This window comes from Astatotilapia calliptera, chromosome 1 (genome assembly GCF_964374335.1).
Source record: "Astatotilapia calliptera chromosome 1, fAstCal68.1, whole genome shotgun sequence".
Lineage (NCBI taxonomy): Eukaryota > Metazoa > Chordata > Actinopteri > Cichliformes > Cichlidae > Astatotilapia > Astatotilapia calliptera.
In genome coordinates, this window is record NC_137422.1 from 37,431,173 (window position 1) to 37,503,261 (window position 72,089).

Genomic DNA, 72,089 nt, shown 5'->3' on the forward strand with positions numbered 1-72,089 from the left:
TTCCATTGTGTTCAGTCTGTTTTTGGGGGAGGACATGCAGAGGGTTGGTGTGACACAAAAAACACCAGCCACCAGAGAAGCCAGCACTTCATCCTGTATAGTGGACAGAAATGATTCGAAAAAATTAAAATGGTAGATGATGCCTGATGAGGTTTAAGTTTTATTGAGCTATAATAGAACATAAAACCTTTTAATTTAAGAGACAAATTTGTGGAAGGTCTGTGGGCTTTAAGACCACTCTAAACTCTATGATGCATGCCTCCCCTGAGGTCTTCTTCTTTACTCTCTCCCTAGCAGCTCCATGTTCAACATCCTTTGTGTAACATATCCACTATCCCTCCACATGGCCAAAGTATCCCATCCTTGCCTCTCTAACTTTGTCTCCAAACAGCTCACACTGATCTGTCCCACTGATAGATCTGTTTTTAATCTTGTCTATTCTGGTCACTCCCAATGAAAATCGTAACAGCTTCAGTTTCACTTGGTGCAATCGATCTATCACAAATCCCCCCCTGACAATCTTCTGCACCCATCACTGGACAAAAAAAGAAATAAATAAAAATTGGCCCTGACATTTCTAGTTGGTTAAAACAGCATATGGTCCAGTTAAGTGTGCACACTATTTGTGCAACAAAAAAAATAATTCCATACACATAATATGTATATTGATACTAAAACAGTATTTCTTTCTAATCATGCTGGTACACCTGTTGGGTTAGGACATCTCAGTTTCACTGCAGTGCAGCATGTGACACTTGAAAACTGCACACTTGCTATTAATTTTATTTCCCTTCTTTCTTAGTTATGTCCATATTAATTATACCTTGCCCCGCTGCACTGTTTCTGGGGCTGCTTTCCCTCCTAGAGTACTTCTTGGTAGCACTAGAAACAGCACCCTCTTGTGTCCGCAGGGCTTACTTGGCACATTTTTCTTTGACTATTTCTTTTTTCTTTTTCTATTTCTCTTTCAACATTTTAGCTTTTCTTTGTCCATCTGTATCAACCACTTCAATACTAAACGTTGTTCTACAAGGTGCACAAACAAATAGGGAAGGTATGGGAGGGGCCCGTTACATTAAGAGATTTGATTGGACAGTGTCAGCAATGGAAATTAACAAATGGTCTGCTGTCACCGCTCACAGGGCCTGTGTAATAATATTGACAACGAAAAAGAAATATTGGCATATCGGCCCACAGGTACATTAGCAGCCCTCAAGAGTACTGGAAACCTGAGGCCATACATACCACCAGCAACTGCACGTCTATCCCAGCAGAAGTAGGGAGGCCCAAGAAGAAGTCCAAGCAACCCTGGACCACCACCCTGTAATCAAAAAACACTTCTTTGACCACGGGTAAAATATTTTTTGTCATTCTATCTCAGGAATACTTCCTAATACCAATCAGGATACCGATTAACACTGATTTCTATCGGTCACAGTGAAAAGACTTGAACAAACAGCCTGTTGTGAATCAACAAGTGGTTACTTACAACAATAAATTAACATAACATCATGTTATGTTAAAATATAACATATACAATATAATATGTATGTGTAATAAAATGTTTAACAACATACTTTTCACAAACAATGCACAAAAGTATGTTGTTTTAAAAAGTACCTATGGCGGAAAAAAGAAGACTAACACCTACAACATTTACATCTGAACATATTAACAATTATTTTTTAAATGCAGAGTAAAAAGAAAACAACAATAATATTACAGCTGTAATAGGAACTTGTTGCCATTTCATGTAAATTATTTTTTAAATAAAAACGTGCTGTTAGAGATCTATCTATCTATCTATCTATCTGTTTACACATTCAGCACTAAGTTATCTTTTTAGATGCTAATTTATTCTGAAATTTAAGGCAATTTATCGTCACAGGCCAATTGCAGTATGTCACCGCTATGACCAACAGATGGCAGTAGTGCATCAAAACAACCTTAAAAACAACTTCAGCTGGTTGTTTTTCTTTTTTTTTTATATATATTTTTTATACTAAATATTATGAACTTTTTTCATAAATATACAAATGAGTGAACACATCCCACTTTTTCCACTGTGACAACAAAGTTCCTGAGTCTGATGCCAGGCCACAGACGAGGTTGTGAGAGATGCATGAACCTGGTATTGTTATTATATGAAGTAGAATTAAAGCCACCAACTCAAGTCTAATGTAGATTTAGAGGCCATCTATATGTTTGTGTATTTGTGGCACTTCATGTTAGTCTGTTGGCAGCTGTACTGGCTCATCATGCAGGTGTCCATTCTGGCAGGTGGCCCTCACATTATAGAAACGATGAAAAACACTAAAGTGGAATAAACATGATCATACTGAATAAACCAGACTGTTTCTAGACATTTACATTTTACATATACACTGTGTACATTGAGGTCTTACAAGTGCATGTATGGTACGCATATGATGATATATAACCTGTTTTTATTACTGGACTACAGTAAATAGAATAACGGAATTACGCATTCCAGTGTTTCTGATAAATTTCTGTAATCTATACAATAGCATAGCACAAAATAATACATATCCAATACACTATTAGTATGTATTGCAGTGCTTATATGAGCTATTGTGTTTTGCATGATTTCCCTTTTCTTGTTGAGATACAAATGCTGCCCGTAAAATATGGATTTTGTGTGTTTGGTTAGTTGATGTGAACATAGCTCACCTTCAGTCTGTAATGTAAGCAGTATCTAATGGCTGCTCACCTGGAGGAAGATCAAAACCAAAAAAACCAAAAAAAAAAAGTTGTGATAACACAAAATTTCTATTTGTAAAATCAGAAAAGAGAACTACAAACCATATTAATGTGGATATTCCCAAGATGTGAAATTCCTATTTGTCAAAACATGTTTACTGATTTGCTGTCGCTTATGTTTTTTTTTAATTTTTCACAAAGCTGGATGAAAATTCTTTAGCACTAGTTAACCTTTCCCCAAACTTCAATAAAGCGCTTAAGTCTAACAGAGTAAGTTTTTTCAAACACTGTGTTTATTTAAAAAATTTGAAGTACTTGTGCTTTATTTTAGATTATGAATGATGAAACTCTCCTGAGTGGAACTGCTCCAATTTAAATTCACAAACAACAACAACAATAATGTTGTCACAGTTATATAGTTTATCTCAGTGTGTCGATTACATTACTTTTTCTTTTTAATTTATGTGTGTATAAACTGATGTATAAGGTCAAAGAAATCATGCAAAGCCCCTAATTACCACTAATGCCCATGATGAGTGTATGTACTTATGACCACAACTGTAAATACTCAACACACACATGCAACACAGTTTACAATAAAAAGTGTTTGGAACAGTCGACTTTGAATGTACTATATGCTGATTTGTATGTGCTGACATTCAAGTTCTGAAGAAATAATTCTTTACAAACACTGTGCAAACTGATTGAAAACATCACCTCTTCCCAATGACAGACTTCTAGCTCTCGGTTATGGGCAAAAGACCTTTAACTGACAAATAAAGGCTATCTCATCATCATCATCAGCTAAAAGTTCACTGAACTGTTTTGCTGCACTATCCTGCAATATCAAGCACTGCATACATGACATATTCTTAAAACATCAAGACCCCATTAACCCTTATGTTTGGATTTGGAAGCAGTTAAAGGGTTTTATTGTTAAACTGGAGACATTCAGCAGGGAGGTGTTTCCTCTTGTCTTAGATTAGATCCACTGATAGGGACATCTCTGTCTAAGCAACCTCTCTGACTGATGACAAGTGCTTTCATCTCACCCTAATCCATGCTGACTGCCTATCAGCCACCTTCTTAGTTTCTAAACAAAACAAAGTTTGTTCTTTTTTGTTAACTTATAACAATAGCAGAAATTCTGTGGAACAATATTCAAGGAATGTTACTCAAGGGATCTTACAATATCAATGATGTCAAATTGATGACTGAGTTTATAGAAGTATACTCACCTTATACATCGCATATCTTATAATTAGTAGTGTGTGTGTGTGTGTGTGTGTGTGTGTGTGTGTGTGTGTGTGTGTGTGTGTGTGTGTGTGTGTGTGTGTGTGTGTGTCCAATGTAGTCGATTATCTCGTTTTGGTGGAAAACCACATCGGTCCGACTAATAAAAGCGTCAATTTTGAATCAGATAAGCTAATACCGGAAGTGCATTGCCTTCAAAATATAAAAAAAAATCATGTATAGCTATCATTAATAGAAGATAGTGGAGTTATGCTACACTTTCGTTGATGCCTATATCAAATGCTTATCAAGTTTATCAAATAAGTGCACCTTAAAAAAAAGTCTTTCCTTACCCAGCAGCACTTTCTCACTCTTTCACTGCTTAAAACTGAATTCCGTATTTTTATGGACCCAAGTTCTCATGTTAATTAATGTGTGCTATTTGTGCTCCTTTTGGATAAGCCAAAACATTATTTCATCACTTTCCTTCTTAATATTCTTTTTGGTGGTGAGATGAAATATTATAATGAAAATAAATGAGAAAATCTGGAGAATATAAGTTTTGCATCCTCTTTGACTCCTCCCCACAATCAAGCCCGACTATGTGTTTATTTTGAAAGGCACTGCAGGAAAACGCCGTTAGCGTGATCCAGGTGCAGTAACAGCAGGATCCGAGGACCATTGTCCGTCCCGGTCCCGGAGGGTGACAACACGGGACCTGTTTCAGGACAGGACTGAACGCAACTAACAAAGTACCGGGCTCCCGAGAACATTTCCTCCGAGAACAGGGAAAACTGGATATTTAAAGGGCAAAGAAACCGTCTAATATGTGTTTTTAAAGGACAGGTCCCGATCTGAAACATTCATATTCGACTGTTTACTTCTTGCAACTGCTGCTGAAGGAATCGGTCAAGTGTGCTGAACTTTGGACTTTGCAACTTTGCTGCTCTGGTTAAATTCAGCTGCACTATTTTGGGCATTATTATCACGAGACGCGGTTATTAGCTCACCGGATCTGGACATGATCGCAGTAAAATTAATGTCAAGCTTTCCCGTGGTAAACGCAGTTTCCTGATAATGGTCATTGCTGGTTCTTTTTTTGAAGTGCACGTTGGAGGTTACTAATTAAGGAGCGATTTTGATTTAAATTAAATGCGTGCGCTCTCGTGGGCAACTCCCGCTTCTGTTAAGAGCTCAGTCCGCGAAGGAAGGTGACACTCGCTGCCAGCGGAGTAAAAAAGAAAACGAGTGAAGCTGTGTGCACTCACGGGAACATTTTGCTTACTTTTATGTAGAAATTGTAACTGTATCAGGGATGGAGCTGTTTGGCAGTTAGCAGATGCGCTCTTGAAGATTGCTGCAGACTGTAGGGACTAGTTTACTAAAGTTTGGGTTCTTTTTACGGCACAAACCAGCGAGTAAAACACGACTGAGAGATCTTATTTAACCCTTGGGATCGAACTACAACGAAGGAGGTCCCCTCGAGCCCGCACCATGGCCACTAGCTCGCGGGACAGCTGCTTCTGGTTGCTCTGGAGACGCACCCTCCTCGCGCTTTGGCTGTGCGCTGTAGGAGCGCGTGCAGCGGAAGAGAGCGCGTTTAACACAGAGGTAAGACGGCACAGAAGATGTGAGAGGCTTCGGGCGCCTTTAGGCATCGCAAATGATCGAAATGCTTTATTTTAAGCAGTCAACACAAAGCAGGGATTCTCCACTGTTTTGCCATAAAGAATTCTGTTTGACTTGGGTGTATATTTCTATAATATCACGTTAATTAAATTAACCATAGTTGTGCTAAATGTTACTCATCTGTTAAACGGCGTACTGACTTGATAGTTATTCTTGGAAGCGCAATATGTCCATGCCTATCAAAAATAAGGCAGAGCACACGATCCATTTACCGCCTGTTACACGATGATGTTGGTTTTGTATGAGTATTTCGAGGGAACACCTTGAACATTTGACGGTCCATCCCCAGCAAATGTGCATCAGACACTTAATTTTGCTTTTCTCCTCTTTTTAATACTCGTATTTCTGCATTTTTCACAGTTTGAAAACTCTAGCACAGTCGGCGATAATTTGATACTGGAGTGATATATTGGAACACGATTTTGTTTCGCTTTCAAACAAAAATATATCGTTTGTTTCTTTCATTTAATCTTAGTGTTTCCCCGCTGAGTTAACACAGATTTAGGCATGGTTTCCTTTTGTGCTCTTTTTTCTGTTTGCTTGGGTGCAGATGTGAGAGTCAAGAGTGCAACAAGCCACTATGTCTATTATCAGGTTTGGGAAAGTCACCTGCTTACATGCGCGTGTGTCACCTGTTGATTACAGGTTAATTACACACACTGTAGACTTTTGATAGCAGATAAATGTTTCTGTACACATTTAAAACTTTTCCCTCCATTAAACACACATCACATATATCTGCATATATCTGTGTGCGAAGAGTGGGTGGCAACAACAACAACACTTGGCAATAGTAGTTCTATGTTGTAATTAAAACTTTCTCACAAATAATGTTTTTAGACATTTTGTGAAAAAAAAAAAGTCCTAGTATTGGACCTCCTCCATGGTTCACCTGGAGTGCACACAGTGCTGGGCAGCTGATGGCTCAGAAATTATGCATCTTTTAGTAAATGTATATATCGTAGTTTTTCTGTTTTTGTTGTCCTCCTTTAATGAGCGCTATGCCTGAATGTAGGAGTGCTGCCAGTTAACTTAAGTAAATGGTTAATCTTATGTACACACATGCAAAGATGCTTTGTGACTAATCATTACCTGAAGAGCCAAAGTTTCATAAACTGTTTTGGAAGCGAGCTCATTTCTCAAATATCCACTGGCTATTTCTTTTTTTGTAGGTTTCGCTTCCTTGTAACCAGTGAAACCATTGGTACACATTTATTCCATGTGTACTTAGGTGTGTCAGTAAATGCCAGAGTATCAAGTTGGAACTTGAACCACTGCTTCTTGTACCCTTACTTCACCAGTCCAGCAGTTCATCCATCACACTTGTTTGTTTTGAGAGACAAAAACAGATAAGAGTTGACAAAAAGTTGACCAGTGCTGGAGTTTCTGTTGTGTGTAGATTGAGAAAGAGAAAGAGACAGACTGACAGACACTGAGACCTCCCAATCATTAGAGGTGAGCTTGCATTACCAAACTCACTGACCTTGGTGTGGGGGTGTTGCTGTCTGGTTGTCGGTCAGTTTACAACATTTCCTGATTAGCTGTTAACATAGTTGTGGTGAATGTGTGTGTGTGTCTGTGTGTGTGCAGGTGTGTGCTTATGCACAAAGGCAGACAAAGAGTTTCCACATTGTGTGGACTGATGAGAAATTCCTAGCCGCTTGTTGCTAAATGTGCATGTGTGTTTGTAACAATTGAACCCATGTTGTCAGTTTAACCTTAGGAGTGCTCCATACATGCAGAGGTTGGTGGTCGGTGCATCCTGGGAACTGTGCTTTTCTAATTTGTTGAGGCACATACGGTTTGAGTATCTGGAGAAATGCTTGACCGCTTCCAACTTAGGATATTTTAAAAAAGAAAAAAAAAACATGGCTCAGAAAAAATTAATATGTATGAAAATCAGGACAGAGATGAGTACTGTTACCCTCCAAATGTTAGGATGCCTGGGTCGTTGACCCAGGGTTTTTGAGTTTATTATATTATTTATACTTTCTAGTCTTTGGTTTCTTTGAGTTCTGTCTTATGGTTTATGTCTCTGTCTTCTCTAGTTGCTCTGTCTCCCCTGTCACCTGTATCCCCTTGTCTAGTTCGCGTCTCTGTGTATCCTTAGTTGCTATATCCCCGTGTCCAGTCAGTGTCTGTGTCTGCCCTGGTCCCACGTCTCTGTTCCCTCTGTTGCAGTGCGTGCGAGTCTGTGTCTTTAGTTCAGTCTGTGTCATGTTTCCTGTTTTATTTTGAAGGTCCTTGTCTGAGGTTAATGCATCTGGTTTCGCTTCCCCTTGTCTCGTTAGGCCTGATTTGCCCCAGCTGTGTTTCCCTCCTGTTACCCATTCCCTGATTGCGCCCTCTGTGTATTTAAGCCCTGTGTTTCTCTGTATCTGTGTTGCGATCTACTGGTTACCTAGCTGTGTGTTCTGTCAGTCCACTGGTGTAAGTTTATTTTGATTTTTTCCAGTTATGTTATATTTGAGTTTAACATTAAAGCTGTTTTGAGTTCACATCTGTCTCCGGAGTCTGCACCTTGGGTCCTATTCCTGCCCGCCCAATTAAAGTCAGTATGCAGAAAACAATTGTGCTATGCCATAAGTGCTATGATTCATTTTGCAAATATACAAATGCTGCCTTAAAGTAAATTATAATAGGCACCTGTAGCATCCATCTTTCCACTTGACCAGCTAAGATAATCTTAGTGTTTCGCAGCAACACAAAAACTGATCGCTTAGTCTAAAAATCAGAAATTGTTCAGTAAATCTTGCAGAGTGGAGACTGTCAGATTACAGTATGTTATTTGACAACCTTAGAAGAAGAGCTGTTGTTTGTTGATGACTCAGCTAATTTTTCACACAATTTAATGGGAGGCAAGAACTTGCTTTAGTGAATAAATGAAGTCTAAGAGCATTCGCCATCACTAACTATAGATTTATGTTTTGGTATTTTCAATGTGTGAGTGCAAAATATGCTTGAATTTCAGTAGTAATAACAGAAGAAAGAAGAAATGAGTGTATATTGTGCAACGTAATCAACATAGAAAATTAAATAATATATATTTTGGTTTGTTTTAAAGAAGCCAATCTGTGTTGTATTGTGTTAAAATTAAATTAAATACCTGTTTTGAAATCTATACACATATTGAAGTACTCTCTCTGGAAGTCTGATCCTCTCTTCAGGCTGTGTTTTTAGAATGTGGCCCCAACTCCTACTCTGTCTGGACAAAAAGGATGAAGTGGGAGGTTAAAAGAAAAGAGGGAAAAAGAGAGGGATTATTAGTGTGTGTGACAAGAATCTGAGATATTTTGATTAGCAGAAGGGAAACACAGAGGGGAATTGGATAGATTTGTTTATAAAAGAGGGAAGGAGGGACAAAGATGGAGGGAGTTGACGGGGAAGGTAGCGCTCTGTCTCAGCTGTGCGGCATGTGATGGCTGAATGTGACAGCTGTTCTCTAACTGGGACACACACACACACACACTGTGCAAATGCATGCTGGGCCTGGGACTCCAGGGCATGTCAGGAAATACAATGGACCCTCTTGTCTGAGGAGAGGGAACTGTGAGCGAAAAGTTTTGAATAAGAGGGAGAGAGAGCGGATGAGGGAGTGCAGACATGGACATGATAAGAAAAGCTTGGTTTATAGAGAGAATGCAAAATGTGTTCAGCAACAATTTGTAGCTGAAACAGTGAGAGTGGTAAGAGGAGGGGGTAATAGGTGACTTATTGCAGCACACAAGTAGACTGCTATTCTCTTTGCAGCCATCCAATCTGCAAACTTCCATCTCTTCAGGTTCTGCACACTGTCCCTCCACTTCCTTGTGATTGACTATCATATTCACACATATATACTACAATGACGGTTGGGGATGTGATGGAAGGGGAATGATATTTCTTATCGTGCATTAGAGACATTGTGCTCTTGTGTATATGTGTTTTTGTGTTTACAAGTATTTGAATATGATAAACGACAGCGACAGCCGTTAATTCTGTGCTATTTTCCACAAGAAGTGTCAAAAATAGTGACGCAACTGTGGACTACTGTAGGCTAAAATAATCAAGGTTTACCTATCATGTGTTTCAATGGTGAGAGAAACCAGTGCAAACTTGTAGATAGTTTGTACGCTTCATTACTCTGAGGTAAAAATGCTAAACATCAGATCATTGCATGATTGACTCCACTGTGGATTAATCTAAACTTTTTATTGCTGTTATTATTTGTCATGTGAACAGCGGGTAATGTTGCTCAGCACTGGACACTCCTTTGAACTGCAGCGCAAGCTTGTCAGTTTTTTATGATTCAAACCACAAGTGTTTAGATCAGCTCACAAAAAGAGAGAAAGAGAGAAGTCTAAATGAAATGCAAGTCTTAAGAGTTGACTGCTGAATCCACACCGACGCCACAACAGCTTCTGTCCGACCTCAGCTTTGCTATGGTGTGAGATATGTCTTGGGCTGAATCTAGCCCATAACACTTCTAGCAGCATGAAATAATTTAAAAATTACAATTACATGTCTGGATGTAAAATCAGAGTGTGGTTCATACCTTGATTTTTGATTGAGAATTTCAGTTTTTATTTTTGTATCTGGATGGAAGAACGCTGATAACAAGACAAGAAATTCTTAATTATTAAAGCATAGGTGAGAATGAATTAGTTCATATTAACTAGCTAGTTATTGAGCATTGAGCCAACGGTAGTTTGTTTAAGGTCATTACAAGCAGCTGTGATAAGACTAATGTTATGGTTAGATTTACATCATTTTTCTTTTTAAATGAAGCCCCACTGATAGACTGCACTGCTGTAACAGGGTTTGGAGAAGTGTCTGAATAAACTAAGCAACCAGTGTTAAGTGCATCTCAACATAATTTGGTAAAAGCGACTTGTTAAAATAAACCGACAGATGACAAAGGAAAGCCTGCATGACTTTCTTGCATTTCTGATCCCTCCAAATTAAACAAATACAAATCTCTTCTGTTTCCTCCTCCTCTGTCGGTCTCACTTTCTCTAACACTTCTCATTTACTTATCCATCCTCTTGGTAGGACGTCAGAAGGTAAAAGATGGCAGCAGACCAAGCCTCGGAATAAAAGCTGTTAGTATCTTGGCTGACATTGTGGTGGGCACACACAAATGCTCTCTCACTTCCACACACACACACACACTGCCAGGTTTTACAACTCCCTGTATATCGCTGGGTCTGGTTTTGGCAGGTAAGCTCAAGGACTCTTTGAAAGACCATTTAATAGACGAGGCCCAACGTGTACGCACACACATACACACACGAGGCCTCTCCTATTCCTTACGTTGTTTTGTATTCAGCTCAGCTGACGAGGGAAAGTGAGCAGCCAGGCAGAAGTACTTTACTACTTTAGACGATGGAGGTGAGGGTTCATAAGCCCCCATACGTCTTCCTAATAGCACTGAAACTCTGCCCTTGTACCTGACAACAGCCTGTTGTAAATATACATAGATTTAAAAGCAATGGGACAGAGAAAACACATGTAGAGACAACAGCAGATGCCTTCCACAAAAACACTGAACATAAAGGCATGAAGTAGAGCTGGGCGATATAAGATTTTTTCATATCACGATATGTTTTTTTCATTTCAGGCGATAACGATATCTATCACGATATAAGCCAAATAACTATATTTGTAAGATTTAAATGTGCCGTTGCTCACAAGTAAAATGTGAAATAATCAGCAGCTTGTTTTTATTTAAATATTTATTTCCCATAATAAGTTCAACAGGGTAGATGTACTTAAGGAACATGAGACTTTTTCAGATAAATAAAGGCAAATATTGCAAACTACACAAAAGGCAGCCGCTAAAGCGTTTAAGTTTCAAAATAGAACAAACGAATCAGACTCCTAAATTGTCAATTCCACTTAGAAACAAAATATTAATTCTAAAAATAAATCTTAGTTTGTTTTACAGAAGAACAGACAAAACTGACTAACTTTTGTCAATATCAAATAAACTGAGAACTAAAAGGAAATTCTCAATCTCTCCTTGTTGTATAGCTGAGCTTTTCAAACAGTTTTAACAGTTACTTTAGTCTGACAAAAGCCGAATGACGAATTAGCGCTTCCAGTCAGAGACTGAGGCTACGTCTACACGTACACGGGTATTTTTGAAAACGGAGATTTTCCGTTTTCGTTTTAAAAAATAATCCCGTCCACACATAAAGGCAGAAATGAAGGAAAACGCTGCTATGAACATGCCAAAGCAGCAGGTGGCGCTAGATTCCTAACCGTGCAGAAATGTTGGCCAATCAGAAGTCTAGAAGCCTCGGTGGGAAAAAGTAAACAAAGCTGGGGCATAGAAGCAGAACCGAGTCGTATGTGTGGAGGGACAGTAACTGTGTGTATATGTAAGCATTTAAACACTGCAGAGAGTAGAATTAACAGTATTGTAGAAATTCATTTCACCGAAACAATAACGTGGCGCACAGTGTAACGTCAAAAAATGCGCACACCTTTGACGCTGCGTTTTCTCAGTTTTTCTAGTCCACACGTAAATGCAAAAACTGAGTTTTTAAAAATCTTCATTTTCAGTGACCAAAAACGCCGTTTACGTGTGGACGAAAGGTGCAAACGCATAGAAAAATCTGCGTTTACAAAAATACCTGGGTACGTGTGGACGTAGCGCATGCACCAGTTTATTGTATTTCCAGACTAGCTTTCGGCACAATTTACAGTGCACGCTACTCTGTTTTTTGTCAGACTTGAAATAGCCAAAATACCTTCACACTACGGAACTTCTCTGGCTCTTCCGTTCGACAATCTCTCCGGCATTGGAACCATCATCTGTGTTCTCTTCGGTCACGCTCGGTTGATTTCTCTAGTCGGCTCACTCTTTTCCTTAATTACCCGGGCAGTACGGTGGCTGGCTGCTTCCCAAACAAATACACATGTGCGGCTTGGCACTTACGCTGTACGTAACAAGTCACGTGACGTGACGCTGCGGCTGTGATTGGTTCGGCTCTGCGCTACTTAATTTGGATTGGCTGTTCTTTTTTCTTTTTTTTAAGAGGACAAGAGCGGCGAGGTCTATCGCGATAGTTTAATTTTTCTATCGAGAAAGTTATATCGCGATACATATCGTTATCGTTCTATCGCCCAGCTCTAGCATGAAGGCAATTACTGTTTTTATCAGGTATTATTACAGCAACCATGTGGAGATGCTGATCACAGAGGAGAAAAGCAAGTGGCTGACATGACAAAAGATTCTTTAGAAGGCAGACTTTTCTTTGCATTGCAGAGTTTCTATCAGTGCATTGTGCACTCAGTGGGCAGCCTCAGTTAAATCTGGCTGGGCTTAGGCAGCATAGATATGGTAAACTGTTCTGTGATATACAGTGCTGTGAAAAAAATATCTGCCCCTTCCTGGTTTCTTAATTTTTTGCATATTTATCGTAGTTAAATGTCACAAGCAAAAAACGAAGAAATCAGGAAAGCAGCAAATACTTTTTCACAGCACTGTATGTGATGTTACCTGTGATTCAGTCTTCTGCATAGAGGGAAATAAACTCAGGGTCTTTCTCGGCTCACCCACTCTGTGTGTGTGTGTGTGTGTGTGTGTGTGTGTGTGTGTGTGTGTGTGTGTGTGTGTGTGTGTGTGTGTGTGTGTGTGCATGCTTTTATAGAAATTGATATTTCTCTCCACTGCTCCTTCCTCTGTGCCTGCTCTGGTCAATTGTCCATTGGTTTCTCTATTACAGTGTTGCAAACTGCTTGGTTTGCTTTGATGGGCAGTAGGAAATGTGAAGAGCATTTGCTGAGATGAAGTGAAAAGTAATTCTTTTTACAGATTCTCTGTCATTTGGGTGATGTGTTTTTGACATTTAACATTTAAAAATTGAGAAGTGAAACGTGCAGTCTGGTGTGCATTCTCTAATGGCAACATTTTTTTCGATCTTTGAGTAACTGCAGCTGTAGAAAGTATAAGAGGGGTGTCTGTCTTTGTTAAATAGTAAAAACATACATGCTAAAGTTAATTGAAAGGAAAAGAGCGCCTTTTCAACAACAACACCTGTTTTCTTTGCCTTGACTTTGTAAGAGAGAGAGAGAGTCCTTAGATAAGTCTTTCAGGAAATGTAAGTTAGTTTGTACGTGTGTGTTTGCAACCTCCTTATCTTAAGTCAGAGGTGGGTCAGGGTCACATCCAGTTGACCTCTCTACACTTCTTCCTGCTCCAAAACACGAACGCACACATATGCACACTTAATCACAGTGCTAACAAATGACTCTACTGCCAGAAAAGCTTTTGTTCTGAGGTTTTCTTACCAATGCAAACAAACAACAATGTTATTAGTGTGTAAATGGCAAGTATTAGATCACATAACCTTTGGTTAAAACCTGTAAGGTGGTGAATGAAGAAGCTCCTGGGCCAAAGTGCTTCACTGGCTTAGAGCTGAAATGCTTTGGTTTTTCATGCTTGAACTTCAGCTGGTGATTGAATAGACCGCAGTGTAAATACAAAGCTCTCAGGTGCTGTATAATGATCTGTTTGCCTCACTGTACTTTACCTTTGTGTTACTTGTGTTTTCACTGGGAACCTTTTCATTTGAAAGACCCAGACCAAGCACAGAAATACTGGAGCTTGTGAGGTTTTGGGGAAACTAACTGTGTTTTACTAAAAGATAATCTTTTTTTGGAAGATGAGTTTTCTAAATGATCTGCAGCTGTATAACGTTGGTGAAGCACCTAATAATATGTAGTTTTTTTAACGAAACAAACCTGTTGGCTTCAGGTAAATAGATAGAAGGTGCTGATCCAACAAACACCATAAGTTAAAGGGTGACAGGAGTCATTCACTACCTTAATTGAGCTCATGAAATGCCATGAGAACCTGGAGTGAATAACCAGTCAGGCGTTATGTTCCCTTTATGGTAGTTCATCTCATCTAATCATAGAAGAACACAAACAGGCAAAGTATTTCTTGTTTTGTCCACTGTGAAGTAGTAGCATTTGCCCTTATGGCTTGTTTATTACCATCATCCACTAATCCATCATTCGGTTTTCTTCCCCTTATCCAGCTCAAGCTGCAGGGGGAGGGGTAACAAGCCTATCATGGTTATAAGATGAATGTGAGACAAAAAGAAAAAAACATTGAAAAGGACGAGTCAGTTTATGCCTCTGAAGGAGTGGTCAAGTAAATAAAGGCCTTTATCAGGTAGCATTTTGCATTGTGAAAGATGGGTGTGATCTTGAGAGCTGAGAACAGAGATGTAGCTATAGCACATGCGTTACCAAACGTGCAGACACACACACACAGTAACAAGTCCCTGAACTACCCCTGGGAATGTGACTATGTGTATGAGTGTCAGTATCACAGACTACCCCAATATGGAGGGGTTTTTCTGTGTGTGCATGTGTGTGCATGTTTGCATGTGTGAGTGTGTGTGCACAAACGCGTGTGATATTGGGTTTCTACATAACAGGTGGAATAGTCTTTGCGTCATCTATGATTGAGACAAGTATCATGTTTTCTCCCTCAAGTCTGTCATTAACCCCCACCCTCCACACTACTGGGCTCATGCTCCACTAATACATCACATGCTGAAGGCCCCACTAAGTTTTCTTCAGTTTGTATACCAAGCATTAAATACAGCACAACTCACAGCAGAATACGTTTTGAAAGAGCAATTTACTTTTTTAAGAGGCAGGGTTTACACAGTAAAAGTTATTAGATCAGGCGGAGAGAAGAGGGAAACAGACACACAGGGGAGTGTACTACCAACTTCCAGCATGGCCTACACAAGCACACTCAGTCACATTTAACCCTGTTTACATACAGTGATGAATGTGTTTAACCTACTTTGAATAGGTGACATAAGTGGACAGTTATCATGTGAACAGGTAAAACAGTACGAGGTATAGCAAATGCCTTTGAGACATTTTTATGCACAGAAACAGGAAAAGTAAGCTAAGAAAATATATTAACACACTTAACCAAAAATATGGTGGGTCAGCTCAGGCTTGGTGGGAAACCAGGATTGTACACTTGCAGAAATAATAAATATGAGCAGCTTTCCCACAAAGATCAAGGCAACATGTCAACATGTTACAGAAGCCAAGTAGAAGTCAGACGTTATGGTTTTTAGCTCTTCAGTGCTTTAACTGCTAATATGCTTATAAAACAGCTGTTGCTGTGTTCTTCTTAAAAGTCTCTTGTTCCACAGGCTCGTCTGTGTAGACTAAGCTGTTAAAATGAAAAGTATGCTATTTTTGATAATATTTAGTTCTTTCTAATGAGCTTAAATTCAAATAAACATGCTCCAGATGATACAGTTTTTGTAATGTTGATTATAGGCATGGCTGAGGATGTACGGTTACCTGCCCCAGGCTAGCAGACAGATGTCAACCATGCGATCAGCTCAGATCCTGTCCGACGCTATCAGCGACATGCAGCGATTCTACGATTTGGAGGTCACTGGACAGATCGACGCTCAAACTCTAAGGTCAGCATGACTTAACTGTAGTGTTTTAGTACAGTATATCCATTAATGAGGCCCAAATAAACTGGCAGTACACACGAGTCCTAAATTTTAACTAAACAATCCATTTTAATCCTTTATTCATTGATTTGTCTCAGAATGCTGGTAAAAAAAAATCCTCTGTAGTGTGAAAGAATAGACAGCTGCTTCAGACAAACTGCTCACGAAAATATAGCAGGACAAGAAGGTTTAATGTAATGCTCCCCTTCATCTCTTCTCTTGGTTGCTTCATCCTCCCAACATAAACACACACACACACCACTTCTTTCATCTCCTACAGTGCTATGAAGAGACCCCGCTGCGGTGTGCCTGACAAGTTTGGAGGCCAGATCAAAACCAACGTTCGGCGGAAACGTTATGCCCTCACTGGACATAAATGGAACAAAAAGCACCTCACTTACAGGTAACAACAAAGATGAGCCAATCTGCCACAAATGTACAGTACAGAGAGGAAGTGAATGTAATCTCTGTCTGTTTGAGGCTTGAGTAAAGTCGGCTTTTATATGTTGCTTTTTTTTTTGTTTTTTGTATTAAGTATACATTTGCCGCAGTGTGCTAGAACTCAAACTTGCCTCGTCTGAAGATCTTTGCTCTCATCTTCTTCAAACTTTCCAGACACTGACAATTTCTAACAGCATATAAATGAAAAACATTAATGCTTAATACATTTTACTTCAAACTTATATTGGCCACTCTCCTTTTTCTATTTCTCTCTTTTTCCCCATAGTATTCAGAACTACACTCCAAAAATTGGAGAGTATAACTCGTTTGAGGCCATTAGGCGGGCCTTTAAAGTCTGGGAGAGGGTCACCCCACTGAGCTTTGACGAAATCCCCTACCAGGACATCAAATATGGACGCCGTAAGGAGCCCGACATCATGATCTTCTTCGCTTCAGGTTTTCATGGCGACAGCTCTCCTTTTGATGGGGAGGGGGGCTTTCTGGCTCATGCCTACTTCCCTGGACCTGGAATGGGTGGAGACACGCATTTTGACTCTGATGAACCATGGACCATAGGGAACCATAATGTACAAGGTAAAAGATTTCTGTCAATCTGTTACATTATGGATTTTATTATTTTTTAGACTTTAAAAATCATCTTGGCTGATAATATAGGAGAACGTTTTATTGCCAAGAGACAGATTGTTTTGTGGCTTTTGTCTTAAGGGTTTGGATATCAACAGTGTGTTATTTGGTTAAATTCTTTGTAGAAGTGGATGATTGAGGCGTTTTTGTGGAGGCCCAGCTGATGAGCAGTTTTCATCACTGGTCGTGTCATGTTGTGCCGGTTGTAATGGATCTATATAACAGCTGTCCCCGTGGATTTCCCCCACAGCTAACTGGAGTTGGCAAGGCTCAGCCACTTACATCATCTCTCATTTGTCAGGCTCGGCTGCTCCACTTACCTTTAAAAGTGGACTCCCTGTGACATCTCTCAGTCTTTATCCTAATGAACTCCCTATAAATTTGAAATATACCCCAAGTGATAATGTTAACATCTTTGTCCTGACTAGAGCCATAGCCATGACTCTCCCCTAAAAACAAAAATCCTTAAAATTCTAAAATAAATTCTCAAAATGTCTTAAAAACGCATTTACTATTAGAAGGTCTTAAAAAAATCAAAACTGTTCATAATTTAACTTGGATCATAAATGTTTTTAGTCATGTAGCCACATTGGTAAACCCATCTGGACAATGTTCTTACACTGAGTCAAAAACTCATAATTTGCCTCACTGTTAAATTTGAGCCAGTACTAGTATGCTTACTTGGAAGGGGTATATTGTCTTTTTATTTAAAATCCCATACAAAAAAGGTTGAATTCTAACTTCCTCATACCTGAAAAGACCCTGAGGTGACCTGCCAAACTTTAAGATAAATTATTACTCACCCTAAAAAGCTACAAAGTATATTTACCCATTCTGTCTTAGTCATTTGTATACTGAATGATTACAACAGATGCAGAACAGATCAGGATGGTGCCGCCCATTTTTATGTGATTTTGAAAATAATACTGTATCAAGAAGTGATCCCATTAGAGGATTCACTAAGGACCGACTTAAACAGGCGTTATGTCCGGAGGAAAAACTATTCTATAAGTCACCATAATGTAATAATTCTGGGTTAATGAGAGAAGAAGCTTCGTTTCTAGCTTGGTCTGGGTGTAGATGCTGCTTCTAGCAGTTATTGGCTTTAAAGACAAATTATTAGACGGATCATATCAAAGTAAGTCAAATATTTTATGCTCATATTTACGCCCTCAGGCATCCTTTGGTAGGATGAGCCCATGTTGACCAGTTAAAAACCTTAACAACAGTGACAAGCACTAAGCTAGTTATATGCAGAAGTGAAGAATGACAAAAATGCTGTTGCTGATTAAATGGGGACTTTACTTTTCAACAAAAGCCTTTTTTGGCCTGTCTGTTATCTGCATATCCAGCTGACACACACAGCTAAGTATTGTGTGTGTGTGCATGTACAAGCCTGTATCTGTGTGATCAGTTGTGTGTGGGATGTGTTGCAGGATCACAGGGATGGATGGAATGCCACTCTAAGTGGGAGTGTGTTCCACTTGGGAGATGTGGAGACTGGTCTTTTTGCTGCACCATGCTACTTACACCGCTTGAAAGCAAAGTGCCGCTAAATTTCATTGTGGTCTTCACTTTAGTTGCCGCGTCTAAGTAGTCAGTCTTGTCAAAAATGTAGCCTTTTATGTGACATGCAAGTTTTTCTTTGTTATTTTCTTTCGGAGGACAGAGGTCATGCAGATTGGTCTAGTACAGGGGTGGTGGAACTCCAGGCCTCAAGGGCCAGTGTCCTGCAGGTTTTAGATGTGTCCTTGATCCAGCATAGCTGATTTAAAGGGTAAATTACCTCCTCAACATGTCTAAAAGATCTTCAGAGGCCTGGCAATGAACTGATCATTTGATTCAGGTGTGTTGACCCAGGGTGAGCTCTAAAACTCGCAAGACACCAGCCCTTGAGGCCTGGAGTTCCCCACCCCTGGTCTAGTATGTGCCTGATGGAGTGACAATTGAAAGTCACAAGTATTTATTTTTAACAGCAACAATTTTCTTTCTCAGTTTTTTAAACCTTTAAATATCATATATGTAGTCCACCCATTTTCTTCCACTTTCAATTGAAGTTCATGTTGGATGGTTAGCAGTCAAAATTGTATAATTTTAATTGTAACTATAATGGATAAATAATAACCGGTTAAAATAGAAATACAATTACAAATACAGGTTTCTAACAATTGAATGGATAGCTGTATGGATAAACCAATTGAATTTTTTTGCATAAGAAAATAATTGAGGCATAATAGTTTCAACTTTTTTTCAAAAAAAAAACGGTCAAAAAATATGTGGATTAGCTGTTAGTAGTAACTAAAGTCAGTGGACTGAAAAAAGGCTGAAATAATAAATCAGTTTGTCTGGTCCCATTTTAGGACGAGTTCAAATGAACACAATGAAACAAAGAAATGATGTTGATGAAGACTTTTAGTCAACATAACAGGGGTTATTTGTCTAACGTGCAGAAAGAAGATTATTCTTAGAGCAGCAGATGTGCTGAAAGAAAAAGCGAGACTTGAAGAGTGACGTTAAAGCCTTAGTCAGCATATGCTTTGCTGAAGGGTCCTCAGAACAAAATGAGCTCTCACCTCTGACCTCTTTTTGAGTTGTATCAGACAAACCAACCCGTTCTCACTCCCAAAGCGTAACATTTTACGCTAGGTGACAAATCGTCACCATATTACGTTTTCGGCTACCCACCACGTTCCTAGATGACGACCTCGGAAAAAAGAGGAAATATGAGAACCGTCTGGACTGAATCTACACATGTTTGCTCTTTTTCTTCAAATCACTTAGAAACACGCTATTTAACATCATTAAAGTCCTGGTTAAGGTCAAGAATAAGGTTATGGTCAGGGCTAGGGATAAGGTTAGGTTTAGGGCTGGAATACAGGGCTGGAACGTCTATTACCGCGGGAGCGTCATTGCACTGGATTCCAGCCATAACCTGCCGCGTACCATAAGAACGCCGAAGGTCTCCTTTCGCGTTCCTCAGGAACGCCGCGGGACGTGACAAAACGTCGACATGTTACACCTCGGGAGTGAGAACGCTCTGGACAAACACAGCTTAGCAATCAATAGAAAAATTATAGACAGCAGCTGACGATAAAGCACAAATGCATTTGATCCACTCATCATGGTGTTTTCTTTCCCTTTCCTTGACCTCAGCTTCAGAAAGAGCTCTTTTACTAGGCTAAAGAGTTTTGGTGTGAACCTTGTGACGCACAGTGTGATTAATCAGGCTTTCTGGCAGGGAAAACAAAAACAGCTTTTACACGTTATCCACAAAACTCAAACACCTTTCGCTCAGAAAAAATGTGGTAAGCTGGTAACGGGAAAAGGCCAGAAGCTTTTGTGGTCAGATGAGACTGATGATGATGAGTAAGTTTCTGGCAAAAGGCAGAGCAAACTTGGGTAGTGGATTTTGGTTGTCTAGGTGGTGCTTTAGTCTGCCCTTTTTTACACTGATAGTCTCCCTGTGGCAGATGAATGAGGCGTGAGGCATGATAAACAAGGGAACAAAGCTTTAGGGAGTTGAAATAGGTCAAATGTATGTGTGTGAATTAGCAGTAGAGGAACCGGCTGAACCTAACCAGGCTAAAGCATTTGAAGTGCAATCTTGCTTTTCTCTTTCAAACTGGTAGTCACAGTTACCTCACAAAGGGCTCTTTATCTCTCTTCATTCATCCTGAGCTATCTCTACCACTCTGTCTTACCCTCTTCTATTTTCTCCCCTCGAGTGTTAGCTGGCGCTTAGCATGCCGTGAGGACATTCATGTGACTCTGGACTTACAAGATGAACTGTGTGCATCCTGTGTGTGTTTCAAAGAGGAAATGAGGAGATGCACAAAATAAGGAATCTACAGCACCCCCCCCCCCCCCCCTTCTGTTCCACGTACAGCAGTGACATCACCAGTACACCCAACAGCATGATGTCACTGGCACCAATCTGACCAATCTGTATGGCCAATTATAGGGTGAACAAAATGGGTAGGAAGTTCAAAGGTCGCTCAGGCCGGAGCCTAGGGTGAAAAGCAACAAAGAGGTATTGACTGGAAGGGAAGTACCCAGCTGTGTGCTGGCTTCGCTTTAGAGATGAACTTATAGAATATGACATGAAAAATGTAAACCTGGTTTCTCTCTATTTTTCTTTAAAAAAAAATCTCAAAGTAGTCTTTTGTTCTGAGAGGATGTTGGTCTGCAGTGGTCACTACGTCACAGCTGCACAGAGTGATATTATTGCAGTGGCAGTGGATAACAGGATGTCTTGGTGGGTTAAACGGGACAGAAATGCATACAGATTCATATCAGCAGTCATTAGCATGCCTGTGTGTGATTAATGTTTTAGATCTAAGGAGATTTTTGTGTGATAAATAGAAAAGAATGAACAGACGTTCCTATTCGTTTTATCTGATATGTTACAGATACGTAGACTTGTTATACGTTGTTCTGTCATGTATGTGTAAGATGCTCAAGAATGCATGTTGAATTTTCCATCATTCTGTACAAAGTTATACATCCCCAGTTTTTTCATGAACTTTGATCATCCCTGTATGTCTGTAAACCAACAGTTTTTATGTATTGTTTAATATTTTGGGATTTATTTGGGATTTTTCATCTGTCAAAGACAATGATCAGTTTACCACCAGACAGTCCCCTTGCTCTTAGTTTGAAAGTTGTTAATCACCTACCACAGTACTTCCTTTCTCGTGTTTTGCTGTGGGCTCGCTGGTCAGGTCACAATGTTGTGGCCCTTGATGTCTCTCAGCTTCCTTGATTCTCTTATGGTCTCCTGTGGTCGAACAAACTCCAATTCCACCATCTTGGATTGCAGTTGGATGGATTACTCGAAAGATCGACTGCATGTTTGAGGGTCAATGTTAATAGAACTTGCTGCAAGTTGAAAATTACACTTGGTTGCAGATAAGGATGGGCGGTATGAACGGTATATGGTAGAAACGATACAAATCTGGCGAACGGTAGAGATTTTGACTATACCGCTCTACTGCGATAGCACATGTTGATGGTGTCATCAAGCTGCGCCTGTTTTGGTTGAAAGCATGGCAGCGGCTATAAGCAATATCTTCTGCAAATTATGCCGGGCGACAGTAATAACAAAGAGAAGGAGCACTTTTATCGAGTGGAAAAACGTTAGCGTTCATCCTCCAGCTTCACTGTTTATATTATGCTAATATTATGCTAAGATAGCTGTGTCACTAGCGATCAAGTAGGACACAATTATATACCAGCTAGTCCAACTTCAGTAACCCTACAAAAGTCACTGCTGTTTAGTTTTCTGTCTTCATTTATGTTGGAAGTGATAGCAGCTTTATGTTTTAATGTTTTTTAGAAATCTCTCAGTCAGAACATGGCATATCATGTTTAGGTGGAAACCTGCTTCCTGCTAACTGGATTTAATAAATTCTGTTTTCATGAATGCCTGGATGTTAAACTTAATTGTTACACCTGGTAAAGCAGCAATGCTGATCATTTTATTAAAGATGAAAGAATTTAGCATTAGTTTTTAACTCTCAGTGATGCTGCAGTGTTCGTTTGACTTTGGGACCTGAAGCAGACAGAGTTTTGGACCCAAATTACTCCGCAGGGCTCCTGATTACGGCAGCCGTAATGCTCCGACAATCCAACAAGTGGTGCGGCTTCGTAGCTTACCAAAGTCGTACTAAAACATTTTTGCCAGATTTCTGTGCACTGTATACCACATGAAATCGGTTCAAGGTTAGTAAGCACAACCAGAATTCATAGATAAGGCACATTAAAGGATTTTAAGTGCCCCTTATAATATGGAAAATACGTTATACAGAAGAAAAGAATATATGGCGATATATATCGTTACCCCACATGCTTCAAATTATACCGCGATATGGCTTTTAGACCATATCGCCCAGCCCTAGTTGCAGATGTGCTTGCGAATGCTGTGGAAACTACACATTCTGCCTGGAGGATGTGAAGATGTGTGCACAGCTGGTGCACTGAAGTGTAGTGACTGTGGAGACAAGCTGAGTTTACGACACAGAACTCTGTAAAGAGTGTTGTGTTTACACTTTGATAACAACATTTTCATGACTCTAACAATGACTGAACTCTACAACACCTACACCCCAAGCAAGCTGAGCGTTCTGTGAATTTGAGAATCTTGATACATCCACATAATCCAAGAAACTAAAGATCCAGACATCTTTGTTCTTCATGACAAGAAATAAAACCGTCACAACAGGAAAATCTCTATCTTAAAGGCTATTGTGTCTGATATTACCAATTTGTTAAATCCTCTGCCTATAAAAATCTCTCTATGTTTAGGGATAGGGATTGTGGAAACTTTGAGACCGGATTGAACCCACTAAGCAAGCACTGGGTGTGGTTTACTTTGTTGGGGGTTTCCATCTTGCATTTTGTACTGCAGTGCAACTTGAACTCGGTTAGCTTTTGTGAGCCCTTTATTTGTTTGCCTCTCTCCCCTTTTATTCTAACTTATCTCTCATTCATACAGGTAATGACCTCTTCCTGGTAGCAGTCCACGAGCTGGGACACGCCCTGGGCTTAGAGCATTCCAACAATCCTCTAGCCATCATGGCTCCCTTCTACCAGTGGATGGAAACTGAGAACTTCCAGTTGCCAGAGGATGACCGGCGGGGGATACAACAGATCTATGGTAGGAGTTTATTTTTCATCCTCACACGTATCTTTTAAATGATGCAGACATGAAATCTTATTCTTGATATTAAATTGTGACCAGTTATCCACTCAGTTTAAAGTATTGTGTCTGTGACTTCCTGAAGGTCCTCCTGACAGCAGTCCCACCCAGGCCTTGCCTACAGTTGCACCACGTCGCCCAGAGCCCAGACCACCTCAAACACCTCCTCGGCAACCTGATAGGCCCAGGACCACCGAAAGGCCAGATCATTATGGACCCAATATCTGTGAGGGAAACTTTGACACTGTTGCTATGCTCCGAGGAGAGATGTTTGTCTTCAAGGTAAATGGTTTGCGGATTAAGAAATTGAGAGTCTTTGTAAAGTGGTGAACATTAAATTCAATTAAATTCAATTTTATGCATATAACGCCAAATCATAGCAGCTGCTTCAGGGTGCTTCATTAAGCAATACATGGAAAAGTTCTGCCACCATGAGTTTATTTCCAAGTATGACCTTCCTTGGAAATTAAGTCATCTTCCAGGAAAGGAGCTTTCATGACAACTCCACCGTTTCAATATATTAGTTATTATTTTCCTGAGAAACGAGTTACGACAAATGGCGTGTACGCAGCCAACAAGGGGTCTGTTTTCAATCAGGTGCTTGTGGATTGTAAACCCACGGAGCTGGTGTTCTTTTATGAGACTGAGAACAGTTAAAAGGGTTTGAGGGTTGGTGAGGTGTTTAAAGAGCCTCTGGGCCCACACAAAACATTAGCTGCGGCAGCAGTTAGATATTAACTGAGTCTTAACCTTTATGAGATTTGTCTTGTAGATGCTAGTATTTAAACTGATCGTGTTATTGGCTGCAGCTCCTCTCTCATTATTTATTATATGGGTATTTTGATATTATTTAATCAGCTTTTCCAGTACTTTTTCACTGTGCAGGTGCTGTGTGTTCAATTGAATTTATTGAACTTTCAGCAGCAAGTAGGGCTCCATTTCCTCCCATCCATTTCAGATCTTCTTTTTTCTGGCGTTGGTTTATACATAGTGCAGCTCTGCAAAGATAAGTAATTACGTGTTTCCATGGGAGAGGCCAGAAAAGGTGTCCAGTGTTGATAGCATTGACTAGTGAAGAGAGCTGCAGATATTATACTGAGTGGGGCAGGGGACATGCAGGCTTTACTTTAAAGAAGCCTCAGTTTCACCTCCAGAAATGTTGCTCTGCTGTTTTGACGTCTGACATTGAACTGAAGCATTAGGGCTCACAGCAGCTGTAGATAGCAAACTTGATCTGGGGTGTTTGCAGAGCTGAAAAAACACACAGATGTGAATATTTCTTGCTTGTGGGATCTTTCATTTGCTTTGTAGTCCACACAGCAGACCACTGCACCCCCCCTCCCTCCCCAAGTACTCAGATCAGTCTATGAATAGCTCCTGTCTTGGACTCTTAAGTGTGTGCGACACTGACCAGTCATTACACACTCTGAAATCTGACTGGCTGGACATATGCTACACATGGTCAAGCAGTTATATTTGTACTCTTGGGTTTCATCGCAGACGTTAATGTCTGTCTTCAAGGGGTTTCATTAACGTCATGAGACATTATTATTCATTGTCCAAAATTAACCAGTTCTTAATGAGCTTCAAAAATAGAAATTACCTGATCAGAGCAAATGCAGACAAAAAGCAATAAATATATATTCATGGTTAGATTAATGCATGTGGTTATATCAAGGTTTGTTGATTTTGAGCTGTAATTATCATTTATTCAAATTTCTCTCTATCACTCCTCCCCAGCTTGGCCTGAAAGTTAATTGCAAGGTTGTAATATTATAATACAGTCGTCTTTATTTCTTCATTTTTAGCCGAGGACAGTGTAGCTTTATGCGTGGAAACATTTGTCTGTCGGTCAGCTTTCGTCCAAATTCAAATAAATTATATGACATTGGTTTTCTCTGCTATTATTCTGCACAGACAAAATTGCTCCCTGAATGAGTAGGAGTAATTCGGAGCACACCAGTTCCACTCTTTTCTCTATGGAGTCCTGTTCATTAAAGGAAAAAAGGTGCTGTCATTCTTCAGGAAAAGTTTCTTTCTTTTGTCCACTTCACAGCAGAAGGTCTCGACATAAAGAGAGCCAGCACACTGAGCAGTTCTCAGTAATGAAACTCCCACACTGAGATCTGCTCTAATATGGTTAATTCTGTAGGAAAGGAGCTGTCCGACCAGACAAACGGTTGAGCATCCAGTTGGATTCAGCCCTGTTCTGTCTCACTCACCAACACATCTCCAGTGTGTTCTGTTCTGTGCCGCGCCGTGCTGTCTGCGAGTGTGTCCTGCATGAAGGACAAAACTAGCAGTGCTTGCCAGAAAGAAGCAGCACCCAGCATTTTACTGTTATAGCATCCAGGACAAACAGGGCTACTGACTCACCAGTTATGAATGAGTCGAGGGGCTGCTGGTTAAACTCTGTCTGCTGCTTGTTTGCAGTAGATATGAGTGTTCACTAACCAAAGTGTCATGAAGGGTAAAAATATGCATTTTCTTTTTCTTTGTTTTGTGTCACTGACGTGACGAACAAACACCACAGTTCTTTATTAAAGTGCATCTCATGGCAGACTGATCAACAGAGAGACTGCAGTGAGGGAACATGATAAAACCAGCAGAGCAGAGACTGACTATTATTAGCCTGCTAGTGTTCTGCTATTGTTAGTTTATTGTACATTCTGGACTAATTATCCTGCAGAGCTCAGTTTGCTTGGCATAGAGGACAAAAAAGCAACAGTGTATGTGACCTCAGCTGGGGTGACTGCATGGATGACTTGAGAAAATATTTCTTATTGTGTCTTTTTGCATGTTCTCTGAATAGAATTGTTTTTAAAGCTAAGGATGTGATATGAAGCTTTTCCCCTCCTGCACTCCTGTCATCGATTTACTTCGCAGTCATTGTATTTCCTTGAGTCTCAGCTAGGAGCGAGTTCTTAAAACTAACTGAAAAGATAAGAAACTAAGCCAAACTTTCGTACTGTGTCCCCTCAGGGCCGCTGGTTCTGGCGTGTGCGTAGGAACAGGGTTCTGGATAACTACCCCATGCCAATTGGTCACTTTTGGAGGGGTCTCCCTGGCGACATTGATGCTGCATATGAGAGACATGATGGCAGGTTCGTCTTCTTTAAAGGTAAGCAGATAATACTGGTGCACATACCGATGGATGCATGCTTCCTATTCTGTAAATGATGACTATGATGACTTGTCTTGCACACTCATGCTGTTACTATTCTTACATGTATTCTCTTTTTGTAAAGGATTTATGTCACCTTGATACCAAATATGAGAAGTCAAATGGGATTAATTCAGTTTATTGCTTAGTAACTGTAAAGAAAAATGCATATTAGTGGATGTAAGCTTGCAGTTTTCAGCCTCCAACAATCAGTGGAAACAGCGGAGATGACTGATTAGATTTTGGTAAAAAGAGGTCAAAGGTCAGGGTCCCTTTGACCGCACATCCATCCCAATCACGAATGTGCTAATGAATGACTGGAGGAATTTATTTATTTATTTAATTTGGCACAACCATTCACTTAGACTCAAGGCTGAACTGATCAGATTGTAGAGGTCAAAGGTTAAGGTCAAAATTCATAATAAAAGAATTCATGCATTGGGCATTTATAACAAGGCATCCAGGCTTGAGAAAGTAATTCCAGGTTATGCAGTTTAAAAAATAAAAAGATAAAAGTTAGATAAAGAAGATAAGCGATGTGAGATAAACACATCTGTATCTAGTGTGTAGGTCCAGGTGTTATCATAAATCAGTCTGTCTTGCTAATGTCAAAGTTGAAATATTCTATTTGTTTCACCTTTATAGATCAGGTATTTACTTTTTCTGGACATATGGACCATAAATATATCTCACATAAACATGTGCACTCTCGTGCATAGAAAACAAAAAAACCCTCACATCTGGTTTCTTTTTTACAACCCGAGTACAGTTTCAGTCCATTATATGAGCAGTAAAACTGACTGCAGCTTTTTCTATCTTCTACAGATAATGTTGAAGATATCCTTAGTCCCACTTCCTTAAGAAAGCAACAGTACATAATGTGTTCACCATGCTGAGTATTAATCTTTTTTAGAACAGCTCATTATTTTGGCACAGTCTCTGAGAGCAGCTTGTCTTTTACAACAGCGAATAAAGTTGAATGAAAAAAGAAGAACTCGGCTGCTTGATTCTGGGTGCTTCGGGCTTTCAGGCAGCTGTTGATAATGAGGAGAATGATGTCATCGGCAAGACTCTGCATGACATTTGGCGAGAAGCCATTAAGCAAAGGAAGAGGAAAGAGGGAGGGAAGAAAGGAAACTGGCAGAGTATAAGATTAAGGGGGACAAGCACAACAATAGGATGCCTATTATGAACACCTGTATTTAAACCCATCGCATCAGTCAATGCATTTACTTTCTCTGGTGGTGACTAAAGCAATCACTCATCACTGTTGTGCACAAGTTCTTGCAGACTTGTGAAATAGAGTTTTCAATCATGGGCCAAGAAACAAGCACAGCTTCAGGCACAACCAGCTGATCTTAAGACAAGCCCACATCAGCTGATACCATTCAACACCTCCAAAATCCAAACCTCATATCGCCTGCGCTCTTTATGGTGCATCTGCAAGCCACTTCTCAACCCACCTCAACTCAATCCTAAGTTTTCATGATACTTTGACTCAGTGACATATCTTTGTGATTAATGAGCAATATTATGTGCTACTACTTTGAATTGAAATACTAAAACAGGTTTCACTTAAATTGTGTGTCAATGCTGATGAATTTTGTGGCTCCAGCTAAGACATGTTTTGTTATAAACTCTGGATTATAGTAGTCTCGACCGTTGTAGCTACAAATAATGGCCCAAAAGGATTTTCTTCCTTTGGTGATTTTGGGATCTGAAATGTGGTTTTGAGTAATAGTTATGGCAACTGTTTTAATTCAGACACCAAATATTAACACTGTACATGTTTTTACATTAGCAATAAACTGAACTGTTTTTTGTTTATTATTTTATATCCAAACTAGAAACTAGAAGCACAGAAAAGCCAGCCTGACAAATCAAACTAAAGCACAATGGAGACAGTAAAGAAACCCTGACACACAGTCTAGAGATCTGCTCATGCAGAAAAATTGCTGTTTCTACCGCTCCACCAGCCCTTCAATCAACCTGTAAGGCTCCTGGGTATATTTTTTCATCACTGCCCAATTTCTACATTCGAGCTCATCGCTTAAGCCAAAACACAAAGTCTTACGATATTCTGCTGTTGTACAAATATCCTGCATCTGTGCATTCTCTGAAATACAGTAATACATGGATGAATTGATGTTTGTATTGTACTGATTTACTGTAGTGCGGTAAAGTAAATCTTTACTGTAAGCCAGTTGCACAGCTGTTGTGTTACCCAGAGGTTTCCCTGCTGCTCTGGTCCAAAACAAGGCCAGCTGTAATAGAAACAACATTCATCCCTGTAGAAAAAGATTTCCAGGGGAAAAAAAGGCATCAGATTTTTATGTCACTGAAGTGCTCTGGCATTGCCTTGAAAAGCTGTGGAGTAAGTCATGGGATTTTACATGAGGGCTGTGCACCGCAGGAACCCTGGGAAGCATTGCGTCAACCTCTTGTTCTATCCAGATGCTGAGTGTAGAGCTTTCTTTTTAAATGAGGAGCAAGGGGCCAGAAGTGGGTGGATGGATGGGCGGGTGAGGGAAAGGCAGAATGAAGCCAAAAGGAGATGTAATGGTGAAACACAGTCCCCCTGTCAGATACTGTGAGAAACAATAAAACGTTGCCTTCAGCAACAAAATGTGCTTTAGCCTGACATGAGACAAGCCACTCCTTGTGCATAATTACAGGCCAAACCCAAACTCTGTAATCAGGGATGTCGTACTCACTTCTGCTGAGTTTTTTTTTGATTGCTTGCCAATAATCCATTATTGCATTCTTATTATTTACAAGTGTGTGTAAATGCTGGCTTGGTTTGTGGGACTGTTCTTATCCGTAATTGCTAGCAAATTAAACATGTGTGCATGAGCATTCTCGAAGGTTTATGATGTGTGGGTAACCATATATATGTCATATACAATGTGATTGTGTGTGGTAACATTTTCCATATAAGGGTAAGAGTGGATAGGGGAATGCTCCAATGTATACATCAGAAAGCATCACATAAAATTTCTCTCCTCTCCTCAGGAAACAGATTCTGGCTTTTCAGAGAGGCTAACCTGGAACCAGGCTACCCACTTGAGCTAGTCGATTATGGTATAGATATTCCCTACGACCGAATAGATACAGCCATCTGGTGGGAGCCATCCGGCTACACTTACTTCTTTCAAGGAGACAGGTAATATAGCCCTATACTCTGTCTGAGTGACACTGAACTGTGAGTATATTGCATTAAAAGGATATCAGTAGTTTGGTTGCTTTTGGCAAGTTCTTGCAGGGTCACTTGACAAATCAAATGTTTAATCTAAGGAGTGTTAAACACAATAGGGTCATGTTTATCACTGTGTAGCATCTCCTTTGTTTAACAACAGTCCACAAATGTGTGGGAACCGACGTTTACAGACTCATGAGAGACCGCTTGCTGAAATTTTCAGAGAGGAATATCGTCCCACTCTTGTGTGACGTGGGATATGAGCTGCTCAACAGTCCTGGGCCTTCTGTGTTGTACTGTTGGTTTCATGATGTGCCAAACGTTTTTAGCTGGTGACTGCAGGCAGCCCAGTTCAACACCCAGACACTTCTACTACAAAACCTCCCTTTGTAAGAGATGCAGTATGCAGTTTAACATTGTCTTCTTGAAATATAGAATTTCTTCCCTTAAAAAACAAAAAAAGGGCATCTGGTGGGAACATTTGTTTCTGTAAAAACTGTAGAAAACTTTCAGTGCTAATGGTGCCTTTTGATGCCTTTAGGCTCTCCTGGTACACAGTCATGTTACCAATCTGTTGTCCGTTAGCCTAATTAGTTGCTTCAACTGTTTTTTCTTAGTCCTACTTGCATTTCCAGCCCTTTGTTGCTCTCGCTGCATTTTTTCCGAGATATATTAATGTCCTCAAATTCAAAATTTGCTTTTTCATGAAACAGTGAAATGTGTCAATTTAAGAATTTGATACTTTGTGTTCTGTTGTTAATAAAATTAGTGTTTATGAGCAAATTATTGCATTCTGTTTTTATTGAGGGCAGCAATGTCTTGAAAAACCTAGTGATCAACTTGCACTCGTCCCAGCTACAAAGGTCAACAGCAATTTGTTGATTGGTCCAGCTTTGTTCCAGACTGGAATATCTCACCAGTTAGATGCTAAATTGCTACGACATCTAGTACAGACCGTCATGCTCCATAAATGATGAATCTTACTCATTTTGGCAGTCCACAGACTTTTCCTCTGTCACTATCATGATATCAGTATCATGATTGTAGTGAATTCACTCTCATCCTGGCTGATGTGAGATGGATTTCAGACATTGACTCCCTAGATTTTATGACCAAATACCAGCAGAAATAAAACTGTAAGAACAGCCTTTTTTTCACTCATCTGTTTTTATTCTATATAGAATAAAAATCTACTCCTTTTGGAAATCATGTTTCAGTTACTCAGAAGCCATCCATAAACCTTGTTGTGAGCTGATTGATGTAGGAACTATTTTTAACTGAACTACAGCCCGTAACCGTACCACTGTGCAGAAAAGCTCATGTCAAACATACTTTATTTTCACTACCATGAAGTGAGTGGTTTGACTTTGGTGCACGAAAATACACGCCCTGAAGGTTTATGTGTACAGAACGCTCACAGCATATTAACTCACAGAACTACAAGTATTCTGTGGAAGCGGTACTGTGATATGCACTCTGTGCAGACCCAGCATGTAGTGTACTGAGGAAGACGTCTGCTCTGTTCTTGTTTAGACAGTTGATAAACAGTATCAACCTTCTCCCGCTTTCTGTCTTCAGGTACTGGCGCTTCAACGAGCAGTCTCGCTCAGCTGACAGAGGCTACCCGAAGTCAATCAGTGTCTGGGGAACGTCAGTGCCCTCTAATCCCAAGGGGGCCTTCCTCAGCGATGATGGAGGTGAGCGGTGTGGTTTCTGTGTATGTGTTTGTGTTTGGAAAGGGGAGAAGAGGGTTTGTGGCAGACTGAGACATGCCTGAAACAAAGAATCAGGGTGTGGTCAGTCATCAGGAGATGGGGGAGGGTGTGGGTGTGATTTTGAACTGACATGTGAAATGCTTCTGGCTTTACTGTGCATTATTGGAGAGGAGTGATTCAGTGTCTTGACTCCTAGGGACGCAAATTTATAGTTTATGAGTTTCATGTAATTGAATTATTTTGAATTCTATTCTTGTCAATTTGAATTATTTTTTGCTCACTATTTGTTTAACTTGGTAGCTGACTTCTATTAAGAGTTGTTGTGCACACTCTTGTTGAGATAATTTATGAAATCACTGATTTCATAAAACGTGCTGTCTTTAGTGGCTGTTCTTCAGTTGAATGGTGTTCAAAAGCAACATCAATTCATAAATAATAGATGAAAACTAGACCAAAACTGCATACTTTTATAGCATACAGTTTGTACTTCCACCTCTTTGTTGATTAAGAGAGTGCAAACAGGGATTCTTCATCTCATTGCCTCATTGAAGTCCCTCAGCTTGTTAGTTTTATTGATTTTAATACTATAATAATCCAAAAAAGGTGATTTTGAGCTTTGCTATGATTGGATTTATTGAACATTCTGGGTGGGGAGTTCTTTTTCTTTGCAGATATGTTAGAAATAAGCAATTATTGGACTGACAGTAGCCACTTGAGTAATTTTAATTGCCTCAACTGAACACAGAGAGAATTTAGAGTAAAATATTGAAGTTATTAAAGCAACAGTTTGACTTTTTGATAAATATATTAATCTTATTTTTTTTGCCAAGAGGCTCAATATAATTTAGATTTTTTTTTTTAAATGATCATGTTAGCGTAGCTCAGTATAAACCTTCAAATTATGGAGAAACCACCTACTTCTCTCTAATGGGGAACAAATACAGACTGTTATTCTCTCTAAGATGTACAAATATCTTGTTTAATCACGTACAGCTGTCAGTTATCTGGTAACTCTTTAAAGATCTCTCAAAAACTCTAATTATTCTTTTAGTCATGCTTTAACATTCTTTGTGGGCTCATGTTTTCTCCATTTATATTTCAGCATACACCTACTTCTATAAGGGTTCCAAGTACTGGAAGTTTGACAACCACCGTATGAAAAGCGAACCGGGCTATCCAAAATCCATCCTGAGAGATTTCATGGGCTGCAGCGTGGACCTGGATCCCGACAGAGACACGGACACAGACTCGGGCCGCAAATACCCAGATGTAAGCCGCCCGCCATTTAACCCCGACGCAGGACGTGACGGCGACAAGGGCAAAGACCGGGACGGAACAGATCGCGGGGGAACGGACAAAGACAAAGGCTCAGACGGTGACAAAGATCAAGACTCTCGCGAGGGACGTGAGGAGAAGACCAATGAGGTGGATGTGGTACTGAAGGTGGACAACAGCCAAGAGCGGACCATGAGCATCCTGATGGTAACCATCCCACTGGTCCTGGTGCTGTGCATCCTGGGACTGATCTATGCCATCATCAACACGCTGCAGAGCAAAGGGGCACCACGCCTGCTGGTGCACTGCAAACGCTCACTTCAGGACTGGGTCTGACCCCTGATGTTAGGTCTTTGAACGCTGAACTTGATTTAAACCTTAGATGCCCCCTCCTCCTCTAATCTAGCCCTCTTCCCAGTGATCCATCTGTCTCCAGTCTCTGTGCTCAGTGGCTCCTGCAGCTCTGTGGTAGTAGATCCATGCAAATACTGTAATGATACATACACACAAACTAGACGCGAGCGTAACTTATGTCTTACATTTTCAAACACACACACAGACACACACCTCTCTAACCTCCTCCTGTCTCCCATGGTGCTCTACAATGCAGTGACTGTAGTCTATTTATATGAGAGAAGTTTGCACATAGTTTTGTTCTTTTTGTTTTGGTTCATTTTATGTGACTTTTTTGTTGTTGTTGTTATTATTACTTCTAAAGCAGGAAGGCCGGTCTATTCTCTCTCACATCTCTGCTCCGCCCTCCTCCTTCCCCTAATCTCCGTAGGGGCTTTTTCCTCGCTAATAACCTGACATCAGCTTATGCTATCTCAGTTGCCACAAAAGGAAGAAATTTAAAGCATTAAAAAGATTTGTAGACAGGCCACAGTGCTTCAAGTGGGGTCCAGAAGGGTTCTTTCCTTCCTCTCATCAGCTCCGTGTTTCTTGTCTTTCCTTTTCTCTGCAGGAGAATCTGTGAAGAGGTGTCTTGGGACCTGCAACGAGCTCAGATATTATTCTCTTTGACTCTTGTTGATAGTGATTAGGGTGTGATTGTAAGTCTGAAGGTTAATTCAGAGTTCAGATTGTTAGTCAGAGGAGGGCAGGTTTGTTTTTAAACCATTAAATCTTATTGTTGCAGTCTCTCCTATTTATGTTAATAATAACTCTGTATTCACTGTGAGATCTGAGAAGGTTACATGTATATCAGTCAAACAGGGTTTAAACAAACAAGATAATAAAGCCAGAGCTGTGCGGCTATTACATACTTTTAATTTCTTGTAACCTTCTGGTGAACATATTATTTATTTAGACAATGCAAAGTAGTGAAAAAAGACATTTTGCTAGGTATATGATACAGTAGCCTAAGACTGACAATTGGCTGTTTAACTTCATTGACAAACAAATCGATGCACTCTGCAGACACCCAGTGTTGCTCTGTCTTTGTCTATATCCACTTTTGTCTCCGGAAAAGATTTAGTTTTCCAGTCCGGCAGCTATAAAAGCTTTTAAGCTTTTCAACCTCAGAATTAACTAGCAACACAGTGACATAATTCTATAGATAATTCTAGATAGAAACACTGGCACTGCAAATAAATTAACCCTTTAAGGTCAGATGACTAATGCCTTCCATATCTTGTGTTCACACTGATGGACAGTAGGTCTGCCTTCTTTCTTTCCCTTATTTGGAAGCTTGTCTTGTTAAAGAGTTCTCTGGCTGAAAGGATAAATAGACTATAAAGGGGACCTCTTCCTTTAGTTCTCAACTGTGGGGCTAATTCTCAGAGATCCTCTTTTATGTCAAAAATAAGACCTGTCCTTTGTGCCGTGAAGGAGACGGACTAATAGTTAATGAACAAAGTCAGCTCACTGTGAAATAACACAGGAGGGAGAGCATCTGGGTGTGCGAGAGACATAAAAGGGGGAAACAAAGCTAAGGCTGTTACAGAGCATTCACGGAGTGCAGCTCGTCTACCATGCAGTACATAATGCATCTTTTACTGCTAGTATTTTTTAAAGAGACTTCTGGGATGATATGCAGTCTTACTGTAAGCACCAGGGTGGGCTCAGGCCATGAGGGCTTATGTGAACACAGACTAATCCTCCTCATCAAATAACAGCAGGTGTGCGCAAATGCCGTTAACCTCTAAACTAAACTTTGACCTTACTGAGTCAAAACAGTCGGCTTTCGTTTCATCTCTCAAGAAGGCATGCACAGAAAATTGCCTCTTTATTACACGGAGTTCTCAGTCTTTGTCAGTGCATTCAGACACACACTGGAAAATTGGTGTAAAACGGTGACTACGCTGATAAAGAGTCATGAAAGGCTAAAACCAGGTGTGGTGACCTTTTAAAGTCAACATTTTTCTTAATGGCAGCAATTTATCTCATCGTGATGAGTTTATGCCTGAAGATAAGGCATAAAATGAGTGTGTGAGTGAAAGTGTTTAGAAGTTTGATTTCAGACATAAATTGGAGGAAGGTTTATCTGAAGTAGCATTTAGAACTAAGCTGCCACTCTGACCTGGGGGGTGGGGGGTTGGCTCAGCTCACCCAGCTCAGGTTACACAAATGGGGAGGGTATCGAGAGTCTGAATTTCTTGCAGCTGAGAAAAGGAAAGGGGGAAGGAGGACTGAGGGAACACGCCTGACCTCGGCTCCCTGAGCTTGCAAAGTTTAGATCTCAGGAATAAGGAAGGGTGGGAAGAAGGAGGAGACAAAGAGAAGAGGGAGAGAGAGTTGGCAACAACCCATGTGACCCAGATTCCCTTGCAAGTTCAGCAGCAGTGCTGGCCAAAGAGGAAACTTTCGCTTAGAGTAGGTGACAGGCCTCGTTTAAGAAAGCTTGTCAAAGTGTTTCACTTGTAGTTTTGTATAAGCACATGCATGCTTTAGAGCCTCCTTATTGGCAGAATTCATACTTATTTTCCATGGATCCATTGCTCATGTCAGTGCAGGTGCAAAGCCATTTCTGCCTCGGTGCCTTTTAATAAAGCCCACATTTCCACAGGTGAAGAATCAAATATTCTAAAAGATTTTAAATAGTAGTTGGGGTCATTTCTGTGTTGCGGATAATATGGCAGACAGTCATGGGAGAATTTTTCTGTAGAGCATTGTCATATCCAAAACAATGTTTGGTGCCAGCTTTTTGCAGTTCTTGTCATTTTTTGGCTGAAATACATTAAACTTCTAAACTGGACACCAGCACTCTGTCCATGGATAAAGGTGTAAGTGCATTGGCCTAACCTGATACTGCTGTTCTGCTAGGCCTCCCACTAAGAGAAGATAGGGCAAAGTGAGACACCTAAGTAGTCAGACCTGAAGTTAACAGGATACCCATACTGAAAGGAGGAAAAGGAAGAGCAAACTCAGCCGTCACCAGAAGTCTGGAGATTGATCTGAGGCAGGTCGATAGCAGTTGCCAGGAAACGGTGTCCCGTGTCCATCCCTCATCTCCTCATCATGAAGCTTTTGTGGGGAAGGAGGGGTTGGCGGACGCAGCTAATCAGCTTTAAAAGCACTCCCTCCCCCTCTCCTCTACTGTCCTGCTCTTCCATTTGGTCCTTCAGGCACATCAATGAGCGTTCAGACAGCCCAGCGTCTGGACAGGCTCAGAAAGTGCCTACTCATTGCGCTAGACACCCAGTTGTTTATGGAGTTCTTCTTTATTAAGCCTCCTATTCTCCTCTATAACCTCCAAACAGAGAGCCCACAGGGAGTTAACCACTTCAAAGCTAAAGTAACCACTTCAAAAGTCTGAAAGAGAGGTCCAGTGCACCTGAGTTTGCCTCACGCAGAAACACAGTTTTGGTGATTCAGCAGTTTGAGCGATTTTCTGTGAGGGGACACAGTTTATTTGTCTCAGGACACCAAGCAGAAGAGAAGTATTGAAAGGTTAGGAAAGAGATCTGTAAGATTGATTGATGCCTGTTTGTGTGCATGTAGAGGTGTTGAGTTAATCAGCCCTCCTCTCTATAAGCTAGGCCTGTGTTCTGACTGTAAATCTCCCACACGCCACGTCTCTCCACGCTCGGCCCAGCCCTCAAAGCCCGAGGGGATCATAATAAAAACAATGGCCTTCTCTCTCACTCTCTTTGTCCTCCCCCTATTTTCTGTCTCTCTAATACATACACACTAACACATTATTGTCACACACAACAAAGCTTGCTAGTAGATCCACCTACTTGTTCAGCAACTTTTAACACGATTTGCTTTGATTTTTGTTGATGTCACATTCAGATTCAAAGCTTGCAAAAGCTGAAGTTCATTTTGAAGTGCATACCCTTAATGCAAATTTTAGGTAAGGTTAGGATATGCTGATCTCAGTCTGAGCTTTCATCTCTCTCAGGATGTGTTTCTGTAAAGACTGCACGTTAAGCATTTCTCATTCAACCCTGATGTTTTGTTCTTTTTAATGAACATCTGTTAAAATCTCCACAATCGGTCTGAAGCCAGGTTGTATTGTAGCCGTGTCTTCTCTCTCCACACAGTGTGCTTTTTAGCTTGCAGCTTCCCACTGTCACAGTGTATCTCTGCACTGCCTAATCACTGCAAGCTTCAAAAAGTCGTTGCATCAGCCCTGTGCAAAACCCAAACTCTAGGAGAAAAAACAGATTAATAAATAACGAACTAAAAAAGATTAAAACAAAATCTGTTGGACTTGACAGACTGTTTTCCTGTTTCAGTTTGTCTTGGGTTAACTTTGTGGCTTACAGTGACCCCAGCCAAGGGGATTGTGGGTTGTCCAGATGCTTCTCTCTTTTCCCAGAGTGCATCTCAGCTTGCTCTCTGAGCCCATCCACTCTGAAACCACTCATCTGAAATCACCACTCGGCAAACCCGACCGCTCAGCTCGGGAATGAAACAAAAACAGCACCTGACAAATGACTTTCAGCATCCGTCTGCAGCGGATCAGCTCTCGTCGTGCTTCAAACAGACACTGAAACTGTTGAGTAACTTAGGAAAACTGTTTCCATCCACTAACTGCAGCTACTATAGAGAAGAGTATATTTTGAAGGATTCAGTCACTTCTGTGCTGACCATCGATAATGAACCATGGCATCTCACAGCATCTCTTTTCATTACTGCCGGAGTAATGTTTCAGTGATTTTCTGAAAAAAAGAAAGAAAAAAAAAAACAAACAGAAAAAAAAACCTTCAACCCTGCGTGGGACTAGATGGAAAAAAAAACTCTGTTTGTCTTTGATCATTTGTCTTATTTTGATTTGATTTGTGCATATTTTTCTCTCCAAACTTGATTTGTTTCTGTTAATAACATTCCAATTATTTTAATTTTGGGGGGTTTGGTTGTGTTTTTATTTTCTTTAGAAAATGTAAGATTTTATACATTTGTGTTGTGTGTTCACCTCTAGTAGAGTGTGTTAACAAGCCATGCTGGACATGTACACATTAAAATTTTCCTCTGAAAATATACAAATTTGTGTCTTTGTTCAGTTTGTGTAGTGACTGCGGCAGCACAACCTACAATCCTGCACAACTGCATACAGTACACACACCCTCTACTTTCTTCCTGCGGTGAGGTCACTGTCCATAGGGCCTTGCTTCCTGTCTCACACGGGACAGGCAGCACAACGGCCTTATGGACCCAGGGAAGGGAGGATGAGAGAGGGGAGGGGGGCATGGCAGATTGCCAGGAAACCATGTGAGCAAGAAGGAAGTTAGCAAGCAGTTTTTAGAGGCCTTATGAAGCAGCACAGGCAATGTTGTCATCACACAGAGAGGAAATTTCATTGTTCAAAGCACCACAACACAAACAGCAGAACTGCAGCCTGACAGCAAACTTTAATGAGATATTTCTGTGCAAGCAAGTTGTCTGCAAGACTAAATAAAGTGACACCTACTCTCATTCATGCAGGTGTAATTGCCCCAAATTCTTGCTACACTCAGAAAATAAAGCACCTTATTGTACCTTTAGGGTTACAAAAGTTTGCCACAGAAGCGGTACTCCCTAAAGGATTGCCATTGTACCTAATGGCAACTTCCAGAGCTGAAAAATAAAACCAACTGTCAAAATCTGCAGTTTCTGGCATTTGACTTGAGTCAGTCCCAACAGACTAAAACACCCAACTAAACAGTATCAAATAGCAAGTTTACGGCCTGTTACAAAGAACATTTGACCTGTATGGATAGTTTCCTACTTTATATCAAATGTGCTATCAACCTTTTGCTATCAACAGTACATTCAATGATGATTAACTTCTTTGTAACTGCTTTGATTAACAGGTGTCCCAAAGCAACGAGCTGTACAATAACTTATTGACTATTTGATGGCCCATTGGGAGTTTTTTAAAGGGGAGGTTTGTACTTCAGACAGGGCTGGACCGGGACAAAAGATCAGCCCGGGCATTTTGACTAGAGACCAGCCCACCAGGTATTAAAGCCATAATGACTTTTAATGAAAACAAACGCTGTTGTGACAGTGATGCACAGTCTTGTTGGTATATATATGATTTCTGTACATTTTACATCAGATAAAAACTTTGGTTGTAAGATTCAGATAATTATTTATTAAAAGCTAGAAATTTTAAATGAGAAAAAGAAAGAAAAGTATTTATTTGTGCCCCCCTTTTCCCTACATGGACCCCTGGCAAGACTTTGCTAGACCCGCCCCTGCACAGTTACCAGCTGTCAGCTACGTAGAAACAGGATCCTGGTGTTATTTGTCTCTCAGAAACAGTTCATAACTTCCCTTCAACTCATTCCTGTCACCTAAAAGGTAAACCTGTTTCTCCATCACCTGTTCAGCTCTGATGATTCAGTAAGGACATCTCCTGGTTTCATCTTCATGTTTCCCTCTCACCACATATCCAAACCGACATCATGACCAGCAGCTTTTACAGCTGTGGCTCCAGCAAACATCAGCTGATACTAGAAATTAATATTAAAAAAATTCTAACAACAGCTGATCGAGCTTAAATGTGCTGCTGTTGTTTAGCGCGACATCCACTGGTTTCCTCTTTCTGGCGCAAAGTGGGCAATAAACAAACAAGAGAGAAAAGCCGATCAGCTGACCATTGATCAGTTTCATGATTGAAGTAGCAACAGGAGAGGGAGGGGAGAGAATGAGAGAAGAAGAGGCAGCTGACAGCGTAAACACACAGAATAACTCCAGCTTTGTGTCTTTTTCATTCTAGCTGAAGTTCGGGACAAACTGTGTTCCTTTTCAGCTCAATACGAACTGCATAATATTTTCTCTGAGTATGGACATTCCTTTTTTACCGGATGGTTGGCAACTCTACTAACCTAATGAATCAAGTTCACTATCAGTAACATCATAGCACCCAGTAAAAAGTCAGCACAACAAAATTAAACTACACCTAAACTTGGTTTACATCTGACCCAGACAGACTGCAGGTCATAACTTCTTACTTGAAGTTCAGTTCACCTGATACTCGGACTGGCAGCCACCTCGGGTCTCTGCTCCTCCTGCCTCCCCTTTCCCTCAACCAGCTCCGCCATATCCACCACCAAACAACTGAGTTATTTTTACATTTTACACATGGACTAGCATCTGGCCAATCCATGACTTTTCGTTGTTTATGCCGTTTGAAAAAAGAAGAAGAAGAAAAAAAAAGACAAAGGCCTATAAAAACGAAAAATCCCCATCGGCCCACCAGGCAAATGCCCGGTATGCCCGATGGCCAGTCCAGCTATGTTCGTACCCTTAACATGACATACTATTTTAACTCTTGTACTTCTAACAAACTACAAGTGTAGGAACCTTTTTGTCATAATTTTGTACCTTAATGTACAAAAAAAAGAGAACCTACTAAAACAGGTAAGTATTTATTCATTCAAACACGAATGAAGTGTTACTGAAATGGGACACTCTTCTCAATTAAAGTTTTATTTATCTCACATCTGTACATAAGAATTTAACCTGACCAATCGACATATTTGCTGTGTTAATTTCTGCACCATTGTGCTTCCAGCATACACAATAGAGCTTACAGTATGCATGAATAAACAAGAAAGCTATAAATTCTAAAAATCGAAGAGTAAATTTGAAATTTTACTAAATTTCTTCTTGGATTTGAAGTTTCTTTAGTTATTTTATCCTAAAATATTGAAGACGTGTCACGGTTGATGCTGGCCAACCGTGGGGGTGTGAGGAAGGAGGACCCAAATGCTGGACTCTTTAATGAAGACAGTGCGTTTATCTACAGTGAAGTAAATAACCAGCACACCCCGTGCGTGCTGTCCTCTTCTGCTCCACGCTCCTCCTGCAGGGAAACAACAGCCGTCAAACACAACTCCCGCGGGCCTGCACGACACTACACTAGACACACACTAACTTGGAGTGTAACTCAATGATCCCGCGTCAAGGAGCTCTCAGCTACACCCCTATGTAGCTCCCCCGACGAACCAGATCAGCTGCAGGTGTGTGAGGTCCTTAGGCGTGGCCAGCCACCTGGCAGGACACACCCACCAGGCATGAAGACTCCTGTAGACCAGTGCTCAGCACACACACACATCCACACACACGAACAAACCCACAAACCAGGAAGTCGAGGAACATCAGCACCAAAAATACATATGTCCATCACTCCTCAGGGACCCTGGGTCGCTCAGTAAGCAGTGTAAATAGGCTATTCAGCTTTCAGTACTGGGTAACGTACATGTGCATTTTCATACTTGAAAAATGACACAGATTGACGTCCTGATCGGTTAGTCAAGGAGGTGTTAGTCAAGATGTTTCAGGTGAACACTGTGTCTCATACAGTAATCCAGAGTGAAAAATCTATCCAACTGTTGGATGTAATGTTACAAATGTGTAAAGATGACATTAAATCCTAAAGGATATAACCAATAAATCACCAAAATATATATCAACATTAGTGTGTATTGTTTGCTTCCCTGTCCTATTATTCTGCACCTGTTTTTCCCTCCTTTGTTGATATAGGCTGTGTTTTCTCCTTAGTGCCATTGTCCACGTACTCAGCACTCCATAGCATAGCACAGTTTCCTCGTAATAGGCTTCTATGACCTTGTTTTCTTGTTATTATTATTATTATTATTATTATTGATTTTCTTCCTCTGTCTGTTTTTTCTGCTTTAGCATGCCAGCCAACTGACTAGTTGTGTAGCAAACCTTGAAATCCTAATGGACCTATTCTGTGACAGATGTTATTTTCCCTGGTCTCCTGAGTTGGGCAGAGTAATTTTTTTCTGTGTGAAATGTTTAAAAAAGAAAGGTCACAAATGGGTCCTTTAATTTGTGAAAATGCCAACAAATTCAGTGGAGATGAACACTAGTCTCTACTTTTAAATGGTATATCTACTGAAGTTATCAAACACTCAGACACGCCAGCAGAAAATCAAACAAAAAGTTCCTTTGCACACCCAGACCACAGTGGCTTCATTTGCAGTCATTCTGGCCGCCTGACCGATGCAAAGCTGTAACCGTGTGTGAGAATACAATGTAGTTAGATGTGACAGCCACACTCTTTTCATCGTCAGCTCGCTTCCACAAAGTCTGTGTGATGTCCGATTGCGCCTACATGAAAGCAGAGCGAGTCACTGTCAAAGTGAGGTTATAGGTTGCTCCATCTACTGCACGCTGGATCCAGCAGAACACTCTTTCTTGTGTGCTCCATGTGTCAAAGAGCAACTGTGGAAAAGACTCGGGCCTGATTCATGTGTAAAATCAACTCATTTCAATGCTGAGTGAAATATCTGGCTCTCTAGCTGGTTGTAAGGTCCCTTTTGGTTTTGGAGCATTTTTGATGCATGTTGATCACTGCCTTTAAAAAACAAGGTTGTGGGCAAAGCAAGCTGAAACATATTTTAAAAAATGTGAATAATTTAGTAAGACATCACTTTGTAAACAAGCAGCTTTATTTGTGCATGTCCCGTGTGTACATCATATTTGAGTGTGGCTTGCTTTCTGCTGTGTTTACATGCTTTTAATGCTTTCCTGCTGCGTACATAAAGTCCAAGGATTGCTTGTTAAATCTGTCTGCCACAGTTATCACCTGGTACACCCTGCGGAGTGTCGTAATTACTTACAGTCATCTCTTTCCGCCAGGTGGAAATGTAACTTTCCTTCAGGCCCATGAGACACACATGCTTAAAGGACAGGAACTTAATCAGTAACAGCTACAGTTACTGGCTCTGCTGCAGGAGTCTGACGGTGGTGCCACCTGTTTAAGAGGACTTTTACTGGCATACACCTGTTGGGCATCCTGATCACATTGGCTCATCTGTGTGTCACTGGGCTTTAACAGATTCAAATGTAGTTTATAATTTCAATTATATATTATTTTCCTTAAAGAAAAGGAACATCGATGCTAAAGCAAACTTTTCACAGGGAAAAAAAGCACATTTTCAGCAGCATGACAGGTAAGTGTTTTTTAAGCTTATGCGTAAGTTCCGTGAGGAAGATCTGTAATCACTCTGCCTGCTTTCCTGGGTGTTGGGCTACTTTTCTTTTCTTTACATCACTAACACTTTCCCAAGTTGTCAGTCTCAATACTAACATGTAGTCCAATCACCTTCTCACCTGCCTTGTTTGAGCCGATCAGCCTCTGCTTCGCATGGTTTAAATCTATGCTCTCTGCCATTCACCCTTTCCAACTCTCTTTTATGAAACCCACCTCCTCCTCATCTTCCCCTCAGACACCTCAGCCCGAGCTCTACTTAAGCCTCAGTCTTCATCTTCACCACCACCAGCGTCTAGACTCTGGAGGGGGATTCGGTTCTGCCATGATGGGTCATCGGAGTCTAATCGCCAAACACATTAATTTCTCTACCTCATTAAATCATGTTCAGTTTTCAAAGTGATGTCTCCTTGTTGGAATCTCATCTGTCAGAAGTTTACTGAAGTTTATTGAAGCAACTGTTGTTAAGAGTTGGCACTGTAAAAATAAAACTGAATTGAACTTAAATCTAGGTTTTAGGTGTTTTTACTGGCAGGTGGAAGCGGATACAGAGAGCTTTAGCCTCTCACCTCCTCTAAATCGAGTTGCTGAGCTGGACTTCTTGAAGGCTTGCCAGAGTTTTTAAAGGGGGACCTATCATGTCTACTATGCCCAGTTATATTTTTGCATTCTTTTCATTTATTTTCCAGTTTAAAATAATCTTTGTTAATTTGTCATAGATCTTAGTGCAGCCTCTGAGTGTCTGTAATGAGCAGGTTTAGCTCCACTTCCTTTTAGGGCCACACTCTCTTTGAGCCAGCTGTCCTCCTATTGGCTGCCCCTCTTAAACAGAATTCTTTAGTAGCAGGTGGGTTGGGCTTCTGACGTGCCATCCTGTCTTCTGATATCCACTCACTGACATGTCACTGATGATGCTTTAGTGTCATGGTCCTAAGGGTTTTCTGATAATTTTGGAGTTATTTGTATTTTTATTGAATATATTTGTGTCTATGATGATCTTAAGGTTTCAGAGTCATTTCAGTTTTGAATTTAGTTAATTACTATATACTTTTATTTCTTTTCTTCACATTTATCTGCACATTTCTTCACATTTATCCCAGGAAAGAAAAATCCTACTATACTCACATACAGCCCTTGTTGTAAAGTATTGTGAAGAAATGTAATATGGGTGTGTAATGCACTAAAAATCCAAAGAACAATGTACTTTGGCTTATTTCTTTAGGTGTGACATAACTTATTTAGATTAGCTGATTAAATAAGATGAAACTTTAATGAGGCTGGGGTAAATCTGCTGCGCTAGATAATGAGATACAGCAGGGGAAGATAAGAGCAGACTGGATGAGCGTCCATAAATTAAGTAAAGCCATTTAAGCAGGCTACAACAAAAGCATCAGGCATGTACAGTATGCAACCATATTAGGAAAACTCCCCCAATAAAATACATTAAGAGAAACACGAGATAGAAAAACACAGCATATGCAATTTCAAGCTAAATGAAGCCGAAAAGAGTTGTATTCATTTTGTTATGCCGAGAGCTTTTTCAGAACATCCACAAAGGATCTCTGTGCATGGATGTGTGATGTAGCAAAAAATGCTTCAGCACAAGAACAGCTTCCACTCCTGCCCTCTGTCACATCTCCTTCCCTTCTTCTCCTTTGATGTTTAACGGTGAAGTAATGTTGAGGTAACATCTGGAGCTGTGATACATCTCTGTGTAGTGTGTTTTGGTGCTGGCTTCACCGCAGGAAAAGGGTACAGAGATTCTGCCAACATTTTGGTCAGTGTGCTCCTGATGCTTGTAAAGCTCTGGTGGAGCGTGAGGTGCAGCTCATAGCTACAGTGTAGGAATGCATTTGAGTGAAAGTGTAAAACAAAAATGTGTTATCTGTTTCTTCTGTGTTGGTTTTTTGGGTTGTTGACACATGCGCAGCATTGAAACCTATCCACCAGACTTCTTCGAACTTCTTTCAGATAAACACAACTCCCTGGAGACACCTGGAGATTCCAGCTGTCACGGGCAGGTCACCATTCTATCACAGTGCCAACGCTGGCAGAGAGAGGCAATCATTAAAACTTTGAAATTACCAGTTAACCTAACATGCAGGTCAGTGTGCTGTGGAAGGAAGCCGTAGCACTCAGAAAGAACCCCATGCATGCTTTGACCTTCTTGTTCTGAGGCTACAGTGCTGCTGACTGCACTGCTAAAATGATGAAACACATTTTTGTTTTTCTTTGAATCATTTTCATTTTTAATAAAACACATTTTCTATCCAATATTCATGTTTTGCCCAACAAAGGCTGCCAACCTATGTCCACAGTGTGCTCTGCTGCCTCTCATCCTATCCCAGTCTTGTTACCATATCCTTTTATTTAATCCTTTTTTTCTCTGCCAGAAATGTTTGTAGCTGTTTTTTCTATTTATTTTTTTTAAAGTGTGTATATAATTTAAAAAAAATGCTGTACCAGGCCATTAAAAGGAAAACTGAGTATTTTACTCCTAATTTTACTACACATGCAGAAACTGTGGACTCCACCTGAAGGATGCTTACACAGTTGGCGTATTGCTATTTAGTGTCACGCAGATGAATCTGTGCAGTCACAAAATGAAATGAAACTTGGATTGCAATCAAACGGTGGCTCAAGCAGAACACTGGCGGAAGAGTTTAATCTTAAATTTAAACTTATTCAGGAAGCTACTTGGAAACCTATTTCAGTTGTACCTTCTATAACCTAATTATGCTATCAAACCAGTGTTTATTGCATTAAATTTAAAAAAGAAAAGCTTACTTGCCATAAGAGGATCTGTCCTGAATTATCTAAAGCTCGTGATTTTGTATGATTCCCCAAAGGAGTAGTCTGGGTTATATAATTACTGTAATTAAGCCAAAACTAGACTTTGAGCCTAAACTGAGACATTTACTCAGCATGTACCTGTGAAGGATTTTCTATTAAAGCTTTGTGCTTGACATGGTGTGGGGATTTGTCGCTTAGTTTGCTGCTGAGGGAGAACATCTGGACTCCTTCATGAGACCACATACAACACCTGGATGCGCTTATAAACAGGCAAAGAATGTGTGAATTAACATGCTCACACGCAGGTGAATGGGTATTTTAAAAGCACATTTAGCAAAGCAGAGCATGTGGTGTAATGATAGATAATTATACATTACTGATTTTTACTCCTCTATGTATGCCATTTGGGATTTTTTAGTGTAAGGCTACATTTTTCTTCACTGTCCATTACAGAACCATTTTCTCAGCTGTCATCTTCGCACAAAGAGATTATTAAACTAAATTATGACAACCAAAAAAAGATTACAGCCTGTGTTGTTGATGTGAAGTGACATAAAATGCAAGTTAGAATATGCAAAAAGTACATGAAAATCAAGAAAAAGTGAAAAACAATGAGCGTTAGAGATACTGAACATGTAGGTTTGTGTCTTGTGGTGCTGACACTGCTGCAGTTTTCCACAAGATTTCCACCGTTTGTCCATTTTCCTTTCCTGAGAGACATTTTTGACCTCATCTCTACACCAGATGAGTCCAGAAGACAGATGAGCTTCCCACAGTCTCTTGTGTTTTTAACTTTTTTTTAACCTGCACAGAATCAAAGCAGTGAAGAAGAAGAAGAAGCGAAGAAATGATGCTCACTTTAGACGACTAATTTCTTCATAATGACTTAATAGGACAATTAAACTTTTTTTTGATGAAAGAGTAAAATCTTGTGCCTTTCCCACAGGTCATTCTAGTTATTATGGACTTACATCATCGTGTCCTAGATAAACCACAATCTGTCACCCTGTAGGTTTCACTTACAGCTTTAAAAGGGGAGATATCTAACTTTCTACATTCAACTCATGCATAAAAATCCACTGGGAATTACAGCAACAGCCTTGGGAAGACTTACCTGGTCATTCCATTCTCCTGACTTTATATTACTGTCTTTATATAACTGTCGAAACTTTTTATTACATCCCGCATCAACTCTGCAGTGGCTGATGTGAAATTCTGTGCAGAGATGTGCTCTGTGAAGCTGAGATTGTAAAGAGGAGCCAGATGAGGTGGTGAGAGTTGAAGCAAACCTGCTCCTGTGTTTTACTGTGATCTGAAGTTTCCCCATCTGTATAATAAAAACTGCATCTGTGTGAGGATGTGTGCAGCTGATCTCTCTTATGCATAGCATTAGGAAGTGTATGCGGATAATGTGGATGCTATCATAACAACTGGCAGGAAAGCTCATATAATTAAGGAATGCAATAAAGTTAATGAGGAAAACATCACAGGGGAGACAGCCGTATACCTGTGTGAGCGATAGTGCAGCGTGCTTGTATCAAAGAGCAGTCTTCACAATACAAGAGAGGAGTGCTGATGATGAGCAGCAACACATTTCAGTTACATCTAGGGTCTGAAACGATTCATCAAAGCAGCAGTTAGTTTGGCTTCTGTGCTCAAAGCTCATCTCTCCCCACAAATATGATGCACATAGAAATTGGGGAGTGATGAGTACACATCCTCCAGAGCCTAAAAGTGGATGCTGGGGTGGTGGAGGGTTTGAAACAGCAGGCAGCGATGCGGAGCAGCTGCACCACTGAAGTGTGAGAGGAGAGATGGGAGATTCTGCAGCTTAAATAGACTGGGTACCGTGTACAACACAGTCTGTGTGTGTGTAGGTGTGTGTCTGTGCACACTGCTCCTACATTACCAACACTGACTGAGATTTGCTGCAGGCTGGCTTTAAGTCCCAAATCGGCCATGAGTGAGTATGTCTGAACCGGTGTTCTCAAAGTGCGGCCTGCGGGCCAAGGGCAGCCCCGAGTGACGCTTTGTGCAACTTGTGAGTGAATAAAAAATAACTACGTATTTCATTCATGGTTCCCTTCATTCATTCATTCGATTCAGCAATGCAGCATTGTAGATATTCATACATACATACATTCCTCAATACAGCTTACGTTACTTTTTTTTTTACCCTGAATAAATTACTAGTTTGGGAATAGTTTTGTTTAATGTATGCATACTCAGAGTCAAAAGTGGTTTAATTGGTTCAAATGATCAGAGCAGCAATTTCCAAGTAATCAAATTGCAAAGTAATAAAATAAAAGAAACAACTAAAAAAAACTTTTCAATAAAGAACTTTGCATTTTGGAATCTCTTCAGTGTTGGGGTGTAGTTCTAGATCCTTACACATTCAATGCATAAGACATGAGGTGTGAGCATAGCACATAAAATATATGAGTTTCAAGTTTCCCAGTTAATGAACTGGGACACGCAGATTCATACTTGTGGCTGCTTAAAGATCTCTTAACTAAGCTGTAAAGCTGAAACACAGTGGCAGGTTTTGGAACGTATTCACTTCTCTGACAGAAACAGGAACATGAATAGCATCTTTCTGCAATGTTGCTATAAAATACATGTATTAAGATCATTGCTCACTGGAAAATACACCGGATCGTTTTCTGACCCAATATCTATCTTTTTCGTTCTCTTCTTCTGTCTTGTTATTTTTGCGGGATGTTATGGTTAATATGGCTCGATGGGTTGATTGCCAGAGTTGATGGCAGTTCACTAATCAATCTCTGTTCCTCAAAACCCAACATGCATGCCGTGCAGCAGTTATAGTCACACCAGGCTGTATGTATGTGAGTGTGAGTCACACAAGTGTTTGTTTAGCTTGTTGAGTCTGAATGTAGTGCAGAAATAAGCCAATCTGCTGTCTAAATTCAGGACTTCTCGACTGACTAGACCAAAGAGTAGCAGAACACCTGCTACACTTGTTTAGTTTTCAGAGTGTTACTGATGGAGTCCTTCTGAATTAATCATATGGGACTATTATCTGTCAGTGTGGAGTTTCCAGCATATCAACAAAAAACAGGTGCTTAATCACTCACTTCAGTTTAGTTGACTTTGAACAGCAGTTAATGTGGTAGGCCCTCCACACAAATGCTTAAACAAAAAGTGCAAAGGGGTCAGATGGGGACTGGGTTATTGAGTCATCCTGGAATACACAATTAACCGAAGAGCTCCGAAAACTATCTCCATCCATAGCCTTCAGAAATGTGTTCGGACCTCTGGATTTCTGTTATTACTCTTTGTTCTTCTGTTGTCACATTAAAACAGCAGCTTCCAATACAGACTGTAAATGCATGCTAGTGTTTGTTGTAAGGGTGTGTATTTATGGCAGCTTATTCAGCTGATATTGCAGAAAACACATTGATGTGGGCACACACAGATACGGTGAGCATCTGGACACAAGATTAGTTTAATGTTTTCTGGGCAGTCTAACAACTGTTAGGGTGGCACCCAGGCAAACACACGCATACACCTTTATCTGGAAAAACACTGCCGCCCATCAGGGCAGGGACATCTGGAGTTTGACGAGTCCATGTTAGTAGGCCACACAACAGGAGTGGGAACCCCTGGTCCTGGAAAGGTATTTGAGATGCTGTCATGTTTTCCAGGCAGCTGGAACAGGAATGGTGAGGGAAACAAACAGATGCCAAAATGGAGAAAGGAATTAAAGGAGTTTGTAAAGGAGTTTGAGAAAGTCTAATGCACCAAGGAGAAAGGAACTCTGCTTGTTTTAGAAATTTACCAGTTTTTCAAAAATTATTTTCTCTATTTTTTAACTTTCTGGTTTAGGATTAGATGGTTAGATCATTACCCACCACTCAAATACATCTACATCTCTATATATGTATGAATCAACATGTCTCCTGTCTTTCTAATATGCCATTAATATATAGTATTAATGGCATATTTCTGTCAAAATGCTAAATGTAGCACCTGCAGCTATTTTGATCACGAAAGCTTTATTGCAGAGCCACTAACTCATAAAAGAATAGTTTTGTGAAATGTTAATGTTTCTGTTTAGATGAAATAATCAGTTTCATTGTCATTTCTGCATGTTGAGCTGCTGCGAGGCAGCGATTAGCATAGCGCCTGCATCTTTTTCAACCAGCTTGCTGTTTAGCATAAAGGCATCAAGTCTTTATGCTAAACAAAGCTAAGCTAACTGCCAGTGGCTCCAACTTTATACTCGGATTATGCACAAGTTGCTCCATTGGTCACTACTCTAGAAAAAAAACAATGCATCAGCCCAATTGCTCAAGGGGAGCGAGGGCTCAGAACCCATGCATGTCTATAGAGACATGAGCCTACACAACTAGAAATCATAATAATCAGTGATAATGTTACAGCTGTATTATGATACAGGATACGTGACAGCCAAAGACAAATTATTTGGCTCAAAATCTTTTTTTTCTTCAGTGCTTCTGCATATAAGATCTGTAGAAATCTCTATGCACTAAAGATCTGAACAATGCTGTGTACCTTCACTCTCTTCTGGGGCTGTAATTCATAAGTTTGACCTAGATTTCATGATCAAACTAGGTCACTTTATTGCCTCTAAACAGATTTAACGGATTGCACATAATTGAGGACTACTTATATGGTGACATAGCCACTGACAAATCAAATTTTCAATACCGATAATTGTTAAAATGGTACTTTAATTACAGAATGAATAGAGGATTTTGGTGCAGCACTGTGGCACAGAATATATTGCTATGCTGTCATGTTAGATATTAACTAGTGATGTATATATTATTATTATTATTATTAATTTATTTAGATGCATTTAATGGTTGTTTTCTTTCTTAGGATTTAGCTGATTAGACCATTAGCCTACCACTCACAGAGGTGGATCTGGAAGCCGCTAGCTCAGCTCAGTTTAGCATAACTTAAAGCAGGGCAACAAAGACGAACAAGCTTTATGTTAATTACCTCCTTGCAGCAACTCAACACACAGCAATGGCAGGAGTATTGATCTTCTCATCTATGCAGAAATAAGAATATTTCTTCAAACTAGCCTTGTACGAGTTAGCGCCATGCAATAAAGCTTTCACTATCTATAGCTGCAGGTGCTACATTTAGCATTTTGACAGCAATGCCCCATTAATCCAGAGACATGGGTAGACTGGAAACAAAAGAGACCCTTGAGGTGCAGAGTGTCATCAAGTGCCACGCTTGTCATTTCATGCTGTGACTTCCATTGTATCTGATGCTGCACAGTATGAGGCACGATTGCTTGAAGGCACGATAGGACGTACTGTACCTTCAGCAAAAATCCTCAAGAAGCAATCGTTTGGAGGGGATTCAGTTCTATTTTGAGTCACATTAGCATGAGCAATACTGTTTATCAAAACATGATAATGATTTGTTTATGGTAATTAATTAAGATATTAATTTAGAAAGTTGAAAACTTATCTATAAATTTTGTAAGTAAACTTAATCAGAGAATTTGGGCATGGATTTTTCTTTTTTTAAATGCTTTTATGAGATAGTGCTTTATATCATCCTAACAGAGATAGAATAAAACACTTTTCAGTTTGGGCCTCTACATCTCGGCTCCCATTCGCTCCCATTTTCATCTTTTTCAAGGCAGAATCACTTTTCTGCTCACTTCATCTCCCTGTGTGACTCTTGCACATTCATTGTGTGTGACTATTCTGTCTTCTTTTCAGCTTCTCCATCAGTTCCCGCCTCTGGTCAGAAGGATTCCTGTGAAGGATTCCATCCTCAAAGTTAAGATATGCCTGCACACTGAAACACATAACAGAGACAGAGTGAGACACTGACTCAGAAAGACCGGTTGAATTTCAGTCGTTGTGCACCTTCAATTTACCTGACTTCCAATTTTAAATTTAAACTTGCAAATTAACCAAACTGCTCCCTTTAAGTAATGTTCTTTTTGACTAGAAATGAAAAAGGAAAGCGGCAATGTAGTTTAGTTTGTGAATTTCAATCATGCTGAATTTTAGCTGAACAGAAAATATGTAGAGCCAGTGCCTCCCTAGCTGTGTTTGATGCCTGTAGCTTCGCTCATTTTCTCTGGGCAGCTGGTTATCAGTCTTTTCTCACCCCCTGCTTCTATTGGTCTAATAACTTCTGTGCCTTTTCGGTCATGTCTGCATCACTATAAAGCATTCTTGTGCAAAGGGAGTGCAGTCTGACTGACTCTTGCCTCTGCATGCATTCAAGCCTCAGGGCAATGGCTTGAGTCTGGATGTACTTCTGACTGGCTGAGTGGGCTGAGTAGGTGGCCGCTTGTCTGTCTGCAATCTGCCTACGACTTCTACCAGGCTAACAGTGTTGATAACCAGTCAAAGGTGGGCGTTATATAGAGCTGCTGAGTTTCTGACATTAAAGCACCATTTTCATTTAAAACATGCAGCGAGCAGGAATCATCCCTGAGTCTGGCCACCAGCAGAATGCATAAGTGTGGCCACAAACAGGAAGAACACAGCCCGGTTTACATTTGTTTCTCATTTTATGGATACATGAATATTGACCAACAACAAATCCTTTTCTGAGGAGTTTTGACGTTGTTTTTTCACAGAGCAAAGAAAGAGAGCAGAGAAATGGATTATCCTACAGTTGTCATGTATATCTCAATAGCCTTTATACTTTTCTGGCAAGTGGAATCTTATTTGCTTTCATTATTATTATTTCACTGCAATTTGTTGTTACTGATTGATTAAATATATGGGGTGGATAAAGTGTATCATATGAGGTGTAAGCTTCTTTGTGTTCTATCAGGGATATGACAGACAAAGGACCAGGGTGCAGTATCTGCTGGTAAAATGTACTCATTAGAGTATTGTTGCATTGCTAAAAAATAAGCACCAATTTGCAGTTAGCTTGTTTATGTTCATTGTTCAGAGTGCGGTAAGCCTACTAAGTATAATGACTTAACCTAAGTGCATGGGGACTCAATGTTGCTAGCAATGTTGGAGTCGTTACTCAATAAGTAATCTTAAAAGTAAGAAGCACTTAAATGATTAAGTCCTTGCTTAATTACTCCAGCAGGTAAATAAGTCATGAGGACACATATACAATCTTTCTATTAGTGTTTACTTATGAACACAAAGCCGACAATTCAAAACAAAGATGAAAACCGGCCAAAAAGAGACTTGATGACCACAGCGATTCTACGTTAGAAACATCAACCGATAGAAATGGTGGCATCAAACACTTAGCTCAACACTAGTTACTAGCATCCTCTCAACCACATAGCCAGCAACAAGCACCTTTAGTGGAGTTTCTGAGCTGTAGCATCACCATCATTGTCCTCCCCAATGGGGAGTTGAACTGCATTAACGCTTTGCATGCTACAATGAAAATATAGTAAATTAATAACACTTTAACATAATATTAAATGTCTTAATATTAAAATTTTAGCCAATAGTTCAAATGCAAAACTAAAAAAAACCCCGAAAAATAGGATGAACCAAGAAACGCCACCATCTCCAGGAGAAAACATGAAATTTTCATTTTTGTTAAGTATCTAGTTTATAATTAAGCATATACAAAGATGTTTTTAAATCTTTAATATGGTGACATTTCTCCACTTCATGTTTTTGTTTGCTTGTTTATTTGGGGATTTGCAATAATAACAATAATAAGAAGAAATCCATGTACAAGCCAAGATAGATTAAATGTCTCTTCTTCAAATAAACCAACCTGGCACAATTTAGTTTTCATGGTTTAGCACTTAGAACCCCATTTACATTCTCACTGACTGTTTGACGTATAAGATGTCTGCCTAATCTATGTATATCTATACTTCTTTGTCCACTGATGTCAGTCTTTGTCTTCTGTGGTTTATGTAAATTGCATGGAAACATTGTTTATTGTGGACCAAGAGTTTGATTTGATCTTACTGGAATCTTTATGTTTTAATAAAAAAACAAACAAACATATGTTGTGTATTATATGATAAAAAAAAAATATATTTTAATAAAAAGTTTCAGTTAAATAACATCTTTCCACTCTTCAAATCTGGGCAAAACATTTTGTTTTCTTGCGTCACAGCCTAAAGCTACTGTATAAAGTCCCACTGTACTCTAACCCTTCTATTTCTGTTCTATTTCATTGGCTCTTTGGTGTTCATACATTTATCCATATTTGTACATATGTAAGTACAATGTGTGAGACGAAGTCTTTTAGTGGTAGGCAGTGTGACGCACTGTAATCCACATTTAGATATGACCACAAATTAAAACTCTCACAGTTATTCTTAGCCAGACTATCTGTGGTTTGAGAAGTCATACCTTCACTGTAGTATATTTGGAGCAGTGGTCTATTCTCAGAGGAAGTAAACAGAGTGATCAAATGCAGTGAAATACAGGTAATCAGAGGGCTTGGCATCACTGGCTGCTCTGGGTAAAAGTAAAACTTTTTAACATAATTACACTGTATTATGATTCTAGGCTGTAAGCCAGAGTTGTGGACCAGAAGCAGAAGTGAGACAAGTGAAAAAAAAGAAAAGAAAGGATGGACGGTGGGTGAATGCTGAATGAGATGCCACAATAAGTACATCTTTATATTCACTTCCACCCAGTTATTCTCTGTGGCATGGTGTGTGTTTGTATTGGTACTGTGTTGTCTTGTTATTGCGTCTGGCTCAGGAATGCAGACAGATAGCGAACTAGTAACCACCACTCATCCGACCACAAACTTACGTCCCCGGGGTGATGCAGACGCTCACATTCACACAGACAGTAGGTAGCTCAGTAGATTTACGGGGCTATTTATTGTGGCAGTCGGCTGTCTGTCTAGTCAACATTTATTCTTGTCATGCAGGTGCGTACGTGTAAATTAAACCTCTTTCTGGATGATGCTCCACGTGTAGATCTCTCTGAATGGAAATATATGCTCTCTAAATGTCTCTCAGACTTTATGAACTTTGTCATGTCACACATGCACATGCCAAAGCAGCTGGATACATTCTATGGGAAACTGTCTGTCTGGGGTCCCCTGGGGCCACAGTAGGTTGCAAGACACATATTGCACTGTCTGCTTTGTGACCTTTTCTGTGTGTCAACTTTTGTACCAATCCCCCAACTACTTTTTCTCCCACCATGTACAATCAAGTGCTGTGAAGCAGTTATCACCCAAAAACAGTTTTGTATTGAGCTCTGAAGCTCTTCCACCAAGTGTGACAGGTACAGCAATTTGCAATAAAGTAAGAGGAAGGATGCTGGAATGGACGATAACATGTTATTTAATCCTTACACTGCTTCAAAACAACTTTTAATGCAAAATGAGAGGGTTAGTTAAGAATGTTAAGAATGAGCCTTTAAATATAATGAAATGAGACCTCAACCACAAGCAGACAAGAAGTTAGGGGCTGATGGGGATACATATAAACAAAGCTAAGTTATAGGTCTCCTGTCTCATAAGGGCAATTACAGTGAGGCTTACATCCCTCGGGACATGAGATATTGTAAAGTGTACACAATGGTTTATGTTTGTGGGACTTGCTGCTTGTGCGGGTGTCTGCATCCTTGCAGAGCTTTGAGGTCTTGTGATGTTTTCCCCACTGGCTACAAGTCGCAGCTATCAGACGGTGACAGATATAGTGCCGCATGAACCAAAAAGTACTGGTGCGACATGTTTCTGACTTCTCTGTGAAACACGAGACTTGAAGTTTTTGAAAGCAGTTCTTGGCAGTATGAATAGTCCTCCACATGAATAATTCTGTCTGTGTTTTCCTGTGTCTCTGTGTAAGGTAACTCACACTGACAAATGCAAGACATGGAAAGTTAGTTTTCTGGCTTTTTGCAGTTTCAATGAGCAGTCATAGAGGCCACTCTTCATGTCATGCTGCTGCAGATTACGTTGTTTTTGGGGTTTTTTAACAAAGTTTGAAATACTTGTTCAGCTTTAGTTGCCCATTTGTCACAATTCAGACATGTAATGAGGCTGCTTCAAACAGGCTGACAAAGACAATATCCCTAAAAATACTTGCGTGCATTTTCGTTTGCTCTTTTAACACAAGTATTTGGGGAATTGTGCATTGAGGCTCTAGGCAGCACTACCTCTCTGTACTCACTGAACATCAATACAGCCATATAGAGGCTGTAACTGTCATAGCAGCCATCAGCAACATGAAGCATTCTGGCATACTGCTGAAGAAATGTAGGCGTTGGTATGCAAAAATTACCCATGTATGCTTGACAATGGAAAAAAAGAGGTTTTTTTTTTATGAAGCACATATCGCTGTAGAACAGCATCCATATATTACTGGCACCAAATGAAAACCTTTGATGCTGAAATAATGATGCATTCAAAAACTGCAGTTACTCAAATAGCCACTTGAGGCTGGGTTCCATAGGGTTTAAAATGGCCAACTTTACATCTGAAATAAGCATATTTAAAATCTGGCCCAAAAAACACATTTTAATTTCTATACATAATTTTTCTTCTCCACACCTAAATGTGGGCATTTTTATATAATTCCCTTGTTTAAATTAAATCAAAAGTCTTAAATACATGCCTAAAGGCAGATGAGTGCCCAACAGGCAGCTGTAGATGCTTTAGCTCTCTGCTGGGTGTGACCATGTGCACGTCTTGACATTTTTAATGCAATTATCGGACGAATAGGATGGTTTGCAGTCCAAGAAACCCAGATGTACACAGTCTGGATGCACTTTGCTAACAAAGAAAGCTAGTATTAGCTGATCACATAACACTTACACTGTTTTTCTCTGATATCTGAACTCTCTTTTTAGGTCATTATCAACTAATTTAGCTTTAAAATTGCTAAATGCCTCCATATCTAGGGAAACAGGGTGGGAGATGATCTGCTATGCCAACTCCTAAAAGGAGCAGCCAAAAAAAAAAAAAAAAAAAAAAGCCTCAAGGGTATCTAATCTTCAAGATCTAATGTCAGTTTTTTGGAGTGCAGATGCATGTCACCAAGGAGATACATTTCTTTTCTTTTTTAATAATTACATTATATGTGCAGAAATCATTTCCCTCCATTATTCAGACACAAAAATTTAATTTGAGCAAACAGTGAACTGATTAAGTCGAAATTGGATGCTCTTCTGAATTTGAGCCCTGGTTCTTGATTTAGGCATGAGTGGCTTTTTAGTTTAAAAAAATGCCTGGTGTGTTTTAAAACCCATTAGCTTCAAGTTAGATTGCTCTGTTTTCAGTTAGGTACATTTACAGATGAGCTGATGCCACAGGCTACGGTTCTTTTACACAACTGGATATTTAATAATAAGTTTTCTAACTTCCACTTTGCTGCTGTAACTAGATGCTTTGAAGACCATATTAGGAAGGGAAACTACAAAACCAGAAAGTACCGTCTCATTGGAACACCTTCTGTGGTTACGGACAGCCAGCTGACTTCATTCTGTGAAACAAAAATACCCTTGTAACTCCATTGCTGAGCCTCTGGAAATATCATCTCATGATCACACATGTAAAACTTTCTTTCCAATTTTTTGCTCCTTTATCCTTTATTTTCATCTCCATGTCCTCTTTGTCAGTTCAGATGTCGTGATTGTAACAATTTTTTGAACCCCTTATTTCTGTACACCTGCACTAAATTATAATTTATCTGTATTGTTTTCTTTGCTGTAAAGTATAATTATGTATATTTGTGTTTTGCATTTTGATAAAAATGATGTTTTAACCATCTTAATTCAGTTGAATTAGAAGGATGTTTTGGGCACTGTTGTTCTATGGATGCATTATCTTCTATCATCTTTTCTTTTTGCCTTCAACGAATAAGGTGCTTTTCTGTCTTTGATCTTTATTTTATGTTTATATTATACCAGCTCTATCCATGTTGTTTCATTCCTGATCATTAAACTGTGATTTGATAATGACAGTTAACAGAAACCTAAATTAGAGGTTTCTGTCAACTTGGATTTGCATGTACCAGGTGACCTGGGAAAATTTCTGAAAATTACTCCAAATTTCTCAAATCTGTCACAAGTCTTACTTAAAATGTCAGTGTTGTGTTCATAATAGCTCATTGTGGTGACATCTGGGTTTAAAGGCCAAGCACACTCACTGCAAACCTACAGGGGTCCTAATTATTTTTGGCTGATTAGTCCTTTTATAGTTTGCGTAAGCAGCTTGTGGTAAATTAACATATTTCTGGTTGTGATGATTATTTTGTTAGGGTGGGGAATTCAGACCTTCGTCATTGTTTGTTAATAAACTGATCTAGTGAGCTCAAGTGATGTCAATGCAAAGCTAACCAGCTCCCCACCTGAGCAGAAAGAGGCGTTTTATAATTCAGCAGTGTTGTTTGTGTGTACATGTTTAGGCATCTTTGTGAGGACAGACAACTGGAATAGCACTATACTTGTGGGGACGAACAGTCACTTATGGGGACAAAATGTCTGTCCCCACGAATTTGAAGGTATTTTTGAGGCTCAAAATGTGCTTTTAGTGTCAGGCTTACAATTAGGTTATGGTTAGGTTTAGGCTAATGGGGTGGGGTAGACATTAACTTTTGATGGGTAGGGTTAGGGTAAGCACTAAGATCTGAAAATGAGTGTGTTTGTGTGTGTGTGTGTGTGTGTGTGTGTGTGTGTGTGTGTGTGTGTGTGTGTGTGTGTGTGTGTGTGTGTGTGTGTGTGTGTGTGTGTATGTGTGTGTGTGTGAGAGAGAGAGAGAGTATGTGTGTTCTCTTAAAGGTTATTTTGTTTTATTATTTAAAAAAAAGGGTTTTGTTTTTTTCAGATTTCCAGAAAACGAGAGAATTTTCTATCATAGTTTCTGTGGAGGAAATGAAACGAGTCACATCATATATTTTTTTTATCAATTGCAGTTAAGCTGGTGAATCAAATAGTTGGTGTTTATTAGGAAGTAGACAGATCAATCTGAAAGATCAATTTGCAGTCGACTTCTTTAAACCCCTGCATACGAAAGCGGTCGTTTTTCCAAACTGCCGAATTTATCTGAGTCTCTGCAGCTTTCTTACCTTCAGTGTTCATATTAGTGCTTTAAGCCATGCAGTATGCTTGCACAACTAATTGCCTGTTTCCATCTAAAGGATTGTTTACTCTGAATATATGATTTAGCACCACTTGAGCAGTACTGCTGGTTGTGTTTGCCAGTGTGTGTGTGTGTGTGTGTGTGTGTGTGTTTGAGAAAGAGAGAGAGTCTGCCAAGTCATATAAGAAAAGGAGCGAGCCAATCCGCTGGCACAGATCATTGTGGATGTGAGCCAGAATATCGTCCTTCATGTAAAATGGATAGATATGTGCCTTTGTGAATGATTTTGTCCCTTGCTGCACTCTTTCCAGTAAAACAGACAGAGAGAAGAACTGGACATGATCTATGAGAGACTGGCAGCTTGGTCTTGACCTGCTTCTCACTGGAATGCTCTCTTTTCATGCTGATAGTTTGCAGATATCGCCTCATCTGTCAAGTCCTACTGTGTGAAAGTATTGTTGGCTTGTGACTTCTTCAGTCTCAGCTGACTGCAGGTTTCCCCAATCTTATAAACAGTACATTTGCATAATGTATGTGGAGGAAATAATATCTGTGTAAATGATTAAGATTACTTATTGATATGTGTATGTGGTGATCTGTATTATTCATGGTATGATTAGGTTTCATAATTTATTTTGGGGCAGCTCTGTCACCTCACAATAAAAAATGTCTTAATTTGAACAAGATTCCAAGTGTTACTGGAGCCCAAAGAAACGGCATCCAGAGTAAGTAGTTTTTAAGATTTTTAAGGTCAAGTACAATAACCCCAGTTTTATCTGAGTTTAATTAGAAGTCATCCAAGTATTTATGGTGTGTGTTATCTGGCTTCATTGATAGATAGATAAATCTGGATATTATTTGCATATAAATGTATGTATTTGAATGATGGTGTCTAGGGGAAGCATATATAACGTAAACAGAATTGGTCCTAGGACAGAAACCTGTGGGACTCCATAATTCACCTTAGTGTGTGAAGAAAACTCCACGTTTTTAAATTTAGAAAGACATGATTCAAACCACAGCAGACACACCTTTAATACATTCAATTCAATTTTATTTATACAGCACCAAATCACAACAAAAGTCGCCTCAAACAACCTTTATTATTATAAGACAGACACTACAATAATACATACAGAGAAAACCCCACCAATCATATGACCCCCTATGAGCAAGCACTTTGGTAACAGTGGGAAGGAAAAACTCCCTTTTAACAGGAAAAAACCTCCAGGAGAACCAGGCTCAGGGAGGGGCCGGGCCATCTGCTGCGACCGGTTGGGGTGAGAGAAGGAAGACAGGATAGAAGACATGCTGTGGAAGAGAGACAGAGATTAATAACAAGCATGATTCAGTGCAGGGAGGTCTATTAACACATAGTGAGTGAGAAAGGTTACTAAAGAAGAAATACTCAATGCATCATGGGATGCAGCCTACACCTATTGCAACATAACTAAAGGAGGATTCAGGGTCAGACATATAGGGTCAGATGCTCTAATCTCTTTAATAAAACATTATGGTCAACAGTACTACTGAATGCTGACATCTAGCAGGATAAGGGCAGTGATGAGTTCACTGCGAAAGACCATAGGAAGATCGTTTGTAACCTTCACTAAAGGTGCTTCTGTACTGTGATGAGCTCTGAAACCTGACTGAACTCTTTAAATAAACCATTCCTCTCCAGATGATCAGTTAGCTGTTTTACAACTACTCTTTCTAGAGTTCGTGAGATAAAATGAAGGTTGGGGGATGGTCTACAATTATTTAAGACAGCTAGATCAAGTGATGGCTTTTTAAGTAATGATTTAATTACTCCCATCTTAAAGGCTGGTGGCACCCAGCCCATTAATTGACTGATCATATTTATTGGTGTATTAATTAATGGTCGAACTTCTTTGAGCAGTCTTGTAGGAATGGGGTATAACAGACATATTTTTGGTTTGAGCATCATCTTGCTGTGAGGAAAAAGTGCTAAGCTGTGCTGAGTGGTGTGCTAAGTTATCAACTAAAGTTAGAAAGCTAGCAACACACAGACACAGGTATTGATTATTGGTGCGAGGTAGCATACAAATAAAATACTACACTCATCGAAAACTTGTTTACACAGTTCTTGTACAGTTTGTACAATTAACAAGGCAGCAATTCATTTTCAGATAAATTCAATAAAACATACTTCAAAAGCCACAAACAGCAGAAACACAATGGAGAGTGACTCTAAGCAGTAGAAGTGAAAACTGGCAGATGACTGCTGGTTTTGCCTCAGTCCATGGGGACTGACTCACATTTGGACCCAGCTTCATCCCAGATGTGCTGAAGGACTGCTGCCCAGGTCCAGAGTCCAGATAAGCAGCAAAAAATAGGTGGATTGATGGATGGATGACAACTTGAGGAACTTGTTTTGATACCTTTATATTGGTTTCATTTTTTAGGTTGTGTACAAGGTTGCACATAAATACTAATAAATGTTTAATTTCAATATGTCATGTTTATTTATTTATTAACTCCCATTTCCTCATTTAGTATCACTTCAATCTAGACAGAGGGCCAGACAGGGTTCATTATAGGAATCCCAAAGGAAACATTGGTGTACTCAAATCACCCAAGCAAGCTAACCAGGAAATGAGCCAGTGTTACCAAGGAGACCACCGGCAGAAGACTACTGCTCTACAAAGTAGTCTCTAAAGAGAATTAGGAAATAGTTGTTCTGTTACCAGTTTATGTGCCCTGTTACCAGATTTACAACTCTGTGAGTACTAACACAAATACCAACAAAGCCTCTCGGTACAAAATGGGCATTGCGGAGGAAGGTGTTCCTGGTCCTAACTCTCAATAGAGGTAGCTTCTTGCTAAATCACTACAGCATTTATGGCTTTTATATGGTTCTGTGCACAGTTTACATTGACCCTCTATTGGTGGATGTAGGATGCCATAGTTGCACATGTTAGGTGCTGTGATTTATTTTCCAAAAAACACTAACAAAATTATCATAAAAAGAAGAAAAATGAAGAAAAAATGCTGGACAGCTGTAGATTATAGTTGCTGTAGTAATTTTGAATAATATTGCTGACATAAATGTACCAGTGTTGCTAAGCTGCTTGTGAGTTTTAGACAGTATTTGGGTGAATGTCCATCACTCTTAGTTCATACTACCCACTCTCTTTCTTTGATCCCATAATCATCCCTCCATCTTGATCTCTATCTCTAGTGTAGGCCGGTAATTACTACCTCCTACTGTATCTCTTATACACAAACGCGCATACACACACATTCATGCACAAATCAGACAATAAACACAAGGCATTTCACAGCTCATTTTTATTCTTCCATGTCTGTCATCCCAATTTATGTAAATTACAGGGTTGCATCAGATTGAGTCTGCCTACCCTGCTCAACTGTGGCAATTCTCTTGTGTTTCAGAGGATTTCCATATGAGTTCGGTAATTACGTCTAGCTATTCATCCTACGTGTAGCAACTATGGGTGGTAGACTGACCACAGTTCTTTCAAAGGTCATCAAGTAAACAGTCGTATCGTCTTTCATACACTCCTACTGCTGCCTGCTCTTCTCATGGGTGTGTTTGATACTGTACCATGTGTTTGTGCATGTCGCAATGAAAAGTTGAGCTTTATTTTAAGCCATATTGAGGCACTTTTAAGAGGACTGATCAAATCCCAGGAGTCAAGTGAAGAGTGAAAGCCTTCATCATTGCAAGTGACCTTATGGTTTAATTCAACAGCTATTTCCTCTGGGAGGACCAATGACTCGATTTAGTCTGCATTTATCATTCAGTAAGTGAACTGCAGGAAGAAAGGCTGGCCTTGAGACCCAAAAGTACAGATAAGGAAGATTAGCTGGAAAGTGATGATATATTCAATTATTAGATGCAGTTATTCCTGTAGCGGTAAATAAAAGACGAGCAGATATTTTACCAATCAGTGAGCAATGTGACATTTTCATAAAAATGTATTCATTAGGATAGCGTGTACATGATATAGTGTCTTTTTTACATACCTTATTTCTATTTATTTATATTTAGTTGTGGCAGAGTCCATTAAAAATCTTTCTGTCTCTGTGTTGGCTGGCATCTTTGAAAGAGTGATGTCTTAGTCTCATCACAACAAAAATACCTAAGAAAGTGCTACCGTATGTATATCAGAGCTGTATAAACCAGGTCATCCATTTAAGTATCGATTGGCTTCACTTTAATTCTCATCACCTTTGGAATATCACTGGCTATAATAATCGCTGAGCTTCAGTTGGCTGTTGCTTACTACTGATTACTTTGTTTTTAATGGGCATTGTTATTGGCATATTTAAATAGATTTTTTTAAATTGATATTTAATAAAAAAGGATGGTCTCAATACTCTGACCACACTTCCCACTCTGACAGCCACAAAGGCAAAGAACAAAACCCTGATGGATTAGAGGGTCACAAAGGGAAGAAGCGCCTCGAGGAGATGGTTAGAAAGAGAAGGGAAAGAGGAGAGACCGTGGAGAGGGCGGAAGGGGAAGCAGTGGCTAATTATCCAACCACCATGGTTCCAGACCAGCAGTTTTCAAAGTGGAAGTCCTCCAGCAAAATGAGGAAAGTGTTCAATTAATGTAATGACTACCTATTTGGCGATATGCTCTGGTGATAATCTTTATCTCTGTCTTCTGTTTTGGACTTTATTTTCCTCGCCTTCTTGAAAATCCAGTACAACAGTGATGGATATCTTTTTGTTTGCAGCCCTTACAGCAATGACATCCAGATCTGGACTATTTGAGTTATGAACATGAAAATCTTTGGGCTAGTACAGTCTCGTGTTTCCCAAGAAGTCCAGGGGAGGTGGGGAAGGTAACAGATTATTAGCAGGATCAGAGATAGATGATTTTAATTCAACATGGTTACACGGAATAGGAAACCTATAGTATTACTTTTAATAACTTATGGTATTAAATACTGTGAGTATCTCAAATGTATCACAATGAGTCCAGCTCTCTTTTTTGTCCTGTCTTCCCCCCCTCACCCCCAACTGGTTACGAGAGGTTGCTGCCTCTGCCTGAACCTGGTTCTGCCAGAGGTTTCTTCCTGTTAAAAGGGAGATTTTCCTTCCAAGTGCTTGCTCCTAAAGGATCTGTATTCTCTGTATTATTGTAAGGTCTTTACCTTAAAGTGCCTTGAGGCAAATGTTGTTGTGATATGGCATTATATAAATAAACTGAGTTGAATCTTTTGCCACACTAAAAATAGGGCCATTTGACATTTTTCACATTGAATGAGCCTGTTGTCTTTCCCTTGGTGTGAAATACTAGCACCTTTTTAAAGACATTGGCATAATACAGATCAGTGACATGATGCAATGCATTATGGTAAAAGTGTGACAGGTCTCTACTCGTTGAAAAACACTGCAAAACTTTAAGATGCAGGGTTAAAGTTGCACGTGGATCTATTTTAACAAAAAACACAAGCATTTGGTGAATTTTTATGCAGGAATTTCTTTATGTTGTGCATCAGGGGTTTTTTTTATGTAGCGGAAAAACAATCAAATGAGGCAACACGCTGGAATACATAATGCAATGAGGCACTTTGATATTCGGTATTGATTTAAATAACTGCTGTCAACTTTTCTCATTTAACATTATGAGTCGACACAAGCCACACATTTATGAGGTGACAGTTTTACCTGACATCAGCCTAATTTTCTGCCCTTCTGTCTGTGTATTTGTCACCTGTTTGTGAATAATTTATTTGTTTTAATATCTCAGATGCGTTTAACTGAGGTCTCAGCTCATGTTCAAATCTTCTGAACATTAAAAACAAATTTAAAAAGAAATCAGTCATTTCAAATGTGAGAAGTGTGACTGCAGTGAATCAAATGTTTCTATAGTGATATATTTTTCTGTCACACTTGTGGTTTTAGTATTTAGCTTCTGTTCAAATCCCAGAACTTATGCCGTGTCAAACCATTAAAAAGCAGTTTTATTTCATTTTATTTTTTAGCATGATGTAGTAAAAGTCTTTTCTGTAATGCAGTCCCTCCTGCTAAATGATTTAGCTGGCACAGAGACCCATGGGCATAACTCACTATCAGCTATTATAATGGAGGTCAAGGGTCATACTAATTCATCATAGAATTGTGGAGTGGACTAAATGATGGAGCAACACACATATATATGCACACACATACAAAGTGGCTGCTTGTTAATGACAAGCTTGCTCCCTCAGCAAGGAAACTGAATGGGAAATGCTACTTCATAATAATTTGTGACCTCAAAGTTCACACTATCAACGCTTTTATGGTTGGTGTATCTGGTTTTCATGTTATCAGATGATTTTCTTTCTTCTTTCCTCACTCAACATAGGTCATTCAACATAGGCTTAATTCCTTCCTTCCTTTCTTTCAGGAGCATTTTACACTTTTCCTTTACGTAACTACAGACATATCAGAAGAAGTGGTGGAAATGTGGAGCAGAGGTGGAGGAGGAAGAGACTTTGGTGACATCACCTCCTTCCTCTTACAACTACGTTTGTGACTACGTGCTCTTGTTGTGGGAAGTGGTGCTCGTGTGGGTGTGTTTGAGTGAGCGTGAGTGACAAAACGTCACAAAATTGATAGAACACTTTCAAATAAAACCTTTTTTTGCATTTTACATTCATTAAAAAAGTCATTTAAGAGTGTCAGACACACAGACAGAAAGAGACGAGCTCACCTAGAGCTGATGCCTGAGACAAACCTAAGCAAAGGGTTTGTGTGTGAATGGAGTGACTTGAGGATGGGCAGTGGTTAGACAGGATATTGGGCAACATTGCTGGTCACTATACTGCCTCCAGCATTTTCACACCTTTATGATGTCAGATACTGGAAACCACTGAGACGTAACCCCAGTGTCCAGTAAACGTATACTCCCATCAAGCCAAGTTCATGAGAACGTGCGTCATGTGACCAATTTTTTTTCTTGACCTTCTAATCAGTTATAGAGTTATTTAAGAAATAAAATAAATTGAGGTTATAGCGTCTTATTAGTATGTTAACTTGCACAGCTAACTAGCAGATATATGTATGTTCAGATTAGGATCTGTCAACTATAAAAGATAGAACTAAGTGTTTAGCATTTTTTGAAGTTTAGAGAACATTCAGGAATCAGTGAAAAAGTTCTTCCGTCCCTTTAAAAACACTCAGTTTCACATTTCTGGGTAATTTCCCAATCAAGTTTTTGCTTACATGGTTCACTGGCTGTTATTGACAAATAAAGCATCTTTCAAAGGAAGTAAACATATGAAAGAGGATATGAAACAGTTGTGAACGTCACACCACAGACTGCACAGATGGCAGTAGACGACAAGCCGTGCATGATCCCCTTCACCTGGTGCCTGTTTCTTTTCATTTATAATGTATTTGACAAACCTTTGATCCAGAAACCTGTCTCAGTGGTAGTTTGTATTAAAAGGCTAAGATTTACCCAGAAGAGATGCTAGTGAGAAGGAACGATTTTGTGCAGTGTGCTACATGTGAGAAAAGACAGGTGTGTAAGATATCACCTGATTCTCCCGCCTGCTTGGTGTTCCTGTGTTAAAACTAAAAGTTCCCTTTTCTTTACAGAGCCTGCTGTGATATCACTCTCTCCTGAACTGACCATGGCCATGTAAAACATATATCCTTCCTCCCACATGACCCCAGCTGTGTTTACTGTCCTCTGCTGTGTTTGATTCCCAGGACCTGTAGAGACATAAGACCCTGGGAGAATCAACACGTGCAAGCATACGTTGCAGTTTGAAGGCCTGAACACTGAAGGTCGATTGATTGGTGCAGTGGTGACGATTATAACGTCTTTGTGCTCTCTCAAACAGCGTACAACAGATTGTTTTGTAACAGTTGGAGAATAACATGTTCTCGCTTTGGGCATCAGCATAATGGAAGCAAAAATATTTAAGAGCCTTGGTGCCTTCAACAACAAAAGCAGTAAAATTTAGTAATTGATGTAATATAGGAAATATTATTCACAGCAGGTACATATTATGTTACTACACATTAACTGACCATTTTTAATACTTCCATCTAGACTGGTAATGATTTTCCTACGCATCGATTTCACAAACTGCTTTGGGAAACAACAGAAACTGAACAAACATTTCAGGTAATTGTAAGGGGGAAGGAGATTGCCTTCATTTTGCACATTTTGCATCTCTAAAATATTCAAAAAGCCTCTGTGATGTCGACCACCGGCTTTTTAACTGTGCACTTTTCAGCTTCCAGTTAAGCTTCATTGCCATTGCCACCTTGATTTTCCGGACCCTGGAAATATGTAAATATATAGCTCAAACTATGTGTGCTAAATTAGCAGCTAAAACTAAGTACCAACTGAAGCTGAAAAGTCAAGTACTGCAGTTCTGCTAATGGTCACTTAAGATTGTATTCAAAAGTGAATAAGAACCAATAAAAAAGAATGCTCAAATGGACAAAATCAATATAAATCACATTTTCCACCATGCGATGCAAAAAGATTTTGGCCTCTGATTTGTTCTTTCCAATTCTTTCCATAGAATTATTTTATCGTTACTCATCCAGTTGGATACTGGTAAAGTTCAGAGTACAGGGGTGCGGCTGCAGCGAAGCAAAACTTTAGCTGATCGCTGCGTGCCAACCTTGACCATCACTAATTCAAATTACTGAACTCAACCTTTCAATTTGTGATGCTTTTTAGAACTTTCACTTGATAATTCAGCTAAATGATCAAATAATATGGCTTAAATGCAGTACACACAATGTAAGAACTAAGCACTTTATTCTATACATATAGCTCACATCCATGGCTAGTTTACATTACCAGTTAACCCAACGTGCATGTTGTTGGAGGAAGCCAGAAAAGAACACAAAAGAAAGCACTCACAACTATGGAGTACATGCAAACTCCACATGGAAAGACCCCAGATAGGATTTGAACAAGGAACTTTCTCGCTATGAGCCAATAGTGGTAACCACCCAGCACTGTGCTGTCCTGTTACAGAGCTCATGTCTATGTGAAGTCACCCTCTTTCAGGGCTCCCTCTAACCGTATGACTCTATTCCTTATATGCATCATATGTGATCACTCCTGTGCTGTTTTCTGTTTAGGAATCCTTTAGTCCAGAAAGTGCTCGTCTCTGTGGGAATCTAGTCAAATGTGGTTGTAAAGCAGATAGTTCTCATGTCAGTGTCAAGGTCCCTCTCGGACTCTATCACCACTCCCATCCGACATATACACAGACATATGGTATGTACGGTTTCAAGGTTTTCTAAAAAAAACTTTTTCTTTGATCTGACTCCCACTGGTGGATCTAAAACCTGTCTCAATAGATATGACCCAGAAGAGCCTCAGTATCTATACATTTGTAGCAAGCGTACAACAGTATACAATTTTAAAATGTATCATTGTTGTATAATTCCAGCTATTTTTTTACAAAGGTCATCGGGTGAAAAGAATGACATATAAGACATTTTTACTACTGTCAAATGTCAAAACAGGTCAATTTGACCCAAACAGTGTTTAAGGGCTATTCTGCATGCTTGACCCTCACTAATCGAAACCACTGAGCTGCATTTTGCAGTCCCCTGTTGACTGTGCATGACATTTTATATTGATTGGTTTCTCTTACCCAATTAAATCTGACTGTGGCAGTTTCCATTTACTGCAAATTGTGACAATTGCAAAGCTTGAACTAACAAGTCCTTGAAGCTAAAACTACTCTAGTATGGCTTTTTGATGAAAGTGAGCTTCTGTTATGCAATATCATGGACATGAACCTGCTGTAGGGTCAGGGTTTGAGAGGGTTTCAGCAACATGGGAAAACTATCAAAAACAGCTGACGAGAAGAATATCTGAAACTGTTCTGAAAGAACAAAGGCCGGACTGAACGAGGGAGGAAGAACAAAGAGACTATTTAATTACTGAGACAGATGGTACTAAATGGCTCACATTAACCATTAACCAATCACAGAGGTTCAACAAATGAGGTAAGCGGTGAGGTCACTACCTGCAGCCTTTGAATTTAATCTCTGTGGTTGGGTGATTTAGAGGTGAGGGGCTGTTCTCTGAAACCATGTGGGAGTGTGTGTTTGCATAAGTGCCGGCAAGTGTGCATGCGTGCATATGAGGTCACCTTCATAAGGATACCACTTATGATATAGATGTATATAAATCCTGTTTTAACATAAAATTACAGTTTAACGATGAGTATAATAAAGTCAGATACATTGTGACTGTTGCTGTTAGATGCTGATATTTGTCTAACGCTCACAGCACTCAGCAGAACAGAGAAACCCAATCGCTGCCAGAGGTGCATTATGAACAGCGTCTGCACATAGAGACCCGAGTGTCACCTTGGCCAGTTTAAGAGGTATGTTTCCTTACTCAGCCACACACACACACACACACACACACACACACACACACACACACACACACACACACACACACACACACACAAAGACAATAGGACATAGGAGACGCCACCATACATTAGTTTGTCTGTGACTAAGATAGTCATTATTAGAATAGCTGCTGTTGATGCAGACCTTCATTTAAACCTGGCTAATGGCTCACTGTCGCCTGCACACACCCACATACACACTCATTCACATGCTGTTAATTATACGTTCCAGGGACACATTGTCTCCGTTTAACAGGTCTCCATGCTGGAATGTCTCCATGTGCCCATCTCTTCTCGCTTGGTTCACTGCATCTCTTGTTGTTGCCACATGCTTGCTACTTCGGTTGTTCAGGTGGGCTGACATCCTTGGATGGCTGGAGGTGATCAAGCACAGACATTCTTGCACAAAATACTGCACTTTAACATGGCAGGCCCTGATTAAAGTCATTATCTCAACCCTTAACTCTAACCTTACATCACCTTCAATGTGACCTAAGGTATAAACTATCTTTGGGGACATTATCTTGTTGTTTACTCCGATGTTTGTGCCTGAAACATCATAACGCTCAGTACGTTGTCCAAAGCATTGTTTTAAAGGAAATCTGTTGTGCTTGTTTCCAACCTCATGTTTTTATTTTTGTACTCTACTAGAGTGGCTCAACTCAGGGTCACGGGAGGACTTGAGCCTGTTAAATAATTTCCTGTTTTATTTTATATTTTAATTCTTAGCCTCTTTACACTGTTGTCAGTTAACTTCCTGTCTTTGTTCATGTCCCCACGTCCCCTCCTTGGGATGTGGTAAAATAGCCCAAAAACCTAACACCTACCTCGCTTTCCTGATCACTTTTCCTTGACCTGGATGGAAAGCTTCATAGGGCCGAGGAAAGATATGACGGAGGATGTGCAAGGCTTTTGGAAACATGGTGTTTAGAGAATCCAATACTAGACTGCTTAAAATGTAACGTAGTGACATTACACAATGTTACCTCGCTGCCTTACCTCATCTTCTTACAATATTGTTTCCTGCAGACCGTGCTAAAGACCACCAGTGTTTAAAATGATCACCTTGTGTAAAAGGATTTGAATTGTCAAGAAAAGGAACTGAACTGGACCTGATGTAAAAGTTAATTCATGATAATTCTGAAAGCTGACAGTACAACAGCAGACATTACTAATGCAAACTGAACTATATCATGGATTTGAATTTGGAGAGCTTATGTAAATCTATGTTCTTCACACAACGCAACACTTCAAAAAGAAGCTGTGTAATGTTCATACTTCACTCAGTTAACATGATCTGATGACTGTCATTGTGAATGATGTGAAATATTATTTCCTTTTCTTGCATAAAAGATACTCCAGTGCATCGTCTGTTAAAGGAAGTAGTACTAAGGTAAGCAATGAAGCATCTTGCGTGCTTACTATGACTGCCAGGCGGATACATCTGGGTCACTTCACTCAGTTAGGACCAGCCCTAGGTATCTGTACTGCTGCTCTAATCAGTGTCACCTGCGTTGTGTAAATTACACTGCTTCCAATTAGCCAATCATCCACCTGTATGCATACTTCATGTGTATCATTTCCAAGTGGCCAGATTGTCTTGTAGTCTTGTTTATTTTGTCAAGCTTTCCAGCCTCCACATGTCCCTTGTGTTTTTGGTATGTTTCATCATGGACTTTTCCTTGTTGCCGCTTGCTTGGATAGTTTGCCTTCACTGAGTGTCTGTAAGTGTGTGACCACTTCCTGTTTTTTTGGTTTAATGATTTGGATGTTTGATTTTAAGATGGCTACATGTGTCCTGAATTTGGGTCTTTTTCATCTTAAGACAGTTACATTGCCATTCCAGCACAGGGCCAAGCTCTGTGTGATTCATGTTTTATAATAACCCTTACCTTGTAACGGTCTGTGGTGAGACCCTTAACCTCATAATGTGAAACAAGTTTGCCTACCCCTCCTTTTAAACCAGCTTTGTCCTGATTGGAAAACAAACAGCCTGGCATGAGGGGGTTTCTGTGCTCACAGCCAGAGTCATTTACATCACAGAAAGCAAAGAGTAGTAAAAACTGTCTAAAATTGACTGTTCTCAGCAGTATGAAGAACAGACTTTTCCCTCACAGGGCCCACTTGCATGCACTTAATTATCTGGAACTGTAAACCAACATTATTTAAGTATCCATCACTGTACATATACATATGACATAAAATAAAAACCATACCCTTAAATCCTACAGAATAT

The 72,089-nt window shown here is 39.8% G+C and overlaps 1 protein-coding gene across 2 annotated transcripts; it reads left to right on the forward strand.

The window, feature by feature from the left end:
- The first annotated feature begins 4,637 nt into the window (after window positions 1–4,637).
- mmp15b (matrix metallopeptidase 15b) lies at window positions 4,638–34,525 on the forward strand. Of its 2 annotated transcripts, none has more exons than XM_026175777.2 (10): window positions 4,638–5,565; window positions 15,949–16,097; window positions 16,414–16,536; window positions 16,861–17,168; window positions 23,713–23,874; window positions 24,002–24,198; window positions 26,899–27,037; window positions 30,092–30,242; window positions 31,854–31,972; window positions 33,093–34,525. In XM_026175777.2, exons 1-10 carry the CDS (start codon window positions 5,449–5,451, stop codon window positions 33,599–33,601), a joined length of 1,974 nt encoding a protein of 657 aa, XP_026031562.2. In that variant the 5' UTR covers window positions 4,638–5,448; the 3' UTR covers window positions 33,602–34,525. The 2 variants fall into 2 exon arrangements, with proteins under 2 accessions (XP_026031562.2, XP_080156673.1); XM_080300547.1 differs by lacking the exon at window positions 4,638–5,565 and adding an exon at window positions 8,039–8,073.
- The last annotated feature ends 37,564 nt before the right edge of the window (window positions 34,526–72,089 follow it).

What these genes read in the sequence shown, in the direction of transcription:
- mmp15b (XM_026175777.2), top strand. Translation starts at nt 5,449, where the DNA reads ATGGCCACTAGCTCGCGGGACAGCTGCTTCTGGTTGCTCTGGAGACGC. An exon ending in GGGGATACAACAGATCTATG is followed by an intron (nt 23,875 to 24,001) that starts GTAGGAGTTTAT and finishes GACTTCCTGAAG; the next exon opens with GTCCTCCTGACAGCAGTCCC. An exon ending in GAGAGATGTTTGTCTTCAAG is followed by an intron (nt 24,199 to 26,898) that starts GTAAATGGTTTG and finishes GTGTCCCCTCAG; the next exon opens with GGCCGCTGGTTCTGGCGTGT.